At 36.1% G+C, this 72,089-nt stretch overlaps 2 protein-coding genes across 7 annotated transcripts; one reads left to right on the plus strand and one right to left on the minus strand.

Moving 5' to 3' along the window:
- Positions 1-51,779: 51,779 nt before the first annotated feature.
- Positions 51,780-55,378, minus strand: LOC18102328 (protein sym-1). 3 transcript variants are annotated; one of them, XM_024610920.2, is made up of 6 exons: positions 55,062-55,378; positions 54,170-54,193; positions 53,933-54,065; positions 53,820-53,859; positions 52,282-52,398; positions 51,780-52,192 (listed from the first exon to the last, which is right to left on the minus strand). In XM_024610920.2, the coding sequence occupies exons 1-5, from the start codon at positions 55,338-55,340 to the stop codon at positions 52,311-52,313; spliced, it is 564 nt and encodes a 187-aa protein (XP_024466688.1). In that variant the 5' UTR covers positions 55,341-55,378; the 3' UTR covers positions 51,780-52,192; positions 52,282-52,310. The 3 variants fall into 3 exon arrangements, with proteins under 3 accessions (XP_024466688.1, XP_024466687.1, XP_006378144.1); XM_024610919.2 differs by having other exon boundaries at positions 51,780-52,163; positions 54,170-54,325; positions 55,062-55,376; XM_006378082.3 differs by having other exon boundaries at positions 54,170-54,325; positions 55,062-55,376.
- Positions 55,379-55,434: 56 nt separating this feature from the next.
- Positions 55,435-58,778, plus strand: LOC18102329 (dual specificity protein phosphatase 1). Of its 4 annotated transcripts, XM_052456462.1 has the most exons (7): positions 55,436-55,585; positions 56,042-56,196; positions 56,291-56,426; positions 56,802-56,922; positions 57,490-57,635; positions 58,219-58,255; positions 58,305-58,549. In XM_052456462.1, exons 2-6 carry the CDS (start codon positions 56,086-56,088, stop codon positions 58,230-58,232), a joined length of 528 nt encoding a protein of 175 aa, XP_052312422.1. In that variant the 5' UTR covers positions 55,436-55,585; positions 56,042-56,085; the 3' UTR covers positions 58,233-58,255; positions 58,305-58,549. The 4 variants fall into 4 exon arrangements, with proteins under 4 accessions (XP_052312423.1, XP_052312422.1, XP_024466689.1 ...); XM_052456463.1 differs by lacking the exons at positions 58,219-58,255; positions 58,305-58,549 and adding an exon at positions 58,652-58,778 and having other exon boundaries at positions 55,435-55,585; XM_024610921.2 differs by having other exon boundaries at positions 55,444-55,585; positions 56,038-56,196; positions 58,219-58,549.
- Positions 58,779-72,089: the final 13,311 nt, after the last annotated feature.

Below are 72,089 nucleotides of genomic sequence, written 5' to 3' on the forward strand. Positions count from 1 at the left end.
AGTTTTGTCGTTATAAATGGGTTTTTAAAAGCTTCTAGGGTCTTTTTAATGTATTTTTCAAGTGAAAGAAGTTGAAACATGAGTTTTTTTAGATCCCAAAACTTGAACCCTAATTCTTTGATCATCGGAGGGGACTAGAAAATATTGTAGACGATGACAAGTCATCCACCACATTGAAGTTAAAAAAAAAAAATAGGGATGATGACGTTTCATCCACTCCATAAAAAAAAATTACTCTATGTAAGTGCGCTTGGGTAGTTGGCTAGATGCATAGATTTGCCCTACCAAACCTAACAACATATGACTGTTTTTTTTTTGAAGTTATTTTTTAAAACATTATTAAAATACCTCCTTATTTTATGTATTTTTTTTATTTTCATTAATATTTTTGTTTAAATTTAAATTGAACCCTCTCTTTGGTTTTTAAAATTACTTAGTTTACATTTCTTAAACAGTAGTTATTTTTTAATTATTTTGTATTTTTATAATATTTCAAAGATAGTATCGTAATTTATCTTTTATATTTAATATAAATAAACTATATTTGCTTGATGTATTTATAAAAATAAAATCATTTGTTATTGGTAAGAATACATTAACCTCTATGACAATAAAAATAAAAAGAAAAGTCATGGTTACACATTTGCATACTTGATACAACCAAAAGATTGATGTCTTCTCCCAAGTGTAGGAGTATCGAAGTAATAAATAACCCGGCAGGACCGGGGTCGAACCACAAGGATGTTAACTATATAAATTATAAATAATAATAATAATAATAATAATAATAATAATAATAATAATAATAATGATGATGGTGATGATGGTGATGATGATGATAACGAGTTAAAGAGAACTTTGAGATGTAAGATTAATGTGAAGACTAAACAATGATAAAAACAGCTGTCAAGGTTAGAGGATTCACTAATAGTATTTCAAATAAGTATAATATAAACTTTTTTTATTACTCAACTGGAAACCACACACAAAGAAGGTTCCAATCGGATGATTTGTCATTAATTGCTCATTATAAATTATTAACATGATCATATTAATTATCTTATTTAAGTAACACCAAACTTTTAAATATTGTGAGGAATTCATGATGCTAACTTATGTTAACAACAAATCAAGTTCCTTTCATAGCCATAACATAAGTGTAGGTTATACCATACGGTTGGCTATGAAAGTACCAAGCATTTGTTGTACCAAGTGTTATACAACACAAATCTAAATTAATCATTTAACAAGTAAGGTATTAAGAATTAATAAGATAAAAATGATAAGACATGTTAATAACAAATTGTTAAGGATATAATCATTGAAGTCTATGTTGAGTTTATATTATACTTATCCTAACACCATTAGTGAAACATTTTCACATTGACATAATAAACTTAGCTAAACATAATGAAGAAGAGAAACATAAATAAACAAGAGGAGAACATGATTATATAAGTATAGTAAAGGAAATGAAAGGCATAAATAAGAGATTAATAAAACTATAACATGAAATAAAACCAGAACATTAAAACTACAAAGAAAGAAAGCGAGTAAGGAAATGATCTTGATCTGAAAACCAAGATGCCTAAATGTATGGAAAATGCCTCCTTTTATAGGTCAAAATTCAGAACTATTGATTTGATGACTAATTGTTGAGTGGGTGGCCACATCTTGACTTGGTGACAATCCTTACCTTCTTGTCTGAACAAAATGTCATTGCTAACGTCAGAATTTGAATAGATAGTCTTCATGAAAGTTCTAGGAAATTGTCTTAGCTTTCCAACATAAAAAGAATCGGTGCATTCGGACTTCTAGAACTCGAGATATGGGCTGAACACTGAACAATGTCTGGGTTGTAGGACAGATTCCGACTTCTCCGTTGTTGCTACAATTTGAACTCGAAAATGGCACTTTAAAATCTTGGATTCCACATGAAAGTTTTAGGCCTATGTCTTAACTTTCCATACATATAAACCAGATCTAAATCCAAGTTCTATGGTTCCAGGTATGATCCAATAACCGAATGGTGTTCGAATTTGGACTAAACCAACATCTCTTTTCTAATCTTAGCCCTCTTTTTGTCTTCTCAATTTCAGTAGTTAAACTCATAAATCAATCATTTGATTTATGTGATAGGCTTGCATTTAAGATGAACATTTACCATAAATTAAAGATATTTTATATTATTAGACATGTTATTATAAAACATGCTTTAGTTAAGGAGTTATTGATACTTCAAGTGCAAAATGATGATATAAAACCTTGATAAAAATACACTTTTAAGTACTAATCACATCCCCCAACCAGTTTATTACTAGTTCCTAGTAATCAAAGCGTTAAAATAAAAAAACAATTTGCAAGTTCCACAAAGCAAAACATTCATCATTCAACTTCCATTAATCTATTCAGATAAACAACCTCTCAATAAACTTATATATCTGCTTCATACTTCTTAAACAAGATATTAATAAACCTTTCTTTTGTGCTCAATATATCAACATATAGTTATGAGGCTTTACTTGGAAGAAAACAAAATTGTGTTCTAATATTTAAGGTTAACTTCATTGGGTTGAGATTATTATTTCTTTTTTTTATTATTATTATATATACATATAACTTAAAACACAATGCATCTTTAACCCATGTAACGAGCTTTCGGCTAATGACTCCCACACCAGTTGGTCTTAGAGCATTAGGTGTTGAGACACCCCTACGAGCTCAGTAACTCGGGTTGTAGATACTGATACGTAGATAGTGCAATGTTTGATTCCCTTAAGCTTTTCTCCTTAACCCATGTAACAAGCACTGAGCCAATAGCTCCCAAGTCAGTTGACTTTAGGGTATTAGGTGTTAAAACCCCTTCAAGCTTAATTGCTTAGGTTAGGGAGGCTACGAAACCAAACTTATCTATGTTTTTTATTATCATCAATATTATCAATTTGTTTTTTTTGTTTTTTTTTGTTTTTTGCAAATTATATACTATCATTTTCCCTTAGATGTTACCTTTAACAAAAGAACATAAATAGTGTAATAATCCAATGTGCAACCCACAATCATATGTTAAAGTGTGTGTGTGTGTGTGAAAATGAAGGTTTAAGAATACTTGTTAAATGAGTATTTGAGCAGAATCAAGTGATAACAATGCGAGAGTTTGTAAACCCGAATATTTCAAGAAGTATTCTAATAGACCTTGATAAGAATATTTACTAAGATGTGTCTCAAGAGTCAATAAAATTCCTCCTTACTCTGCCATCCTAATAACAGTTTTGTCAAATGGTTTTAATAATAGCAAAAATAGTTAGTAAGTTAGTTTTTTTTTTTAATGTCAACTACTACCCTCTCCCCCTAACCAGAATGAGACATTGTCCTTAATGTCCTAAGGTACAAAGATAGAGTATAGAAGACATCACCTGAAACAACGAACACTGACAAACCTGAAACACACTTAAACAAATATAAGAAATAACAAAACACAAATATTATACTCGTGATTGTGTATGTATAGGTAGTTGTGATTATGGCTCACATCTTCCCTTGATTTTACGTCCAAAAACTGCTTAAACGCCCTTTATGGGTCGGGGATAGGCTTCCCATCCAATTTTCTTAAAAACTAGCAAACAGGGTCTTTTTTTAGTCAGATTTCCAAGACTAAGTCGATCATGTTCTTTATGAAAATTGGGCCATAAATCATGAATTGCACTATGCACATCTCCACTAGGGTGCGTCTTAAGAGTAAATAGAAGATTATCTAAAGACCCCTTACTCTGGCCATCCTTAATGAATTGCATTTTATCTTCACGGTTTATAGATACCATTCCTAAAGAATAACATTGTGCATTACAAGTCATCTAACACATCGGTGATAGACTTTCAGTCGTTTTGCACGATGTTTCTTTGCAAAAGTGCTTTTACCTGTTCCAGGCATGTATGAAATGAAATAATTAGAGGACTCACCTGATAATTAGACCTTTGCTTCAATTAGCCAGCGAATATCTTCAGGAATTCCATGATTCATTAACAACCTCAATCTTGCACACCTAGCACGGTAAATTTTTGCAATCGCATTTGGAGGTAAAGCGGGAAAATACTTTTTCAATTTTTCAAGAGTGGTGTCCATTTTTAAATAAGAATTGGAAATTGAAACAGCAAAGAATTGCACAAATATATACACAGATATCAGTTATTATGGGAAATTGAAAGAACTGACTTAAGAGTCATGGAGTACCGTTATCCGCCATTTGACCGGGGTTGGAGAAAGACTTAAAAACATTATCATTCTTTGGATTCTCAATATCAAAGGCCCCATAAGAATACACATGTTTCACGATAAATGGACCGCTCCATCTTGATCTTAGCTTTCCAGGAAATAAATGGAGTCGAGAATTATAAAGCAAAACTTTTTGATCAATACCAACTTTTTGACAATTTTCACAACTCTTGCAGAATGCATGTGAGTCCTTAAACATGGTAGGCCAATAAAATCCACATTGCAAGATTTTTGCAGTTGTTTTCTTTGATGAGAAATGACCCCCACATGCCTCCAAATGAAAAAATTTAATGACACTACTTATCTCATTGTCGGGAATGTATCTTCGAAATATTTGAATAAGTAAGGGTCATCCCAATAAAAGTCCTTTATTTTGTTCAAAAACTTTCTTTTATCTTGGGTATTCCAATGAGCTGGCAAATCTCTTGAAGAAAGAAAATTGATATTTTTAGCAAACCAAGGCATTGGACTAAGAGAAAGTAAGGATTCGTCAGGAAAGTAATCATCAATTGGTGGGATGTCGGTTGTCGAATCTATAGTCAATTTTGACAAATGATCTGCGACAACATTGTCGGTGCCTTTCTTGTCCTTAATTTCTTCTTGAGAATAAATTATTTGCAATTCTTCAGATTCATCAAACTCAGTTTTACTCAAGGTAGATTCAAATTGATCATAAACTAATTCTTCAATAAGATCTACTTCCTGTAAATCATTATCATCTCCAGGTTTTTTTTTTTTGGTAAGTTGACGTATGTATTAAAGGAAGAAGATACAAACATTATAAGGGGCATACCCCAGATTTACAATGATAACAGAAACATAAAACAACAGATGGCTACATGCTAGCCATCGACCGTAAAACTGAAACCTCACTAGATTCATTAGGAAAACCAATACAACCAGCTAACTAACAGATTGAGAATCTATGGTATTCACCCTCCAAGCTCGTTGGATCCTTGTGTTTTCATTTGTTGGTACGACATTCCTCATCAAATCAAGCTTATCACGAATGATACATTCGATTTGATTAAGGACCAAATTCGGAGTTCTAGACATTCCAGCAAAGATCCTGGCATTCCGTTCGTTGCCATACATGATACACTGTAGCTGCAAAACTCAGTTTACGAGAAAAATTGACGAAACTCTTGCCATGCCAAGAGACAGTGGCCCATCGAATCCATTCATCCCAGCCTTTTGTCATTCTTGGAATGTCGCATCTGTCACAAACATCCCACCAGATCGCTTTAGTATAGGATCATTCAAAGAACAAGTGGTTGTGATCCTCATTGTTGCGGAGACAGAGTGAGCATCTATTGGGACCATGTATACCAAACCGATGAAGTTTATCTTGAGTTGTGAGTTTCTGTTGGACAGCCATCCATAGAAGAAATGAATGTCTTGGAACAAGCATTCTTGAACCACACAATGTCATGCCATTCAACCATCTGACGATGACGTCTTAGTTGTTCCCAAGCTACTTTGACCGAGAATCTGTGATTTGGCGAATCCAACCAAACTAACTCATCCTTTTGCCCCATGTTAGGATTAGAATTGGAAGGAATAACTTCTATAATGGGGTGCCAGCCAATAGCTTGGGTGGTAGGAGTTTTCCATTCTGAGTTCTGAATTAGCACATTCACCTTCGCGTTCTTGGCCATACCTGAATCATAGATGAATCTTTCCCCGTAAGAATCCGCGAGTGGGCTGTGAGGATGCCAATTATCAAACCATAGAGAGGTTGTCATTCCATCTCCTATGATGTACTTCATCTTCGGCCATGCTAAGGATCTGAGCTTTAGAATCTTTCCCCAAGCCCAAGAGCAATTCTGTGGCGTCTTGACTGTCCAGAAATTCCTACCTCGCAACAGATTGGATCTGATCCAAGTAGACCATATTGAGCCATCTGAGTCATTGCACAGGTTCCAAATGTGTTTCAACAAAGCAATCTTGTTCCATTCTGTTATGCTTTTTATTCCTAGCCCCCCCTCCTTTTTTGGGAGACATACCTGATCCCAAGCCACTTTAGCCCCAGTAGTTCTCATATCTGAACCTGACCAAAGAAAGGATTTCATAATTTGCTCCACATTTTTAATTACTTGCCCAGGTAAGAGAAAGAGAGATGCCCAATAGACCTGTATGGAAAACAAGACTGAATTAATCAGTTGTACCCGTCCTGCATACGAGAGTGTTCTACAAGTCCAATGTCGAACTTTAGAGGTGATTCGATCCACGAGGCCCTTACAATAAATAGCCTTTAGTCTGGACGAGAGAAGAGGTACTCCCAAATATTTCATAGGGAGCTCCCCCTCTCTAAACCCAAGAATATGAATAATTTGTTCCCTCTCAGCATTTAACACACTGCTCAAGAAGATGTCACTTTTGTTTGGATTTGGATACAGACCTGATAGATCTTGAAACTTTGTGAGCACAGTTCTGATCATACGAATTGAGTTTACATCCCCGTTGCTAAAAATCATCAAGTCATCAGCAAAACAAAGATGAGAAATTTTGTCCTTCTTGCATCTCTAGTGGAACTTGAATTCTTGGTTGGCACTCATCTTGCAGAATAGCCCCGACAGGATTTCCATACATAGGACAAACAAATATGGGGACAATGGATCCCCTTGTCTCAGCCCTCTTCCCCCTTGAAAGTAACCTGCAAGCTCACCATTGACGTTGATAGAGAATTGACATGATGTAACACAAACCATGATCCAATCAATGACTGTTCTAGGGAATCCCATTTTTATTAACATAGCGTCAACGAAATCCCACCGCACCGAGTCATAAGCCTTCATCAGATCAACTTTCATAGCACAACGAGCAGGTCCCGTAGATTTATGATAGCCTTTCATTAGTTCCTGAGACAAAAGAATGTTATCACTGATTCTCCGTCCTGAGATAAAAGCAGTCTGATATGGACCAACTAAGGATGGCAAAACAACTTTGATTCTCCCAGCTAGAATCTTAGCGATGCATTTGTACACTGTATTGCAGCAAGATATAGGACGAAAATCTGTCAACCTTGTAGGATTTGCAACTTTAGGAATAAGGGAAATGGATGTAGCATTCATTTCTTTAAGCATTCTACGAGTCTGAAAGAAGGATCTAACAGCGTTGATTACATCTTCCCCAACTATGTGCCACATTCTTTTGAAGAAACCTGCGTTAAAGCCATCCGGACCAGGGGCTTTGTTGTTCTTCAAACTAAACATAGCATGCTTAATCTCCTCTCTTGTTACATCTTGTGCGAGTACATGCTGTTGCGTTGAAGACAGTTTCAAGTTAATTGCCGATTCCATCACTTCCTCGTTCAGAACACTAGGCATCTGATCAACTCCTAACACACGATGGAAGTATGCAATTACTTCTGATTTGACTGCCTCGTGTCCTTCGACAACGTCTCCATCCTCCCTTGTAAGTGATAGAAGCTTATTTCTATTATGTCTTCCATTTACTGATTTGTGAAAGTAGCTAGTATTCTGATCCCCCAACCTAAGCCATTGTATCCTTGCCTTCTGTTTGAAAAAACTCTCTTCAGCCCTGACGGTAGAAGCGTATTTATGAACAGCATCCCTTTCTCGCATGCACAAAATTGGATTCTCATGCGCTGTATGCAGAGCCTGTTGAGCCTTATCCATTTCGTTTTTTGCATCTTTCACTCTATCTAAAATGTTGGAGAAGTGAGCCATATTGAAAAGTTTCAATTCCTGCTTTAGCTTTCTTAGTTTGCAACACAGCTGATACATTGGACAACCCCCCGAATTCTGATCTCATACCTTCTTCACCAAGGGCATGAACTCGTCATGATCCATCCACATATCGAAGAATCTGAATGGGTTCTTTATGTTCTGATCATTGCCAATAACCTTTACCACCATAGGAGAATGGTCTGACATACCCGAAGGCAAAAATCTCGCTTCCGATAATGGAAATTTCAGATTCCACTTCTCATTGACAAGCACTCTATCTAGTTTCCGCATAATCAGATTCTCAGGACATTGGTTCGACCAAGTATAATGCATACCTGAATACCAAAGATCATCTACTTTCGCTTCTCGAATACATGTATCCAATCTGTCCATAGTACCAGCCCACGTAGTAGACCCTCCTAACCTGTCCGACTGGTTGCGGATAGCATTAAAATCACCCATAAGAATCCACGGGGTTGACTCCCATCCATCACTACGACTCACAATATCAGACCATAATGCCTCACGTAAGGAAGCATTATTGTCTCCATAAATAATTGAAGTATTGAAACTGATATTGGTAGCTAATATAGTGACAGAAACATGAATAGCCTGGTCTGACATTCCAAAAACATCCACCTTCACCGTATCAGCATTCCAACAAACCCAAATACGCCCACGACAAGAGAAATCATAATTATACAAGAAGGACCAAGAACGCAGAAGAAGTTGAGAAACATTATCTTTATTCTTGTCTTTAACTCGAGTTTCAACCAGACCAAAAAGAGCTATCCTCTCTTGATGGATGAGCCGACGCAATTCTGAATGCTTTATAGGATCATTCAAACCTCTAATATTCCAACATCCAATAATCATAGGAAAATAGAGAGGAGTACAAACAGCAACACAAAGATTACCTTGACGTGCCTCCTGGAGAGGAGCCAGATTTCTTATGCTTCTTTGAAGAGGCTTTTGAACCCTTTTTCTTTTTCTCTAGAGAGTCTCTAGCCTTAATAGCTAACTGATTAACAGTTTCCCTTTCGGTGGAATTCAGGGTTTGAGGGGTTGTCAGGATCGTTGATGTTGACTCCTTATCGGATTGTTCCCCATCTGTATCACCTCTCATTGCGTCCATATCTTGATCTAAAGCAGTACTTGCAGCCCCTTGCTCCTGATTCATATCTTCTCGTAAACTCTTCAAGACAAGAGGAGAGGAAGGATTTTCATCTTCATGACAAGCAACATTGTGCACATCTGATGCCGCATGATCAATCATCTTACAATCAGACATATGTATACCAGATGTTGAACAACCATTCTCATTACAATTACCCACTTTAGATTCCAAGGGGGCATTCTCCCCACTCACAGAACCCTTGTTTCGTTTACCAACTACCTGCCACTGAAACTGATTCTGCTTGTTATCCGCAGATTTAGAGTTCATAGCTCCTAGATTCCTCTTACCCTCTGCCACCACTTTAAGATTATCAATGTTATTAGTAGCACATAGCGCTGTGGTGTGTCCAAAGACATTGCAATTACTGCACTTCGACGGTATCCATTCGTACTCAGCTGAAATTGTTATGAATAACCCATTTGGACAGCGAAGATCATATTCCTTAACCAACGTCTTCGAAGCATCTATCTCAACGCAAACTCTTGCGTAACTAAGCCTTTTACGCAACAATGTCGTATGATCCGCATGAAGGGGGACTCCAATAGCACTCGCTACACAGCTCAACCCCTTAATAGTCCAATACTCGAGAGGGACATTATACAGCCGAACCCATACCGGAACTCTGGCCAAATCATCTTTCAAAAATTGCATGTTCGGCTGCCAACGTTTAAGCACCAAAGGCCTGTTGGCCATGTGTCATGGGGCTCTTTCCAGCACATTAGTGGCATGATCAACAGAATCAAAATTGAAAATGAAGAAACCGTTATCCGAAGACAAAACTTCTGATAGACCGTAAGAGCTCCATATTCTTTTGGCAATAGAATTAACCACGGGATACGGTAATTTCTGCCCCACAAAATGACCAACTAGGGTGGATTTCCAAAATTCGCAGCCATCTTCAAACACATCAAGTGGAGGAGCTACTGTCACACGACCATCCGTCATAGTAGGGGGAGCAAAGTGCAGATTACGGACTGAACTAATGCCAAGGGTCTTGCTACCCTCATTGTCATCAACATCAGAACCCTTCAAAGCAGTTAAAAAATTCAATTTGGGTCTAGGTTTCAGTTGTTCTTGTTGATGAGACCCTACCTTCACCTCATCAACTTTAGAACCCAACACATGGTTCATTTCTGGAACAACATTAGAAGCTTGGACAGTAGAGTGGTTCTCTATACTAACATCAGAATCAGCTTGAAATTGAGAAATCCTCATCCCATGGCTATTCAACATATCTTGCAATTCTAATCTTAATGTATGTCCAGACTTAACTTGATTGTGTTGTTCAATGTTAGAGCTAACCATTGGAACATTTTCCACAGAAGAACATAGAGACATTATGGTAGCATACAAATACTAGAGAGAACAAAATTCTAAGAAGATAAACTGAGTCCAAGAAGCAACCTAAACTCAGAAATAACAGCAACCTAACTCATAAACAACAAGATGCAGAATAGTTCATGAAGGAAGGAGAGAATTACACAATTACGAGGCCAATATCTCCCAGCACACTGATTATAACAATGATCCGTTCGGTCAAGATGTAGAGTAGGTTCCGAAGAACAACATACTCAAAAATGGTAACGATCCAACGGTGAACAAAAGAGATCAAGCTACGACAAACCACTCTGAAACTAGCAAGAAAAAATGAAACTTTTTCCAAAGAACTGTGATTTAATCTTCACATATGGCAAAGGCCTTCATGTCTATGACAAATCCATTCACTATGCTGCAACTTCACCACTTCTCCATAGTTCCAGAACTGAAAATGCAGAATAGTAGAAATATTGCGAGATCAATATCTCTTACCTCGTTGATTGGATAACAAATCCGTTCGGTCAATGTTGAGAGAAGGTTGGAAGGAACAACATAGTCAGAAATGAGAACAATCCAACGGTGGGCGGAGTAGATGTAGCTTCGACAGCACCACTCTCTCTCTCTCTCTCTTCGGGTCTATGCCTATTGAACCTTGGGTAGATATTTTTATGAACTTTTCTCCAGGTTGTTTGCAAATGTTGAAAATATTCATCTCCAATGTCATGTTTCCAAATGATAGCTTCATCAGTCCATTCCTACAATTAATCAATGCATTAGAAGTTGCAAGAAACGGACATCCTAAAATAACAGGAAACGAATTACATGCTTCAACAGATTGTGTATCCAAGACAATAAAATCCACAAGATAGATGAATTTATCAACTTGTACTAACACATCTTCAACTATTCCTCTAGGCACTTTTACAGATCTATCAACAAGTAAAAGAGTTACAGAAGTTGGTTTTAACTGACCTAGATTGAGACTTTGATAAACTGAATATGAAAGTAAATTCACACTAGCTCCAAGATCAAGTAAAGCTCTTTCAATTTTATGTTCTCCAATAAAGCATGAAATTGTAGGACAACCAGGGTCTTTATATTTCAAAGCATTGTTGTTTTGAAGAATAACACTTACTTGTTCGGCTAAAAAGGCTTTCTTTTTGACATTCAGTTTTCTTTTCACAGTGCATAGATCTTTCAAAAATTTAGCATAAGAAGGTACCTGTTTAATATCATCCAACAAAGGTATATTGATCCTTACCTGCTTGAAAGTTTTAAAGATTTCAAAGTTGTGATTGACTTTCCTTTGTTTGGTCATGACATGAGGAAATGAAAGTGTTGGCGGGCAATCAGTCTTTTCTCTGCAATGTTTAGATTCAACCCCTTCCTTACCCTTAGAGATTGACTCATCATCTTTCTCATAAGGTTCAAGAATGAGTTTTTCAATAACCTTAAGGCGAAGAGTGATGACTGATTTGACTTGATCCATGTGTTGGCTTCTGGAACTACTTGCATTTGCATTGTATCGCCCCCTGAGATTTTAATATGGTTGAGATGGAAACTTACCTTTCTCTTGAAAACTAAGAGCATATGTGAACTTTGCAGGAGTATCTTTAAAATCTGTCATACTTTGAGTAAGTTGAGTGTTGATTGTCTCTTGATTTTCAATGAATGCATGCAATGTTTCCTCAAGATTTCTTCTAGGAGGTGGAGCATAAAGAGGTGCATATCCATGAGAATTTTGGAAATTATGATGTGCTTGAAACGGTGGCTGTGAAGTTTGTGCATCACTCTTCCAACTGAAATTTGGGTGATTTCTCCAACTAGGGTTGTATGTTTGCAAGTATGGATTATGATTGGGCCTTTGAAAACTGTTTAAAGCATGGGCTTGTTCATGGAGGCATTCCTTGAAAGAAGGCAAAGTTGAACAGTCATTGGTTGAGTTTTCATTGGTTTCACAGATTTAACACACAATGTCTTGAACAGATTTTAATTGACCACTCTTTTTCAATTCTAGTGCCTCGACTTTTCTAGCTAAATATGCAAATTTGGCTTGGAGGTCATGATCTTCCCTAAGGTTGTACATTCCTCCACTAGATATATGAGGTTGAGTTTTACTTGGTGCCTCATAAGTGCTTGTAGTGTCCCAATTTTGAGCATTTTCAGCTAGCAAGTCTAGGTACTCCATTGCTTCATTAGGGTCTTTATCTTCAAAAGTTCCATTGCATATCAATTCCACCATTTGTATAGCCTCAGGTGTTAACCCTTCATAAAAATGTGAAACCAATCTTCATGTTTCAAAACCATGATGAGGGAAAGTATTAAGTAAGTCTCGATACCTATCCCAACATTGGTAAAATGATTCTCCTTGTTTTTTAGTGAAAGTGATGATTTGTCTTTTGAAAGAGTTTGTTTTTTTTTTTGGTAAGTTGACGTATGTATTAAAAGAAGAAGATACAAACATTATAAGGGGCATACCCCAGATTTACAATGATAACAGAAACATAAAACAACAGATGGCTACAGGCTAGCCACCGACCATAAAACTGAAACCTCACTAGATTCGTTAGGGAAACCAATACAACCAGCTAACTAACAAATTAAGAATCTATGGTATTCACCCTCCAAGCTCGTTGGATCCTTTTGTTTTCATTTGTTGGTACGACATTCCTCATCAAATCAAGCTTATCACGAATGATACATTCGATTTGATTAAAGACCAAATTCGAAGTTCTAGACAGTCCAGCAAAGATCCTTGCATTCCGTTCTTGCCATAAATGATACACTGTAGCTGTGAAACTCAGTTTATGAGAAAAATTGATGAAACTCTTGCCATGCCAAGATACAGTGGCCCATCGAATCCATTCATCCCAGCCTTTTTTAAAAGAGTTTGTTCTTTGAGATGGAAAAAACTTTTTTAAAAATTGTTGTTACATTTCATTCCAAGCACGAATGGATCCTAACCTAAGATTTTGTAGCCGTGTTTTAGCTTTATCTTTTAATGAAAAAGGAAAAAAAAGCTTTAATCTGATCGTATTCATGCTACAATTTAAGTCATTATAGGTGTTACAGACCTTCTCAAATTCTCTCAAATGCAAGTATGGATTTTCTAGATCTAAGCCATGAAAAGAAGGTAAAAGTTGAATAATGTCTGACTTAAAATTAAAATGAGATGCATCAGGGGGGAAAACTATGCATAAGGGTGCACTTGTTCTTGTGGGATTCATGTTGTCTCTAAGTGTTCTAACAAGGTTATTCTCATTATTCTCATTATGAAGCGACTGGTTATCTTCTTCGATCATATTTTCTGAAAATGATGAGGATACCCTACAAAGTCTACCACTTAATATACATGACCAAACTCTCATGCACGTGTAGGAAGAGAATAAAATGGAAGAAAAGAAACAAAAGAAAAGGAAACAAAAGTTAGATAAAAGAAAAGTGAAAAGAGAAAATAAAATCAATATTATAATTTATACAAGAATTTACCTCCCCGGCAACGGCGCCAAAAACTTGACACGATTAAAGAGTTGATGTCTTCTCCCAAGTGTAGAAGTGTCAAAGTAATAAATAACCCGGCAAGACCGGGGTCGAACCACATGGAGGTTAACTGTATAAACTACAAATAAAAAAATAGATAATAACATAAAAAGAGTTGAAGAGAGCTTTGAGATGTGATATTGATATAAGGATTAAACAAGGATAAAATAATTGTCAAGGTTAGAGGATCCACTAATGGTATTTCAAACAAGTATAGTATAAACTCTTTTTATTACTCAACTGGAAACCACACACAAAGGAGGTTCCACTTGGTTTATAAATTGTTAACATGATTACATTAGTTATCTCATTCGAATAATGCTAATATTTATAAATGTTGTCAGGTATTCATGATTATAACTTATGTTAATAACAAATGAAGTTCCTTTCATAGCACAGGTGTCGGTTATACCATACGGTTTGGGCTATGAAAGTACCAAGTATTTGTTGTACCAAGGTTATACAACATAAATCTAGATTAATCATTTAACAAGCAAAGTATTAAAACTGAACAAGATAACAAATACAAAACATGTTAGTATCAAACATTAAAGTTCATGTTGAATTTATACTATACTTATTCTTACACCATTAGTGTAACCTTTTCACCTTGACACAATAAACTTAGCTAAATATATTGAAGAAGAGAAACATAAATAAACAAGATAAGAACATAAATAAGATATAAGTTAACTAAGTAAAGGAAAAGAAATGAAAAGCACAAACAAGAGATTAATATAAACAAAACTTAAGCATTACAAAAATATATATAGAGAGAGAGAGAGCAAGAACATGACTTGATATGAAAACCAAGATGCCTAAATACATGGTAAATGCCTCCTTTTATAAGCCAAAATTTGAAACTGTTGATTTGATGACTAATTGTTGAGTGGGTGGCCACATCTTGACTTGGTGACAATCCTTATCTTCTTGTCTAAACAAAATCTCATTGCTAACGTCAGAATTTGAACAGATTGTCCGCATGAAAGTTCTAGGAAATCGTCTCAGCTTTCCAATAAAAAAAGAATCAGTGCATTTGAACTTCTAGAACTCGAGATATGGGTTGAACACTGAACAATATCTGGGCTGTAAGACAGATTTTGACTTCTCCGTTGTTGCTAAGATTTGAACTTAAAAATGACCTTTTTGAATCTTGGACTCCGCATGAAAGTTTTAGGCCTATGTCTTAGCTTTCCATCCATATAGACCGGATCTAAAACCAAGTTCTAAACTCCAGGTATGATCAAATAACCGAATAGTGTTCCAGTTTGGACTGAACCAACATCTCTTTTCTAAGCTTGCCCCTCTCTTTGTCTTCTCAATTTCAGTAGTTAAACTCATCAATCAATCCCTTATAGTATTAGACTTGTAACATATATCTTATTTATGTTTTTATCTTGTTTATTTATGTTTCTCTTCTCATTATGTTTAGCTAAATTTATTGTGTCAAGGTGAAAAGGTTACACTAATGGTGTAAGAATAAGTATGGTATAAACTCAACATGGACTTTAATGTTTGATACTAACATGTTTTGTATTTGTTATCTTCTTCACTCTTAATACTTTACTTGTTAAATGGTTAATCTAGATTTATGTTGTATAACCTTGGTACAACAAACACTTGGTACTTTCATAGCCTAAACCGTATGGTATAACCGACACCTGTGCTATGAAAGCAACTTGATTTATTATTAACATAAATTATAATCATGAATACCTTACAACATTTATAAGTATTAGCATTATTCGAATAAGATAACTAATGTAATTATGTTAACAATTTATAATCCGATTGGAACCTCCTTTGTGTATGGTTTCTTGTTGAGTAATAAAAGTTTATACTATACTTGTTTGAAATAGCATTAGTGAATTCTCTAACTTTGACAATTATTTTTATCATTGTTTAATACTTATATCAATATCACATCTTAAAGCTCTCTTCAACTTATTATTATTATTATTATTATTATTATTATTATTTATAATTTATAATTTATATAGTTAACCTCCCTGTGGTTCGACGAACCTCGTGATCACGTGGTCACGCAACCCACAATCAAGATTGAGATCTGATCCTGAAAAGCCGAAATAGGTCTGATAAGAGTGTGACACAATGGAAACATTCTCCAAGGCACCAATACTATTGGATTGAGTAGAATGAGGCTACGAAGCCAGTTAATCCTCGATAAGTCAGATTTAGTTCGTTCAAGAACTAAAGAATGCAAGAATCACTCTCACACGTTAAAACTGAAAAATTCAGAAGTAATAATCATCAAAGAATGTAAGAATCACTCTCACATGAGTTTAAATAGTTCTTGAAAAATTAACCCTAATGGACCCTTTATGTGGACTTATATGAGGTCCACTCAAAACTGACCCAAAACCCTAAACTGAAAAACCCCTAATATTAAATCCATGTTTTGCCATGAGAAGAAGAGAAGGAAGTAAAATATTACAAAACTGATTTGAGGCATATTTATTGCCTTCCATGCAGCCCCTTAATCCTAGAAACAAAAGGAAAAGGTAGCCACCCATGTTGTTTCCAAGTTGTAGTAGGATTCTTTTGTTTCCTTTACTGTCCTCACCTTATTACCCAAATAAGGTTGTTTTGGACCCCTCTTGCATATGGATAAGATATACTACGGTCTCCTCTTGATACTCTAAAGGACCTTTCAATTCTGAATTGGTTGAAACGTTCAAAACCAATGCATTCAATGCCTCTTTCAATGTCTTTGTCTTGGACCGAGTCATTGGACCATTTGAAACATGTAATGGGTCCTTGCTAGTGTTTCTGGGCTCCACATCATGAAATCTCAAAACTCCCCCTCCCCCTCCTCAATTTAGCCTAGGCCTAAGAGGACCAAGTGTTCTCGTTTCTTTCTCATGCGGGTATTTATATTATTTATTTATGGTTCACATTATATAACAACACATCACAAAGACTTTATCAAGAAAATCAAAATTTCTTTTCCTCTTATTCAACCCTTAAATGGTTGGCCACTCCTGCTCCCTTGGCCATTGATTTTAATTTGGTATTTTTACATGTTTAAGGTAACTTACAATACTACAATTAACTCAATTTCAATATTACAATTCCCCAAAATTTCACTCAAGAAACCTAATTTACAAATTCAAAATTGGTGCACAATTCCTAATTAAATTTAAATTGGTTTTCACAATTAGTTTTAAGGCTCTTTATCCTGAGGAAATGTGGATTTCTATTCTAAATTGGTTGAAAATTTTTTACTTTTCCCTCAATGCATGCAACTGGCTCTTTCCCTCACAATTTCTTCACTTGTTTTCTTGTTAATTCCCTTGCCAAAGGATGTTTTCTCTTCCTAGTAGTTTAGAACTTGTATAAACTTAACAATTTTGATGTTCTTCTCTCAAATTTTGGTGGAAAAAATCTGAAATCCTCCCCCTCCTATTTGTTTCCATGTTGATGGCCTCACGGAGAACAGAATGAGGTATTTGTAGTTCCATTCTTTTTAATTAAACTTTGCCCCCATTCTTTCTTCTTTTTACAATTTGAGTGGTACTCCTTTGTCTTTTAAAATCCCCTCTTAACCACTGAATTTATTTGGTTTTTCCATACATTTAACCTCACATTCATGGGGTTAATTTAAAGTTCTTTTCTTATATATATAAAAGTTTATCCTTGGAGTTTACATTCTCCCCTCCTAGTAGAAATTGCATCCTCAAAATTTAAGTTACATACCTGCATTAGATAATAGATGCAGATATTTCTCTTTAATTTTGTCTTCCTTTTCCCACGTCTCTTATTCTATGTGAGAATTTCTCCATAATAGCCTCACCAAGGGAACTCTTTTATTCCTTAACACTTTTCACCCCAATCCACGATTTTGATTGATTTTGTCTCTAATGTCAAATCCTCTCTTACTTTAATAGGAACTCGTGGTAACACTCGTGAGGGATCCATCTTTGCTTTCCATAAGGACACATGGAAAACATTGTGAATCTTATCTAGATGTGCGGGTAGTTCCAACTGATACGCAATGCCTTATCCTTTCTACAATTTCAAAAGGGCCAATGTATCTCGGGCCAAGTTTTCCCTTCATTCCAAACTGAATGATGCCCTTCTAAGGTGCCACTTTTAAAAAAACTTTATCTCCCGTTTGGAATTCCAAGGGTCTCCTATGATTGTCCGCGTAACTTTTCTGTCTATCTTGAGCTTCCTTCATTCTTTATCTGATTGTCCTCATTTTATATGTCGTCGTCTATACTATTTCGAGTCCTAGGAGTTTCCTTTCCCCTATTTCATCGCAATAGATTGGGGTACGACATTTCCTCCCATACAATGCTTCGTATGGAGCCATACCAATAGAAGTTTGGTAGCTATTATCATATGTAAACTCCACTAATGGCAATAAATCTTCCTAATTTTCCCCAAACTTCAACACACATGACCTTACAAGATCTTCAAGTGGATAGTTCTTTTATACTAACCATCCATAGTTAGTCTAAGAGGGTAGTCACCTTGGTGCATTGGGTTGAAGGGGATAGGAGAGATGGGTTGTGTGACCTTCTCGGGAGAGGATGATGTTAAGTTAGCGGGGCATTGGTTAAGAAAGTAGAAAGGGTGATGACTCAAATGCTTGTGCCAGAGGAGTCTCGAGTTGATTATGCATCCCAGTTGTTAGTTAAGAGTGCCCACTCTTGGTAGGAAACCGTGAGAAAGGAGTTCAAGGAGCGATACTACTCATGACAACATAGAAAAGAAGAGGAACAAGAGTTCATAGACTTATGATAAAGGGATATGACCATCATTAAGTATGAGAAGAGGTTTTAGGATTAATCTATCTTAGCTTCTAACCATTTGCCCATGAAGCGCCTTTGGGTATAGAGGTTTTGAGATGGGCTTCGACAGGAGTTGAAGATGGTGGTGATAGCGATGTCATTTCAGTCCATCCATGAGCACCATAGGCTACTCAGGGGATGGAGAGGGTAATTTGGGATATAGCGAGACCGGTGAGTGAACAAGGCCAGATGGTCGGAGTTAAGAGAAGAGATTTTATATGCTCAACTAGCAGGCCTCCTCTTACGAAGAGGGGGAAGAGTGGGCAGTCTTCTGGGTAGTTTCAAAGGAGGGGAAGTTTTCTTGTAGGTGGAGAATTCAGGGGTTCTAGAAAAATTAGTTGTGGGGGATCCTCAAGAGGTTTGACTTGACAGGGGGGTCTTCTAAGTAGAGAGGACCTGTGTACCCATTATGTGGAAGATGTAGCTCAAGACAACCTAGAGACTGTTTGCCAACACCGGGTAAGTGTTATATTTGTAGAGGTGAGGGGCACCGTTAGAGGGACTGCTACTATTTGGGGAAATGATGTTTTTACTGTGGGGATAGACATGCTTTAGTGATTTAATAGGTTCTTCTTTTGTTTAGCGCACATTTTGAGTTATATTCTTGAGCATGTATATAAAATTAATATTGGAAGATGAAATGTATATATGATGTTTAGAATGATTTTGAGGTCGAGATTTAATAGGTTCTCATAAAGTCTAGCAAAGCTAAAACAGGCGTCAAACAAAGTTTATCTTTCAACAAATTAAAAGCCTTATCCTGTTCATCATTCCATTTGAATCCCTACCCCATTTTGACCTAGGTAAACCTAAGACAAAGTCCATCGAAATGTCTACCCATGGTTCTTTCGGTACAGGCAAAGGGGTATACAAGCCATGTGGTTGAGTCCTAGACTTTGCTTTCCTACAAGTTATGCATTTATCACATATGCATTGCACATCTTTTTTCATTTTAGGCCAATAAAAATGCTCATGCAGCACATCCAAAGTTTTATCAACCCGCCTCCATGTGCTTTCACTTACAAGCAATTCACGCATAGAACTTAATGGAACACACAAACGACTCTCTTTAAACAAATATCTATTAAGTCTATAAAACTTTTCAAAAGCCAAAGTTTTGCAAGCATTGTAAACATTAGCAAAATCATTATCATCCTTGTACAATTCTTTTATGTGTTCAAATCCTAGAAATCTAGAATCCAAAGTAGATAAAAGAACATACCTGCACGAAAGTGCATCAACTACAATGTTTTCTTTCCCTTGCTTATACTTGATCACATACGGAAAAGTTTCAATAAATTCAACCCATTTGGCATGTCTCCTACTCAACTTACCTTGACCTTTCAAGTGCTTCAATGATTCATGATCAGAATGTATCACAAACTCCTTGGGCCACAGGTAATGTTGCCATGTCTCTAAAGTTCTTACCAAGGCATAGAGCTTTTTGTCATATGTAGGGTAATTCAAGGCTGCTCCATTAAGTTTTTCGCTAAAATACGCAATGGGCCTCCTATCCTGCATTAACACAGCTCCTATACCAATACCTGACACATCACATTCAACTTCAAAAGCTCTCGTAAAGTCTGGCAAAGCTAAAACAGGCGCCGAACAAAGTTTATCTTTCAACAAATTAAAAGCCTCATCCTATTCATCATTCCATTTGAATCCAACAGACTTTTTTACAATTTCAGTAAAAGGTGCAGCAATAGTACTAAAATCCTTCACAAACCTTCTATAAAAACTACCAAGTCCATGAAAACTCCTTACCTCACTTACCGATTTTGGTGTAGGCCAATCCCGGATGGCCTTAACTTTCTCCTCGTCCATCTCGATACCCTGTGCAGTTACGACATAGCCAAGAAACATAATTTTTTCCATGCAAAAGATACACTTCTTAAGATTAGCATATAATTGCTCACTACGCAACACACTAAGTACATTATACAAATGATCAAGATGCTCATTTAAGTTCTTGCTATAGATCAAAATGTCATCAAAATACACAACAACAAACTTACCTATAAACGTACACAATACATGATTCATTAAACACATAAACATGCTAGGCGTATTTGTAAATCCAAACGGTATGACTAACCATTCATACAAACCATGCTTAGTCTTAAATGCAGTTTTCCACTCATCACCCTCTTTCATCCATATTTGATGGTACCTACTTTTTAAGTCAATCTTAGAGAAAATACATGATCCATGTAACTCATCTAGCATGTCATCAAGCCTAGGAATAGGATGTCGATACTTTACCGTTATGTTATTGACAGCACGACAATCGACACACATCCTCCATGTTCCATCCTTTTTAGGCACAAGTAGCACTGGCACAACACAAGGACTCATACTCTCACGAATGTACCCTTTCATCATCAACTCATCTACTTGCCTTTGAAGCTCCTTCATCTCCTCGGGGTTGCTTGTATATGTTAGGAATTGAAGCTCCGGGCACAAGATCAATTTTATGTTCAATCCCCCTTAATGGTGGTAATCCACTAGGGTTGTCTTCAGGGAATACATCATCAAACTCCTTGTTTTGGATGTGACATCGAGTGTGAAATATATTTTCCCGTTGCTGATCTACATCATCTTCTTTGATTTGCATGTTCAGCGCACGCCTTATAACCAAGGCCTCCCCCTCAACAGGATATGCAATCTCCTCATCACTACAATCCACCAAAGGTGGCATCTCTTCACTTTTAGATTTTTCACTTTCAGATTCAACCTCCCCATTATCTCTTGTAAGCATAACTCTTCGGTTTGGACACTGAGATGCAATGTGCCCGTTCCTAAACACTTAAAGCATTTAATATCTCGATCACGAGCAGGTTGAGATTCAGATTTACCTTTCTCATCCGTATGAGTATCCTTTTTGGCCTTAGGTGGTTCGGCCTTTGCATAAAGATTTGGTTGTACAACCCCCTCTCTCTTTAAATTCGGCCTCCATGTTGAGGAAGATGAAGCCGAATTGGTCTGAAAATGTGTACTGCCCCTTCTCTTTATTTGCCTCTCCACCTTCGTTGCCATATGGACCATGTCCTCCAATTCCACACAATGTTGTAATTCTACAACATTCACAATGTCCCTATTCTGCCCATTTAGAAATCTAGCCATAGTAGCTTCCCGATCCTTAATCACATTGGCCCGAATCATGGCAATCTCCATCTCCTTGAAATACTCATCCACAGACCTAGAACCCTGATTAAAACCATCAATTTCATATACAAATCTCTATAATAGTGGTTAGGCACTCAAATCGCCTTCTCATCAACACTTTCATCTCCTCCCACGATGCTACCTGCCTCTCTCCACTCCTCCTTCTTCTAATCACATTCTGATCCCACCAAATTAGTGCATAATCCGTGAATTTGATGACTACCAATTTGACTTTCTTCGCCTCCAGACAGTTATGGCAATTAAAAATCCAATCCACCTTTTTATCCCACTCCAAATATGCTTCAGGATCGTTTTTACCTTGAAAAGAAGGTATTTTCAGTTTGATAGCATCCAAATCACCATCTATCATAGGAGATGGAATGACAACCTCTCTATGGTTTGATAATTGGCATCCTCACAGCCCACTCGCGGATTCTTACGGGGAAAGATTCATCTATGATTCAGGTATGGCCAAGAACGCGAAGGTGAATGTGCTAATTCAGAACTCATAATGGAAAACTCCTACCACCCAAGCTATTGGCTGGCACCCCATTATAGAAGCTATTCCTTCCAATTCTAATCCTAAGATGGGGCAAAAGGATGAGATAGTTTGGTTGGATTCGCCAAATCACAGATTCTCGGTCAAAGTTGCCTGGGAACAACTAAGACGTCATCGTCAGATGGTTGAATGGCATGACATTGTGTGGTTCAAGAATGATGTTCCAAGACATTCATTTCTTCTATGGATGGCTGTCCAACAGAAACTCACAACTCAAGATAAACTTCATTGGTTTGGTATACATGGTCCCAATAGATGCTCACTCTGTCTCCGCAACAATGAGGATCACAACCACTTGTTCTTTGAATGCTCCTATACTAAAGGGATCTGGTGGGATGTTTGTGACAGATACGACATTCCAAGAATGACAAAAGGCTGGGATGAATGGATTCGATGGGCCACTGTCTCTTGGCATGGCAAGACTTTCATCAATTTTTCTCGTAAACTGAGTTTTGCAGCTACAGTGTATCATGTATGGCAAGAACGGAATGCAAGGATCTTTGCTGGACTGTCTAGAACTTCGAATTTGGTCTTTAATCAAATCGAATGTATCATTCGTGATAAGCTTGATTTGATGAGGAATGTCGTACCAACAAATGAAAACAAAAGGATCCAACGAGCTTGGAGGGTGAATACCATAGATTCTTAATGTGTTAGTTAGCTGGTTGTATTGGTTTCCCTAACGAATCTAGTGAGGTTTCAGTTTTGTGGTCGGTGGCTAGCCTGTAGCCATCTGTTGTTTTATGTTTCTGTTATCATTGTAAATATGGGGTATGCCCCTTATAATGTTTGTATCTTCTTCTTTTAATACATACGTCAACTTACCAAAAAAAAATCACCATCTAAATCAGCATGTCCCCCAACACTATGAAAAATTTTCCTTTGGCCGAATTGGCCCCTAGTTCTATTCCCATAATCCCTTCGGTTTCTAGGCTGCCGAAAACCTTCCTCGCCTATGGCCTCATCCTCATAACCACCACCATCACCAATATCATCAACGGCTTCCTCAAAATCCTCATAATCAGCCTACCTTGGCCTTTCGGCCCTACTGCCATTGTTTGCTTTCGGTTCAGCCCCAAGCTTACTCATATTTTGGGTGCTTGTACCAGCCTCGTTACCAAGTTTCTCCACCCTATCAAGTGTTTCACACACATTTCCCATCACAAAATTCATCCTCTCCATCATCTGCTTCATGGCTTGCATTTGGAACGTAAGTTCTCCCTTGGGATTAGGTGGTGTGTTGTTTTGATCTGATATGATAGTACCTGCAAAAATTGGTTAGTGGTAAAAACAATTATCCTCAAGTCCCTCGTGTTTCGCTCAAACACTCTTAATATCCTCACACGCTCACACCTCTCGTCTCACCTTCTTGCGGTTCTTGCGAAACTGAAACCAACACCAAATAGAACCAACTTGGCAGCGCAATCCAATTATATATATGACTCAAGAAGCAATAAAAACTAGAAAACAAGCAAAACAAACTGCGATGATAGTCTCGCGAGTAGCAAGCGAGTCTATCCGAAATATGAACGAAACTAAAGACTCGAAAAAAAACAGAAACAAAAAATATGCTAAATCATGAAACAACACCCAAATATGTTGGATATGATGAAAATAAACAGGAATAAACAAAAACAACAAAAAGCAAGCAAATTTCAAAAGTTAACGCAAAAGAGACTCGTTTACGACGAGTTAAGTCGGAATCTGGAACCTAAAGTAAATGATGTTCAATTGAGTTAAAATTTCAGATATAGTCCGATATCAACCCAAATAGAGAGAATATAAATTTTGAACAATTTACGACAAGGTTTGATATACTGACGCAAAAACGTTATGAATCAGACCTGATTAGACCCGAATTTGAAACCCAAAGCAAACGATATCCAATTGACCCCAAATTTGATATGTGATGCGATTAGGTTCCCAGTAATTTTAGTATCAAATTTGAGCTAATTCCGAGTTGATTTGATCAAATTTTCTCTTGCTTAGTTTTCTGCGGCAGAGTCCAATAAACGTCTTTTTAAACAATGTTTTTTTGTTTTTCTCTTTTCTCTTTTTTTTGTTTTTTTATGCTAATGATATATTTTGAACAATAACAGAATGAAATAACAAAAAAAATTTTATAGGCCGCAAATTCAAGGAGAAGAAGAAATTGGATACTAAGGAATTTTTGCGGAATCAACAAGAAACGAAAATTTCAGAAGGATATAACCTGATTAATGGAGTCAGGCTCCGATACCAAATGATGGAAACCTCGTGATCCCGTGGTCACGCAACCCACACGCAAAGACACAAATTCCCGAAAAGTCAAGTAAATCAGGTTTGATAGGAGTGTGACACAAAGATAACTTGTACCTAGGTACCAGCACTATTGAAAACGGAGACCCCCACCCAACGAATATTGATTTGCAAATGAGAAATATAAAGGTGACGCCATGAAGACAATTGTTCTTCAATAAGTCATTTTCAGTTCTTTAGAGAACCATGGAAGGGAGATTATCGCATCAACACACACACACACAAAGTGCGGAAAACAAGAAGTTTTATTAATATGAATTGTCTAACTTATATGTTTGGTTATGCCTTTATTTATACTAACTCTAGATTTAAATAAACCCTAATGGACCCCCCTTAGGTGGACTTATATTAAACCCACTTACAATTGACCTAAATAAGTAATAATAACCCAAAGACTAAGAAGAAAATATTAAAAAAATAAAAAATTATCATCCTAAATATGCTAGAATCAAATTTGTCACCATTAAGAAGTCCCAAATAGACTAGGAAATCTGATTTGAAGCTAGAATTTATTCTGAAGTGTTATTTTCTTTTTTGTAGCTAGGATGAATAAGGAATCCTTATAAGAAAAGGATTCTAAAATAATTATGCATCCTTGCCACACTTGGAAACTATGTTTCAACAGCCCATTAAAGATCTTTGTAGAATTAGTAGATTTTAAAAACAAGCTGGCACATCCTTTTAGGAAAAGAATCCTAACCAAATAGGAAGTCCACAAGTCAAAAGGAAGTAAATAACAAAATTAGTACAGCCTCTGTTGACCCGTATTGAGATGTCTTCCCAAACTCCGATTGACCTGAAAGTTTAGCCCAAGGTAGGAAAACATGTCATGAGAGTCCACGTACAATGTTAGCCCGATCCAACGATCGGATTGAGAATTATGACTGTTGCTGTAAAACTGGATAGATTTACTTTTTACTTCAAAATCCGAATTTGACCTTACCTAGATCATATCATTCCCTCTCTCTTCAAGATGATTCGTCCTCGATTCAACAACAAGTTGAATGGACAATTCCTTAGCCTCATTTTGAAGCCTTTGGAATTCTTTTCTTGCTAACAATTGGTGCCAACAACTTTGGATGAAAGTAGCAGCCGTTCTATTTCATATTTCATCAATGCATCATTTTTTCTCCTCTCTTTCTGAAGCTTGCTGCGCATTGACTGCTGCCATTAACACATCAAGTTCTTGCTTCGTCTCTCCTAGAATACGAGATAGACTCTTGGATTCTTTTTTTAGAACACTAATCTCTTTATTTCTCTCCCTTTGATACCACCTCTCCTTTTGAATTCTTATTTTCTTTTGCCATAACACCTCATCAAAATACATGAAATCCCTTCCCGATGGCTAGTCTCATCCTTAAAACCACCATCACCAATATCATCAATGCCCTCCCCAAAATCCGCATAATCAACCCACCTTGGCCTTTCAGCCCCAATGCCACTGTTTGATTTCAGTGCAGCCCCAACCTTTCTCATGTCTTAGGTACATGTTACCATGTTTTCCCACCTTCTCAAGTCTGTCACACATATTCCCCATCATGAAATTATTCGTTCCATCATCTTCATCACGACATGCATTTGGAATTTAAGTTCTCCAGCGGGAGGGGGTGGTGTGTTCTTGTGATCTGACATGATAGTACCTTGTGATTCTTGCAGAACTAAAACCAACACCAAATAGAACCAATCTTAGCAATGCAATCCAAATATGTATATATGACTCAAGAAGCAATAAAAACTAGAAAACATGCAAAAATGAAACTGCGATGATAGTCTCGCGAGTAGCAAACGAATCTATCCGAAATACGAACGAAACTGAAGACTCGAATAAAAATAGAAATGAAATAGGAAACAAATGATGAAACAACACCCAAATAGGTTGGATATGTTGCAAAATATACTGCAAGAAACGAAAACAACAGAAAGAAAGCGAATTTCAAAAGTTGACGCAAAACATAATCGTTTACGACGAGTTAAGTCGGAATCTGGAACCTAAAGTAAATGATGTCCAATTGAGCTAAACTTTCATATATAGTGCAATATTAACTTTTTTTTGGTAAGTTGACGTATGTATTAAAAGAAGAAGATACAAACATTATAAGGGGCATACCCCAGATTTACAATGATAACAGAAACATAAAACAACAGATGGCTACAGGCTAGCCACCGACCAAAAAACTTCACTAGATTCATTAGGGAAACCAATACAACCAGCTAACTAACAAATTAAGAATCTATGGTATTCACCCTCCAAGCTCCTTCGATCCTTTTGTTTTCATTTGTTGGTACGACATTCCTCATCAAATCAAGCTTATCATGAATGATACATTCAATTTGCTTAACTCAGTTTACGAGAAAAATTGACGAAACTCTTGCCATGCCAAGATACAGTGGCCCATCGAATCCATTCATCCCAGCCTTTTGTCATTCTTGGAATGTCGCATCTGTCACAAACATCCCACCAGATCGCTTTAGTATAGGAGCATTCAAAGAACAAGTGGTTGTGATCCTCATTGTTGTGGAGACAGAGTGAGCATCTATTGGGACCATGTATACCAAACTGATGAAGTTTATCTTGAGTTGTGAGTTTCTGTTGGACAGCCATCCATAGAAGAAATGAATGCCTTGGAACAGCATTCTTGAACCACACAATGTCATGCCATTCAACCATCTGACGATGACGTCTTAGTTGTTCCCAAGCTACTTTGACTGAGAATCTGTGATTTGGCGAATCCAACCAAACTATCTCATCCTTTTGCCCCATCTTAGGATTAGAATTGGAAGGAATAGCTTCTATAATGGGGTGCCAGCCAATAGCTTGGGTGGTAGGAGTTTTCCATTATGAGTTCTGAATTAGCACATTCACCTTTGCGTTCTTGGCCATACCTGAATCATAGATGAATCTTTCCCCGTAAGAATCCGCAAGTGGGCTGTGAGGATGCCAATTATCAAACCATAGAGAGGTTGTCATTCCATCTCCTATGATGTACTTCATCTTCGGCCATGCTAAGGATCTGAGCTTTAGAATCTTTCCCCAAGCCCAAGAGCAATTCTGTGGCGTCTTGATTGTCCAGAAATTCCTACCTCGCAACAGATTGGATCTGATCCAAGTAGACCATATTGAGCCATCTGAGTCATTGCATAGGTTCCAAATGTGTTTCAACAAAGCAATCTTGTTCCATTCTGTTATCCTTTTTATTCCTAGCCCCCCCTCCTTTTTTGGAAGACATACCTGATCCCAAGCCACTTTAGCCCCAATAGTTCTCATACCTGAACCTGACCAAAGAAAGGATTTCATAATTTGCTCCACATTTTTAATTACTTGCCCAGGTAAGAGAAAGAGAGATGCCCAATAGACCTGTATGGAAAATAAGACTGAATTAATCAGTTGTACCCGTCCTGCATACGAGAGTGTTCTACAAGTCCAATGTCGAACTTTAGAGGTGATTCGATCCACGAGGCCCTTACAATAAATAGCCTTTAGTCTGGACGACAGAAGAGGTACTCCCAAATATTTCATAGGGAGCTCCCCCTCTCTAAACCCAAGAATATGAATAATTTGTTCCCTCTCAACATTTAACACATCGCTCAAGAAGATGTCACTTTTGTTTGGATTTGGATACAGACCTGATAGATCTTGAAACTTTGTGAGCACAGTTCTGATCATACGAATTGAGTTTACATCCCCGTTGCTAAAAATCATCAAGTCATCAGCAAAACAAAGATCAGAAATTTTGTCCTTCTTGCATCTCCAGTGGAACTTGAATTCTTGGTTGGCACTCATCTTGCAGAATAGCCCCGAAAGGATTTCCATACATAGGACAAACAAATATGGGGACAATGGATCCCCTTGTCTCAGCCCTCTCCCCCCTTGAAAGTAACCTGCAAGCTCACCATTGACGTTGATAGAGAATTGACATGATGTAACACAAACCATGATCCAATCAATGACTGTTCTAGGGAATCCCTTTTTTATTAACATAGCGTCAACGAAATCCCACCGCACCGAGTCATAAGCCTTCATCAGATCAAGTTTCATAGCACAACGAGCAGGTCCCGTAGATTTATGATAGCCTTTCATTAGTTCCTGAAACAAAAGAATGTTATCACTGATTCTCCGTCCTGAGATAAAAGCAGTTTGATATGGACTAACTAATGATGGCAAAACAACTTTGATTCTCCCAGCTAGAATCTTAGCGATGCATTTGTACACTGTATTGCAGCAAGATATAGGACGAAAATCTGTCAACCTTGTAGGATTAGCAACTTTAGGAATAAGGGAAATGGATGTAGCATTCATTTCTTTAAGCATTCTACGAGTCTGAAAGAAGGATCTAACAACGTTGATTACATCTTCCCCAACTATGTGCCACATTCTTTTGAAGAAACCTGCGTTAAAGCCATCCGGACCAGGGGCTTTGTTGTTCTTCAAACTAAACATAGCATGCTTAATCTCCTCCCTTGTTACATCTTGTGCGAGTACATGCTGTTGCGTTGACGACACTTTCAAGTTAATTGCCGATTCCATCACTTCCTCGTTCAGAACCCTAGGCATCTGATCCACTCCTGACACACGATGGAAGTATGCAATTACTTCTGATTTGACTGCCTCGTGTCCTTCGACAACCTCTCTATCCTCCCTTGTAAGTGATAGAAGCTTATTTCTATTATGTCTTCCATTTACTGATTTGTGAATGTAGCTAGTATTCTGATCCCCCAAGCTAAGCCATTGTATCCTTGCCTTCTATTTGAAAAAACTCTCTTCAGCCCTGACGGTAGAAGCGTATTTATGAACAACATCCCTTTCTTGCATGCACAAAGTTGGATTCTTATGCGCTGTATGCAGAGCCTGTTGAGCCTTATCCATTTCGTTTTTTGCATCTTTAACTCTATCTGAAATGTTGGAGAAGTGAGCCATATTGAAAAGTTTCAATTCCTGCTTTAGCTTTCTTAGTTTGTAACACAACTGATACATTGGACAACCCCCCGAATTCTGATCCCAGACCTTCTTCACCAAGGGCATGAACTCGTCATGATCCATCCACATATCGAAGAATCTAAATGGTTTCTTTATGTTCTGATCATTGCCAATAACCTTTACCACCATAGGAGAATGGTCTGACATACCCGAAGGCAAAAATCTCGCTTCCGATAATGGGAAGTTCAGATTCCACTTCTCATTGACAAGCACTCTATCTAGTTTCCGCATAATCAGATTCTCAGGACATTGGTTCGACCAAGTATAATGCATACCTGAATACCGAAGATCATCTACTTTTGCTTCTCGAATACATGTATCCAATCTGTGCATAATACCAGCCCACGTAGTAGACCCTCCTAACTTGTCCGACTGGTTGCGGATAGCATTAAAGTCACCCATAAGAATCCACGGGGTTGACTCCCATCCATCACTACGACTCACTATATCAGACCATAATGCCTCACGTAAGGAAGCATTATTGTCTCCATAAATAATTGAAGTATTGAAACTGATATTGGTAGCTAATATAGTGACAGAAACATGAATAGCCTGGTCTGACATTCCAAAAACATCCACCTTCACCGTATCAGCATTCCAACAAACCCAAATACGCCCACGACAAGAGAAATCATAATTATATAAGAAGGACCAAGAACGCAAAAGAAGTTGAGAAACATTATCTTTATTCTTGTCTTTAACTCGAGTTTCAACCAGACCAAAAAGAGTTATCCTCTCTTGATGGATGAGCCGACGCAATTCTGAATGCTTTATAGGATCATTCAAACCTCTAATATTCCAACATCCAATAATCATAGGAAAATAGAGAGGAGTACAAACAGCAACACAAAGATTACCTTGACGTGCCTCCTGGAGAGGAGCCAGATTTCTTATTCTTCTTTGAAGAGGCTTTTGAACCCTTTTTCTTTTTCTCTAGAGAGTCTCTAGCCTTAATAGCTAACTGATTAACAGTTTACCTTTCGGTGGAATTCAGAGTTTGAGGGGTTGTCAGGATCGTTGACGTTAACTCCTTATCGGTTTGTTCCCCATCTGTATCACCTCCCATTGCGTCCATATCTTGATCTAAAGCAGTACTTGTAGCCCCTTGCTCCTGTTTCATGTCTTCTCGAAAACTCTTTAAGACAAGAGGAGAGGAAGGATTTTCATCTTCATGACAAGCAGCATTGCGCACATCTGATGCCGCATGATCAATCATATTACAATCAGACATATGTATACCAGATGTTGAACAACCATTCTCATTACAATTACCCACTTTAGATGCCAAGGGAGCATTCTCCCCACTCACAGAACCCTTGTTTCGTTTACCAATTACCTGCCACTGAAACTGATTCTGCTTGTTATCCGCAGATTTAGAGTTCATAGCTCCTAGATTCCTCTTACCCTCTGCCACCACTTTAAGATTATCAATGTTATTAGTGCTCATAGCGTTACACGTCCAAAGACATTGCAATTACTGCACTTCGACGGTATCCATTCGTACTCAGCTGAAATTGTTATGAATAACCCATTTGGACAGCGAAGATCATATTCCTTAACCAACGTCTTCGAAGCATCTATCTCAACGCAAACTCTTGCGTAACTAAGCCTTTTACGCAACAATGTCGTATGATCCGCATGAAGGGGGACTCCAATAGCACTCGCTACACAGCTCAACCCCTTAATAGTCCAATACTCGAGAGGGACATTATACAGCCGAACCCATACCGGAACTCTGGCCAAATCATCTTTCAAAAATTGCATGTTCGGTTGCCAACGTTTAAGCACCAAAGGCCTGTTTGCCATGTGCCATGGGGCTCTTTCCAGCACATTAGTGGCATGATCGACAGAATCAAAATTGAAGATGAAGAAACCATTATCCGAAGACAAAACTTCTGATAGACCGTAGGAGCTCCATATTCTTTTGGCAATAGAATTAACCACGGGATACGATAATTTCTGCCCCACAAAATGACCAACTAGGGTGGATTTCCAAAATTCGCAGCCATCTTCAAACACATCAAGTGGAGGAGCTACTGTCACACGACCATCAGTCATGGTAGGGGGAGCAAAGTGCAGATTACAGACTGAACTAATGCCAAGGGTCTTGCTACCCTCATTGTCATCAACATCAGAACCCTTCAAAGCATTTAAAAAATTCAATTTGGGTCTAAGTTTTAGTTGTTCTTGTTGATGAGACCCTACCTTCACCTCATCAACTTTAGAACCCAACACATGGTTCATTTCTGGAACAATATTAGAAGCTTGGATAGTAGAGTGTTTCTCTATACTAACATCAGAATCAGCTTGAAACTGAGAAATCCTCATCACATGGCTATTCAACATATCTTGCAGTTCTAATCTTAATATATGTCCAGACTTACCTTCTTGATGTGCATTAAGTTTGGAAGAGATTATTACCGGAAAAGTTTTATTTTCTCCCAAAAATGAGTATTTGAGATTGAATGGTAACGGCTTCAAATCAGGTTTTGGTGGTTGAACACTTGAATGTATGGACTTAATTGATCTTGGTGGCAATTCCTCAATTTTTGATCTCCAACTATATGCCTTTGATTCTTCCTGAAAATAAACCATTTGCAAATCATCAGACTCATCACTGGAAGTGATTTGAAATTGATCATGAACTAATTTTTCAGTAAAGTCCACTTCCTGTAAATCATTATCATCTCCAGGTTGCTTGCAAATGTTGAAAATATTCATCTTCAATGTCATATTTCCAAAAGATAGCTTCATCAGTCCATTCCTACAATTTATCAATGCATTAGAAGTTGCAAGAAATGGACGTCCTAAAATAACAGGAAATGAATTACATGCTTGAATAGGTTGTGTGTCCAAGACAATAAAATCCACAGGATAAATGATTTTATCGACTTGTACTAACACATCTTCAATTATTCCTCTAGGCACTTTTACAGATCTATCGACAAGTAAAAGAGTTACAGAAGTTGGTTTTAACTCACCTAGATTGAGACTTTGAAAAACTGAATATGGAAGTAAATTCACACTAGCTCCAAGATCAAGTAAAGCTCTTTCAATTTTATGTTCTCCAATAAAGTATGAAATTGTAGGATAACCGGGGTCTTTATATTTCAAAGCATTGTTGTTTTGAAGAATAACACTTACTTGTTCGGCTAAAAAGGCTTTTTCTTTCACATTCAGTTTTCTCTTCACCTTTTAAAAATTTAGCATAATAAGGTACTTGTTTAATAACATCCAACAAAGGTATATTGATCCTTACCTGCTTGATTGATTTTCCTTTGTTTGGTCATGGCATGAGGAAATGGAAATGCTGGCGAAGAATCAGTCTTTTCTTTAAAATGTTCAGATTCAACCCCTTCCTTACCCTCAGAGATTGACTCATCATCTTTCTCACAAGGTTCAAGAATGGGTTTTTCAATAACCTTACCACTGCGAAGAGTGATGACTGATTTGGCTTGATCTATGTGTTGGCTTCCAGAACTTCTTGCATTTGCATTGTATTGCCCCTTTGGATTTTGCTATGGTTGAGATGGAAACTTACCTTTCTCTTGAAAACTGAGAACAAATGTTAATTTTGCAAGAGTATCTTTAAAATCTGTCATTCTTTGAGCAAGTTAAGTGTTGATTGTCTCCTGCTTTTCAATAAATGCATGCAATGTTTCCTCAAGATTTCTTCTAGGAGGTGGAGCATAAGGAGGTGTATATCCATGAGAATTTTGGAAATTATGGTGTGCTTGAAACGGTGGCTGTGAAGTTTGTGCATTATTGTTATCACTCTTCCAATTGAAATTTGGATGATTTCTCCAACCAGGGTTGTATGTTTGCGAGTATGGGTTATGATTGGGCCTTTGAAAACTGTTTAAAGCATGAGCTTGTTCATGGAGACATTCCTTAAAAAAAGGCAAAGTTGGACATTCCTTAGTTGAATGTTCATTAGTTTCACAGATTTGGCACCAATGTCTTGAACAGATTTTAGTTGACCACTCTTTTTTAATTCTAGTGCCTCGACTTTTCTAGCTAAAGATGCAAACTTGGTTTGGAGGTCATGATCTTCCCTAAGGTTGTACATACCTCCACTAGATGTATGAGGTTGGGTTTTACTTGGTGCCTCATAAATGCCTGTAGTGTCCCAATTTTAAATATTTTTAGCTAACAAGTCTAGGAACTCCATTGCTTCATTAGGGTCTTTATCCTCAAAAGTTCAATTGCACATTAATTCAACCATTTGCCTATCTCTAGGTGTTAACCCTTCATAAAAATATGAAACCAATCTTCATGTTTCAAAACCATGATGAGGGCAAGTATTAAGCAAGTCTCGATATCTATCCCAACATTGGTAAAATGTTTCTCCTAGTTTTTGAATGAAAGTGATGATTTGTCTTTTGAAAGAGTTTGTTATGTGAGATGGAAAAAACTTCTTTAAAAATTATTGTTGCATTTCATCCCAAGCACGAATAGATCCTGGTCTCAAATTTTGTAGCCATGTTTTAACTTTATCTTTTAATGAAAAAGGAAAAAGCTTTAACCTGATGGTGTTCATGCTACAATTTGAGTCATTATACATGTTATAGACCTCCTCAAATTCCCTTAAATGCAAGCATGAATTTTCTAAATCTAAGCCATGAAAAGAAGGTAAAAGTTGAATAATACCTGGCTTAAAATTAAAATGAGATGCATTAGGAGGAAAAACTATGCATGAGGGTGCACTTGTTCTTGTGGAATTCATGTGGTCTCTAAGTGTTCTAACTCGGTTATTCTCATTATTCTCATTATCGAGCGACTGGTTATCTTCTTCGGCTATATTTTCTGAAAATGATGAGGATACCCTACAAAGTCTACCACTTAATGTACGTGACCAAACTCTCATGCGTATATAGGAAGAGAATAAAAGGAAGAAGAAAGCAAAAGAAAAGGAAACAAAACAAAAGAAAAAAAGTTAGATACACGAAAAGTGAAAAGAGAAAATAAAATAAATATTATAATTTATACAAGAATTTACCTCCCCGGCAACGACGCCAAAAACTTGACACAACCAAGAGATTGATGTCTTCTCCCAAGTGCAGGAGTGTCGAAGTAATAAATAACCCGGCAAGACCGAGATCGAACCACAGGGAGGTTAACTATATAAATTATAAATAACAACAACAACAACAACAACAATAATAAGTTAAAGAGAGCTTTGAGATGTGATATTGATGTAAGGATTAAACAAGGATAAAATAATTGTCAAGGTTAGAGGATGCACTAATAGTATTTCAAACAAGTATAGTATAAACTCCTTTTTGTTACTCAACTGGAAACCACACAGAAAGGAGGTTCCAATCGGATTATAAATTGTTAACATGATTACATTAGTTATCTTATTCGAATAATGCTAATACTTGTAAATGTTGTCAGGCATTCATGATTATAACTTATGTTAACAACAAATCAAGCTCCTTTCATAGCACAGGTGTCGGTTATACCATACGGTTGGGCTATGAAAGTGCCAAGTATTTGTTGTACCAAGGGTTATACAACATAAATCTAGATTAACCATTTAACAAGCAAAGTATTAAAAGTGAACAAGATAACAAATATAAAACATGTTAGTATCAAACATTCAGTTTCGTTTGTATTTCGGATAGATTCGCTTACTACTCGCCAATTGGACATCATTTATTGCCAATGTATGCTAAGGTTTGATATACTGACGTAAAAACATTATGAATCAGACCTGAAATTGAAACCCAAAGCAAACGATATGCAATTGACCCCAAACTTAATACGTGATGTTATTAGGACCCCAGTAATACGAGTATCAAATTTGAGCTAATTCCGAGTTGATTTGGTCCAATTTTCCCTTGTTTAGTTCTCTACGGCAGAAACCAATAAACGTCTCTTTGAACGATTTGTTTTCTTTTTTTTTCTTTGTTTTATGCTACTGATATATTTTGGACAGTAACCAAATGAAATAACAAATTTTTTTTTAATATGCTGTAAAATCAAGGAGAAGAAGAAATTTGACACTAAGGAATTTTTGCGGAAACAACAAGAAACGAAAAATACAGAAGGATATAACCTAATTAATGGAGCCAAGCTCTAATACCAAATGATGCGAACCTCGTGATCACGTGGTCACGCAACCCACACGCAAAGACACCAATTCCCGGAAAGCCTTCAGGTTTGATAAGAGTGTGACACAAAGATAACTTGTACCTAGTCACCAGCACTATTGAAAACGGAGACCCCCACCCAACGAATATTGATTCGCAAACGAGAAGTATAAGGATGACGCCACGAAGACAGTTGTTCTTCGATAAGTCATTTTTCCAGTTCTTTAGAGAACCATGGAAGGGAGATTATCTCACCAACACACACACACACACACACACAAAGTGCGGCAAATAAGAAGTTTTATTAATCTGAATTGTGTAACTTACATGTCTGGTTATGCCTTTATTTATACTAAATTTAGACTTAAATAAACCCTAATGGACCCCCCTTAGATGGACTTATATAAGCCCACTTACAATTAACTCAAATAAGTAATAATAACCCAAAGACTAAGAAGAAAATAATAAAAATAATAAAAATCTGAAAATTACTATCCTAAATCAGATTTGTCGCCGTTAAGCAGTATCAAATAGACTAGGAAATCTGATATGAGGGTAGAATTAATTCTGAAGTCTTCTTTCCTTTTTGTAGCTATGATGAATAAGGAATCCTTGTAAGAAAAGGATTCTGAAACATTTTTGAATCTTTACCACACTTGGAAACTATATTGCAGCCCATTAAAGATCCTTGTAGAACTAGGAAATTCTCAAAACAAGCTCCCACATCCTTGTAGGAAAAGAATCATTGCCAAATAGAAAGTCCACAAGTCAAAAGGAAATAAATAACAAAATCCGTACAGTCTCTGTTGACCAATATTGTGGTGGCTTTCCAAACTCCGATTGACTTGAAATGCTAACCCAAGGTACGACAACATGCCAGGAGACTCTTCATTTAATTTCATCTCGATCCAACGGTCAGATTGAGAATTATAATTGTTGCTGTGAAACTGGACTGTTGTGCATTTTACATCAGAATCCGAATCTTATTGTTTTTTTGCCTGATCGTATCATTCCTTCTCTCTTCAAGATGATTCATCCTCAAATCATTAACAAGGATAAGGGACAAAGTTCTGGCCTCTTTTTAAAGTCTTTGGAAAATTAACTCTAATGGACCCCTTATGTGGATTTATATGATGTCCACTCAAAAAACTGACCTAAACCCTAAACTGAAAAGCCCATAACCTGATCCAAACAAACCTTGGATCCTAACTCAAAACAAAGTTTTAATTAAGCCCAAACATGAAAGAAAATAATAAAAATAACTAATTTTTCATTAAATACCACTAGCCCTTTTTTCCTTGTATAGCTGGATGAATAAGGAATCCTTATAAGAAAAGGATTCTGAAACATTAATGAATCTTTGCCACACTTGGAGATTATATTGCAGCTCATTAAAGATCCTTATGGAACTAGAAAATTCCCAAAACTAGCTGCCACATCCATGTAGGAAAAGAATCCTAACCAAATAGAAAGTCCACAACTCAAAAGAAAGTAAATAACAAAATTTATACAGCCTCTGTTAACTAGTATTTCCATGCCTTCTCGAACTTCAATTGACTTGAAATTTTAACCCAAGACAGGAAACTATGTCTGGAGAGTCCATGTAAACTTTGATCCTGATCCAACGGTCGGATTGCGAATTATGACTGTTGCCGTAAACCTAAATTGTTGCGTATTTTACGTTAAAATCTGAATCTGACCTCGCTTGGGTCGTATCACAAGGCTGAACCGTATCATAACAGCCCTTCTCTTTCATCTATCATCATTGCGAAATTTTTGCTCTATTTCTGAAGCTTCCTGCGCATCGACTAATGCCGTTAACACATCAAGTTCTTGCTGCATCTCCCCTAGAATACGGTATAAACTCTTGGTTTTTTTTTTAGAACACTAATCTTTTTATTTATCTGCCTTTGATACCGCCTCTCCTTTTGAATCCTCCTCTTCTTTTGCCATAATACCTTGTTAGAATACATGAAATCCTGATTGTAATACTCCCTTTACATTTTTTTATATCAAAACTTAAAATGAAAGCTAATGACAATAAAGAAAGTAAGAAGATACTGAAGACTGAAAACTGACCCAAAATTACATGGACTTTCAAATGATGAACATAACAAACCCCTTTAGACCCAAAAAGGACCCTAAAATTCTGAATTGATTTGATATATGGACGCGAAACTATAACGAATCAGCCCCTTTAAAACCTGAATTTGGAACCTAAGCCAAACGATGTCCAAATGAGTTGAAAATTGATATATTGTGCGATTTCACCCTAAATTACCAGAATATCAATTTTGACATAATTACAATATGGTTTGATAAATGGAAGCAAAACAGAAGCGAAATAGACCCCTTTGTCCTAAATAACGTTTTTTAGTTTTTTTTACTCTAAAAAAAAAATTCCTGATAGAAAGACTAATATGACACCTTTTTTTTTTAATTCCAAAGGACTCAATTCAATGCAATTAATCAAGAATAACGTAAGAAGAAGACAATCTGACCGAAACTAATTTGAAACAAGATCAAACCCGAAACAAAGACAACACAAAGAAAAATTGATGCAGAAGATAATAAAAACAAAAATACAAGAAACAAAAGGATAACCTGATTAGTGGAGCCAAGCTCTGATGCCAAATTGATGCGTGATCATGAGGTTCGCATCAAAGGGTTTTAGTATAACTAAAAGCTATGAACTTACAGTTAAGTATAGGACCGAAAAGGTTCATAATAGCTCGGATTAAGATTCGATTGATATTACGGGATAAAGTTCTAGAGACTTAGAAATTGGATGAGGAAATAAAAAAAGGTTAAGGAAAAGGTGAATAAAGGAATTGAAACACCTTTTCAAATTTTAAATAATGGGTAGTGGAAATAGGCACGAGAGTTTACTTGTCGGAGATAAAGCCCTCAAATAGGAGATACTAAGGGAAGCTCATGAATCTAGATTTGCGACACACTCAGGAAGTACCAAGATGTATAGGGATTTAAAGGATTACTATTGGTGGCTTTGCATGAAAAGAGATATATAGCTAAATTTGTGGCAAACTACAAAATTTACCGACAAGTAAAAATGGAATATCAAAAACCCGTGGGGAAACCACAACCGTTATCAATTCTGAAATGGAAATGGGAAGACACCACTATGCGTTTTGTGTTGGGATTACCCAGAGGTAAAAAGGATAATGATGCTATATGGGTGATTGTGGATAGACTGATCAGGAAATATGCCTCGTTTATACCTATGAAAATGATGGATTTGGTGAATAAACTAGTCAGGTATATATGTAAATGAAGTGATTAGATTGCGTGGTGTGCTAGTGTCAATAGTATCAGATCAGGATCTAAGGTTCACATCGAGATTATGGCCAAGTCTACAATAGGCTTTCGGAACTAAAGTGAACACGAGTACTGCATTTCATCCTCAAATAGATGGTCAGTTTGAAAGGACCATCCAGACACTTGAAGATCTTTTTAGGACATGTGTAGTAGAATTCAAAGGAAACTAGGAGGATATTTAACCACTGGTAGAATTCATGTACAATTATAGTTATCAAACTACTATTGGTACAGTCCCATATGAAGTGTTGTATGGGAGAAAATGTCATACCCTTATCTATTGGGTTGAAATGGGTGAAAGGAAACTGCTGGGATCAAAAATGGTATAGATGACTACCGATAAAGTGAGGATAATTAGAGAGAGGATGAAGGAAGCTCAAGACGGATAAAAAAATTGTGCATATAATCGAAGAAGGCCTTTGGAATTTCAAGTGGAGGATAAGGTATTCTTGAAAGTGGTGCCTTGGAACTTGTAGAACTAGAAAATTCTCAAAACAAGCTATCACATTCTTTTAGAAAAAGGATCCTTACCAAATAGGAAGTCCACAGGTAAAAAGAAAGTAAATAACAAAATTCATATAGCCTGTTCTAACCTATATTGCAAGTCTTTTCCGAACTCGGATTCACTTGAACATTTACCCCAACTTAGGTAAATACCTTAGGAATCGTCTGGAAACGTTTCAGCTCAATCCAACGGTTGGATTTGGAGTTATGCTCAATAGCGTAAAACTGGATGGTAGAAAATTTTACGCCAAATTCGAATCTGACATTGCTTGAGTTGTATCACAACGCTGAACTGTATCATTTCCTCCCTCTTCAAGAAGATTCGCCCTCGAATCTTTAATAGGATTAGTAGCGACTTCATTAGCCTCTTGTTTAGGCCTTCGAAATTCCCTTATTGCTAACACCTTTCTCCAACAACACTATATGAAAGTAGTGACAGACAATAATTTCAAATAAGCCTTCGAAATTCCCTTGTTGCTAACACCTTTCTCCAATAACATTATACTAACCACTTGCGTATATACTTTTGAATGATAACAACAATAGCTCTCCTTCGTCTTTCATTGTTTTGGTGTTGTACCTTCTGTTAGAGTACAGTGATGATAAGTGTAAACATGATTACTAAGTTTGTTAGTTGGTTAGCCGTTAGTCAATCAGTTAGTTAGTTAGCAAAGTTAGTTACATGCAGTTAAGTTGTTACAGCTGCATGTATATATATAACTAACTAACTAAAGCTGGTATTTAGAATTGAATAATAGAAAACAAAGAATATAACGAGAGTTCTCATTTTCTCTTCTCTCTCAATCAGTTTCTCTGCATTTACAACAACATATAACGTTAACATGGTATCAGAGCTCTTAGCTCACGCTTGAAGATCTTCTCTGATTGCTTCCGCATGCTCTCTGCTTCTTCTTCTTCACATTCTACTCTCTCTGGTTGATAATCTGATAATCTTTCAATGGTGACTGCCTCACAACTTCAACTTCTGCAATCTCCAATCACAGCTCTCATTTCTTCTATTCCTACATCGGTTAATGTCAAGCTGGATGATTCAAATTACCTCAATTGGAATTTTCATATGCAACTCTTGCTTGAAAGCAATGGCATTATGGGGTATGTTGATGGATCAACTCACTGTCCACCTCAACTCAGCTCAACTTCATGCGAATCTAGCATCACTTCTTCTCAAAATGATGAATTCATAGTCTGGAAAATGCATGACCGAGCCATCATGCAATTGATCACTTCTACATTATCACCTATTGCTATGTCTTGTGCAATTGGTAGCACTAGCTCCAAGGATTTATGGAATCGACTGAAGGAACAGTTTTCAACTGTATCTAGAACCAGCATTTTTCAAATGAAATCTAATCTACAAACAATCAAGAAAGGAGCAGATTCGGTTTCACAGTATCTTCATCGCATTAAAGAAGCTAGGGACTATCTCTCTGCTGCTGGTGTTTACTTTGCTGATGAAGATATAGTCATTCTGGCTTTAAATGGCTTGCCTACTGAGTATAACACATTCAGATGTGTTATAAGGGGACGTGAGAGTGTGATTTCCCTACATGAGTTTCGCTCACAGTTGCTTGCAGAGGAAGTGATTGTAGAAGCATCAGCTCATTCTCCTTTGCTGACAGCAATGGCTGCAACTACAGGTTTTCCTGTGAATCATAGCTCATCTTCGATTATTAATAGAGGATTTAAGCCTTATAGTGGGAACAGAAACACTAGTAGAGGTCGGTTTAATCAAGGAAACAGACACTTTCACCCTAGACCAGTGTTTTCTTCTATGACACATGAACGCCCACACTCTAATCCTGGAGTTCTTGGACCTTCCCCTAATCAACAGTTTCACAGTCACTCTGCATCTATGATGCACATCTGCTAATTATGCAATACTGAGGGTCATACTGCTCCGTTTTGTGATGCTTCTTCTTATCAAAAACAAAAATGTCATATCTGTGGCCGCCTTAATCACACTACCTGGTTTTGCTTCTATAATGACAAAGGACCAAACTATATTGGCATGCATTCTACTGCTTATTCCTCTTAGCAGCCTTATCCTACACAATCACTAGCTATGCAACAATCCTCATATCGAGCTCCTTCACCTTATCCCTCATTCTCATCTGCTCAGTTTCCAGACTCGCAGCCTACCATGCAAGCCATGCACACTATGCTCCACCCTGCACCTCCAGCATCCAATTCTTCCGGATCATCTCAAGTATGGCTTACTGATTCTGGTGCAACAAATCATATGACAGCTGATTTGAATAATCTGACATTGGCCTCACCATATCCAACAGCTGACACAATTCATATTGCCAATGGTGAAGGTTTGACAGTGTCTCATGTTGGTCAGTCTATCATCAATTCTTCTATGTCTTCATTCAAGTTGGATTCTGTGTTACTTGTTCCTCAATTAACTCAGAATCTATTGTCAGTCCATCGGCTCTGCCTTGATAATAATTGCTGGCTTATTTTTGATGCATATTGCTTTTGGATTCAGGACAAAGCCACAAGGAGGATTCTTTACAGAGGCTTGTGCAGTAATGGCCTGTATCCTATCCATGCATCTTCATCCTCATCTTTCACTCAGCCTTCTCCAGCTCAGGCATTTCTTGGCCAACTTGTTTAGTCCAATCTATGGCACCATAGGTTAGGACATCCCACAAATTCTGTTGTCTCCCTCATGCTGAATAAAGCTCATATTCCTGTTCCCAAAACTTCTTCCCCGATAATGTGCCATCCATGTCTTGCAGGGAAAGTTAGGAAATTACCCTTTCCTCAGCATCATCACAAATTCAATTCTCCTTTTGCTACTATCCATACTGATTTGTGGGGACCTGCACCATGTCTCTCAGTGGATGGTTATAGATATTATACCATCTTTGTTGATGAATGTACACGTTTTTGCTGGTTGTTTCCCCTAGTCAATAAGTCTGATTTGTTCTCTACGTTTGCTGCGTTCTATAACCTTCTTGTTACACAATATTCTGCTACTGTTAAAATTCTGCAGTCTGATGGGGGGGAATATACCTGCAATCGTTTACAATAATTTCTTCTTGACAAAGGCATTACTCATCACCTCTCTTGTCCACACACCCCTAAACAAAATGGGGAGGCTGAGAGGAAACATAGACATATTATGGAAACCACAATCACTCTATTGCACACAGCCAAACTCCCATCTCAATTTTGGTCTTATGCATGTTTAACAGCTACATATCTCATCAACCGTATGCCAACTCCTATCCTTCTTCACAAATCTCCTTTTGAGTTGTTATTTGGGTCTTCTCCAGAGCTTAATCACCTTAGGATATTTGGGTATGCATGTTTTCCTCTTCTTCATCCTTATAATCATAACAAACTGCAACCCAAAACTTCCAAGTGTGTGTTTCTTGGTTACAGCAACAAATACAAAGGTTATTTGTGCTTTCATGTGCCTACTCTGCGGTTGTATGTTTCAAGACATGTTATATTTGATGAGACACAATTTCCATATCCTGAATCCTCACCATCCTTGCTCACGACTCAGTCCTCCCCATCCTCTGCTTCCTCCACATGTCCTGTGCTTCTTGTTAATACCGAGAACACAGTTATTACTTCCAGCCCTGTTTCCCCTTCCCACCACACACCTAGTGTATCTACAGTCTCTCCTATTTCTCAGTCCATTACTGCTTCCATTCAAGCTTCTTCTCCTCCTCTTGTGGCGCCTGATATCAGTATCAGTTCTACTACTTTTAATCCTGACAACTTGCAAGTGGTTCTGTCCATTCCTTCTCTCAATTTGCATCCCATGCAAACCAGAAGCAAAAGTGGCATTACTAAACAGAAGGCTTTCTTAGCCAGCATTCAGGACTCTAGCATGGTTGATATGTCTTTAACAGAGCCAACAACTTACAAATCTGCCATCAAAGCTCCTATATGGTTACAGGCCATGCAAGATGAAATTACTGCATTACATACTCAAGGCACCTGGAGTCTTGTTCCATTACCAGCAAAGAGGAACTTGGTGGGGTGCAAGTGGATTTTCAAGATCAAACGTCATTCGGATGGTTCAATTGGTAGACACAAAGCACGGTTGGTTGCTCAAGGGTTTAGCTAGGAACCTGGCTTGGATTATGGGGACACCTTTAGTCCTGTGGTGAAACCTGCCACCATTCAACTAGTTCTTGCACTGGCTGCTCATTTCAATTGGCCTCTCAGACAATTAGATGTCAAAAATGCATTCCTGCATGACATTCTTCAAGAAGAGGTTTACATGTCCTAGCCTCCTGGCTTTGAAGATTCAGTTCATCCTCATCATGTGTGCAAACTGCATAAATCCCTCTATGGATTAAAACAGGCACCTCGGGCCTGGAATGCATGTTTTACTCAGTTTCTGCCTTTCTTGGGGTTTGCCACAACCTATTCTGATTCATCCTTGTTTGTCAAGCATGTTGGTTCTCAGATTGTGGTCCTGCTCCTCTATGTGGATGATATTATCCTTACAGGGAGTGCGTCGCGTCTGCTGCCATTCTGCAGGTTATCCAAGCTCTCTCCACTGAATTTGATATCACAGATTTAGGCTCTCTTCATTTTTTCCTGGGGATACAGATCACTCACACCTCTACTGGTTTGTTCCTTTCACAATCTAAATATGTTGAGGATTTGCTGCTTAAATCTGAGATGGTTGATGCTAAACCATGTGATACTCCATGTCTTCCTTATCATCGCCTACTTAAAGAAGATGGGGCACCGTATCCTAATCCTACTGTATATCGCAGCATTGTAGGAGCTCTGCAATACTTAACCTTCACACGACCTGACATTGCGTTCTCTGTGCATCAAGTCTGCCAATTTATACAGAATCCAATGGTGTCTCATTTCACTGCTGTGAAACGAATTTTACGCTACCTTAAAGGCACACTGCATGTTGGTATTTCTTACACTAAAGGAGATTTGCAACTCAAGGCATTTAGTGATGCTGACTGGGCAGGGGATCCTAATGACAGACGCTCCACTACTGGCTTGGTAATCTTTTTGGGCGACAATCCTATATCATGGTCTTCCAAGAAGCAACAAACTGTGTCCAGATCATCAACAGAGGCTGAATATCGAGCCTTATCTTTTACTACCGCTGAAGTGGACTGGCTCAAGCAGTTATTAGCTTTTCTGCATGTTTCATTGCCTCATATTCCTGTTCTTTTCTGTGATAATCTCTCTGCTATTGATCTATCCTTTAATCCTGTTCAGCATCAACGAACCAAACACATTGAGGTCGATGTGCATTTTGTTCGTGAACGGGTTTCTCAGAAGTAATTGTCAGTTCAATTTGTTTCCTCACAGGAACAGTTTGCTGATATTCTAACGAAGGGGTTAAGTGCTCCTCTCTTTCGCACTCATTGCTGCAATCTCAGACTTAGTTCTCCACCCGCCTGATCTTGAGGGGGGATGTTAGAGTACAGTGATGATAAGTGTAAACATGATTACTAAGTTTGTTAGTTGGTTAGCCGTTAGTCAATTAGTTAGTTAGTTAGCAAAGTTAGTTACATGCAGTTAAGTTGTTACAGCTGCATGTATATATATAACTAACTAACTAAAGCTGGTATTTAGAATTGAATAATAGAAAACAAAGAATATAACGAGAGTTCTCATTTTCTCTTCTCTCTCAATCAGTTTCTCTGCATTTACAACAACATATACACGTTAACACCTTCTTTTTTCATGAAGCTTGAAGATCATAGAATAACCTTCTACACTTATCAACTTTTTGTTCTAAAACCCCCAAACCATGGCTTAGTTTTTTGCATCCTTGAGCTAGAATCCTCCTTTGTTCCCTCTCCCTTGCTAAATACATAACACAGATAGGAAAAATTGAAGAAGACAAAGACGCTACAAGAATAGAGTTTAGGACGGGAGGAACACTGATTTAGACTCGAAATTACAAATCTGACTTTTATTTGGACCAGAACTGATGTAAAACAAACAAGTGCGAAAGTGATGAAAATAACCCAAACAGCAGCCCCATATCCCAAATACGATGATAATATGCTGGAAGGAACAAAATCAACAGAAACAAAACAACTTTTGAAAGATAACGCAAAACAGACCTGTTACGGCAAGACAAAACCTGATTCTGGAACCTAAAGTAGACATTATCCAAATGATCTCGAATTTAATCTGGAACCTAAAGTAGACACTATCCAAATGATCTCGAATTTAATCTATAGTATTTAGATACTATGAAAACAATAAATCTCAGTTTATAGGTCGTTCTATTAGGTCTAGGTACCCAAACCCCTTGTATGATCAATTTGCGACAGAATTGAACCTCCAATTAAAATCTTAAGAAAACAATATCCAAAGAATCCTAAATTTAATATATGGTTCAATCTCACCCCCAATACATAGAATATGAATTTTTAAGTATTTCTAAAATGGTTTTCTTATGGTTCATTAAGAATAGTGTTTCCGCGGCAAAATTGAACCTCAAATTAAAACCTTAAGAAAACAATATAAAAACAAGCCCAAATTTTATACATGTTGCGATCTCACCCTAAATAGATAAAATATGAAGTTTCAATTGATTCTGAGGTGATACGCTTATAGTGCACTAAGAGTTGTATTTCTTCGGCAAAATTGAACCTCTAATTAAAATCTCAAGCAAACGATATGAGAATAAGCCCAAATTTGATATATAATGCAATATCACCCCCAATAAATAGAATATGAAGTTTTAATTGATTCTGAGTTGGTTAGCTTATGGTTCACTAAGAGTTGTGTTTTTGTGGCAAAATTGAATCATCCTTAAAATTTCATCTAATCTACCAACTGATGCAAACCTCTTGAACACGCGGTCATACAACCCACACGCAAAGATACCAATTCCTGAAAAGCCAAGTAAATCAGGTTTGATAGAAGTGTGAAACAAAGATAACTTGTACCTAGGCACCAACACTATTGAAAATGGAAACCCCTACCCAACGAATATTGATTCACGAACGAGAAGTATAAGGAAGGGAGGTTGTCCCATCAACACGCACACACAAAGTGCGGCAAAGAGGAAGTTTTATTAATTTGAATTGTCTACCTTACATATATGATTATGCTTTTATTTATACTGACTCAAGGCTGAAACAAACCCTAATGGACCCCCCTTAGGTGGACTTATATGAAACCCACTTACAATTGACCTAAATAAGTAATAATAACCCAAAGACTAAGAAGAAAATAATAAAAATTTCAAAAATTATTATCCTAGATATGCTAGAGTCAGATTTGTCACCCTTAAGATGCCTCAAATAGACTAGGAAATCTGATGTGAAAGTAGAATTAATTATGAAGTCTTCTTTCCTTGTCGTAGCTAGGATGGAAGATATGCTAGAATCAGATTTATCAACCTTAAGATGCCTCGAATACACTAGGAAATCTAATGTGAATGTAGAATTAATTATAAAGTCTTCTTTCCTTGTTGTAGCTGGATGAATAAGGAATCCATGTAAGAAAAGTATTCTGAAACATTTATGAATCTTTTCCACACTTGGAAACTATTTTGCAACCCATTAAAGATCCTTGTAGACCTAGGAGATTCCCAAAACAAGCTGCCATATTCTTGTAGGAAAAGAATCCAAACCAAATAGAAAGTCCACAAGTCAAAAGAAAGTAAATAACAAAATTCGTACAGTCTTTGTTGACCAATATTGCATTTCCTTCTCGAACTCCAATTGACCTAAACTCTTAACCCAAGGTAGGACATGTAAAATTTTAGCCTGAACCAACGGTCGGATTGAGAATTATAACTATTGTCGTGAAATTGGACAGTTGTGCATTTTAACGTCATAATCCGAATTTAATTTTTTTTTCATTGCCTAGATCATATCATAGTTTTTCTGTGTTTGCATCGTTCATCTTCTTGTTCTCTATGTCCGCGTCATCTAAGAAAAAAAACAGGGTTATATGTCATTTTGTTATTATCTCTAATCATATCAGTAGCATAAATATAAAAAAAAGAAGAGAAAATGATGCGAACCCTAGCGGAATTTAATGAAATTCGCGACCCCAAGATCAATCTAATCCAAGTTTGTTGAGATTTGAATGAGCTTATCACAATGAAAAACTTGCTCCAAGGCGACAAGACTATAAACCAACTCAATCACGGCGCCTACACCTGGAGACGAGCAAAGGAAGTATAAATTCATAACAAATAATAGTTAGTTCTTTGAAGAGTTGAAAGTTTAATCAAGAACCAAGATTGAGTAACTAAGAAGTCAAATACAATGCTGAAAATATCATCAAAAGTCTGCCCTAAAATTATTCCTAAAGAGTATTTAGGCCCCGTTTGTTTGCTGGAAAGTAGTTTCCTTTTAGAAAGTGAATTCCGGGAAAGTATTTTCCGATGTTTGGTAGTGTAATGAAAAATAAGTTGGAAAACACTTTCCAGTGTTTGGTTATGTTATGGAAAATGAGCTGGAAAATAACTTATTAATGTTTTATTTTTTTCAAGTTTATTAAAATAATGAGAAACAAATCTTACAAATTAAAAAGTTGAATGAGAATGAAATTAAAAAAATATATATAATTTTATAAATTATCTCAGATAAAATAAATAATAATCAAAATAATAGAGATCAAATAAAAAATAAAAAAATTGAAAGATGAAGAAATTAAAATAATAATAATTAATATTTCATAAATTATTTCAGATAAAATAAGTAACAATCAAAAGAATGAGGACCAAATTTGATAGATAAAAAATTTCAATAAAAAAATGATAAGGAAAAAGCAAATAGCAATTATAAAAATAAGGACCAAAGTTAATATAAAAATTAAATTTTAAGAGATGAAATTAAAAAATAAATATTCAAAACAAAATATATATAGCAATCAAAAGTTTGAGGATCAAATTTGATACAATTAGCAAATAATGACATTTCTAAATTTTTCACAACTTCCGGAAAGTGTTTTCTGCCCAAATTTTCCAGGAAAACACTTTCCTGAAAACCAAACCAAATTTTCCTTTGACTGGAAAGTGTTTTCCGTTGACCAACTTTCCTAATGGCAAACAAACACATGAAAGTTTGGAAAGTGTTTTCCCGGAAATCACTTTCCGAAAAATAAACACAGCCAAAAGGGAAAACACTTTCCTGGAAACCACGTCAAATTTTCCGTTGACCGAAAAGTGTTTTCCGTTGACCGAAAAGTGTTTTCCGTTGACCACCTTTCCTAATGGCAAACAAACACAGGAAAGTTTGGAAAGTGGTTTCCCGGAAACTACTTTACGGGAAACAAACATGGCCTTAAACTCCAAGTCAAAACCCTAGTTTTCCTAATGGGTCTCACAGAAGCCCAATTTAAATAATAATCAACCCAAGCTAAAATAGCCCAAACAAATTAAAATAAACAAGTCTAAGACCCAAATAAAATTCTCCTCTCAAAATAAATAAAGTCTGATAGCCCAACTAATTAAATAAGACAAGTTCGTTGTTTCCGCATTTTGTCTGGCAGCAGCAAAAGCCCAACTTAAACTGGATGGTTCTCTCTTGTATTAATGAATTAGAAGGCGTGCTATATACCGTTGTAAAGGTATGGAAGTTTAGTTTCCAGCCCAACTGGAATTACATCAAAATTCGATATGTAACTCCAGTTTGACCAAACGAGTAACGAAAGGTCAAACTGTTTGAATCTAGTCTTCTTCTCCCAATCCTTGTTCATCATATTAATCAAGGCTTGCTCTTTATTATTACAAATCCTCTTGAAGTCCACTTTATCCAATATATCTTGAAGAACTCTATTGAAAGCTTCTTTGAACTTCTTAGCCCTAAGCCTAGTAACTGGACCAACTAAAACCTCCAATAGATCCCTGATGGTTGGATCGCATCAGAAAGATTAGTTGAAATTTGAAGGATGATTCAATTTTGCTGGAGAAACACAACTCTTAGTGAACCATAAGCAAACCACCTCAGAATCAATTGAAACTTCATATTTTGTCTATTGGGGGTAAGATCTCATCATATCAAATGTAGGCTTATTTTAATATTGCACCTCAAGCTTATTCTTATATGTTTGGTTATGCCTTTATTTATAATAACTCTAGACTAAAAGAAACCATAATGGACCCCCCCTTATGTGGTCCACTTATATGAGGTCCACTTATAATTGACCCAAATAATATAAATAAACCTTAAAGTAAGAAGAAAATAATAATAACAATAAAAAATCTTAATTTAATATTCTAAATATGATAGGATCAAATTTGCTACCCTTTAGAAGTTTCATATAAGTTAGGAGAATCAAATCTGAAGATAAAATTAATTTTGAAGTCTTCTTTCCTTGTTGTAGCTAGGATAAATAAGGAATCCTTGTAAGAAAAGAATTATGAAATATTTATGAATCCTTGCCACACTTGAAAACTATGTTACAACCCATTAAAGATCCTTAAAATAAACTATAAATAGATAATAGCTAAACTAATTAAAACAAGACTAAAGTCGAATTTTATAATATGCTGCCAAAATCAAAGTCCAACTTTAAATGAATAGTTCTTCCTTGTCTTGACAAATTGAAAGGTCTACGATATATCGCTAGAAATATATGAATGTCTACTTTTCAATGCAACTAGAATCATATCAATTTTTTTTTTTTTAGTTCCAGTTATGACTAAAACAGTAATGAAATGTCAAAACTGGCAAATTTGAATTTTCTTATTCTAATCTTTTTGTAATGTCTAGATACTCTTTTATAAGTATTTCTTAAACATGAATCAAATTAATCAGGCTTCTTTATTCTTTGATATCCTCTCGAAGTCCATCTTAACTCATATATCTTGAAGAAGTCCATTAATTACCTCTTTGAATCTTTTTGCTCTAAGTCTTGTGACTAGACCTAATGGAACCTCTAATGAATCTCTTGGTGTTGAGGTTAGGATTGCATCAATAACTATCAATTAGACAATTTAATTGGGATGAAATTTTACCTAGTGTTTCTAGACATATTATTCTACATGGGGTTAAAATTTTATGTCAATCAGAGTTTAAGAATGAATCACAATATAGGTCAGAAGGTTCAAAGTGGATTTTGTTATTTGTTGCCTTTTGACTTGTGGAATTTTTATTTTAAGGACTCTTTTCTCAATGATACAAGGATGGTCAACAACTTATTTTACGAGTTTTCTAGTTCTACAAGGATCTTTAATAGACAATAATATATAGTTTTTAGGTGTGGCAAGAATTCTTTTAATGTTCTAAAATCTTTTTCTTATAAGTATTCTTTATTTATCCTAGTTACACAAGGAAATGATGACTAATGACATTTAAAGGTTATAATATTTTAGGAGTTTTCATATCCTATAAGAAAATTAAGGGGCAACAGGTATTACAAAGATTTTCATGCTTATTTAGGAGACTTAAAGTTAGTTTTGGGTTGATTTTTTCAAATGCACGGTTTTATGCTAAACAAACATAATTTTCAATCTGAATGTTGGATCGAGTTGAAAGTTTACAAGATATTTTGAGAGGTTTTTTTTATATTAGGCTAAAATTTCAGATCAATCAAACATTAAAAATGCCTTAAAATAAGATCTAGAAGCTACTATGCAGGATTTGTATTAGTTTTGTTGTTGATTTATAGTTATTTTGCCTATTTTATTTAGAACTCTATTATTATTATTATTATTTCCAGAATTGTTTAGTAAGTTTGTTTTACCTATTATAAATAATATTATTTAGCTCGTACTTAAGTTTGCTTTGAAGCCATAATATTTTAAATAAACTTGTGTTTTGTGTGACACAATATTTTTCTTTGCTGGGACAAACAATAAATTTAATTTATCAAGATATAACTATTATTGTGATGTCTTTATTATACTTCTCATTTGTGATTCATGCTAATCGTTATATAGAGATTCATTCCAATAATATTAGTGCTTTGGTTTAAGTAATTTTTATGTCACTCTTCTATCATGGCTTTTGTTTTTTTGCATGTGGATTATATGACCATATCATTACAGGGTTTGCATTTTGAATGACTTCAAAATAGAACATCAAAATAGAATCAAATTTATCATTCCAATAAAAAACAACGTAAACCATAACATAATTAATAACCCTGTGGACAACACCTGCCCAGGTTTACGAGTACCCCAACCAACTATTAAAAGGTTTGAGAGAGAATTGGCATTGCCCAATTAAGAAAAGAAATCAGCAGATGGAAGACACAAGTAACTTTCCTACTTCCTCCAGCATACTGCTCGGTTATTAGTCAATGAACAATTATTTTCTCATACAATCGAATTACAACAAAACCAAAATGTTTTCAGAAAATCTCATACAGCCAAGCTCGTTTTTTAAATAGGTAAAAATCTCAAGTTGCTCTAAGATTGTAATCAATGCTCACAGCTGCCATTCTCTTGAGCCAATCATGATCTACCTAACTGTGTGTTTCACAGGAGGAAAGGTCGAACTGTTTCACATTGTTATTTTAAATAACAAGGATAAAAATAAAAGCAGAGACAGTATTACAAAGCTCATTCTTAAATATGAAAAACGAACCTCATGTTCAGAATGCTGACATGATGAATCTACTTGTTCAATGTTGAGGACAAGCAGAAGTTCCAAAATATAGACCCCGTGGACATGAAAGCTACACGAGCTTGAATGGGGACAGCCCTACAAAATTGCCAGATATAATCATGCCAGCAGTTCAAAAAACTATTCACTTACTAAGAAACAATAGCTGAAAGTCTGCGCTGCAGGACCATGTTCTAAGTAGAGGTTTATCATATGAAGTTTAGGAATTTAACACCATCAATTTCACTCCTGATAATCTTGGAAAGTCAGACTCCCCCAAACAATGTCCCTATAGTTGTTAAGCAAAATCATATAATCGGAGTTCCAAAGTTTTCTAACGTGACGGGGGAAGCTATCTTCATAAATACTAACTTATTGACCCTCGTTCACACCATAGTCCTTGGGCAGTCATTAATGAACCTTCATGAGAGGATTTGTGAGATGGAGCATGCCTTTTTAGCAACCTCAATCAAAATCTATTCTAGAAGAATTGTTTCACAGGTTTGGTTCTAAATCTCATAGCACATAAAAGTAACTGGATCAGAGAGGCTGAGAGAAAACATTATGCTATGTTCATGTAACTAGTAAAAAAATATCCCCAGTCAACTGTTCGGATAAAACTCAACTTGTTGCAGAATATATAGTCTTACCATATCCATGGTTTGATAAGGGTGACTTTATAAATTTCGTGAGAGCGTTTGGCAGCAAGGTGAATCTTCATAACCTCACATACCGGATGCTTTCTTGAAAGAGTTTTAAGCCAGAGAAACATACACTTAACAAGTTTTTATTTTTATTTTTTAAGAACAGTTTACAAGTTAATTTGAAGTTATAAGCTTTTCTCCCTGATAGGAGCGGAATAAATTATCAGAGCTTCTACATAAACAAGTCCCTCAACATAAGCATGCAGTGTCTAAAAACCTTGTGCGTTGGTGAATTTCACCAACTTTAGAAGTGGAACAAAACTTGTGAAATTTAAACCTTGCTTGTTTTAGTGAAAATAAGTTTAACAAGAACGATTTCCATATTTTGACGTCTCTGGCTCCATGAGGGAAATAAGTCAGTGGAAGAAATCCCTGTTGCTTATAAAGAATTAGCCAAAATAAAAAACTTGGAAAATAAGTATAATTCTAAGACATCAATTTTATGAATTTTGCCAGAGAATTTTATGTGCATGCATAATGTATAAGTGTACAATTGTACTCTGATATACAACATAACACAGCTTTTTTATGGCGTTAAACAAACCTTTTACCAAAAAGTTTTAAATCACATTTTTTTTTCTCACTAGCAGTTATACTCCAATTTAGAAAGGTTTTTGTAGCTATATTAGCATTTGTTTCTCCCAAAAACCCCAGGTAACAAATGAAAGCACCAAAAAGGAGTGGTTAATTGTGCATTTGAGAAAAAAAATAAAGGATAAAAAATCAGAGGGCTGTTCTTCATATAATCATCATTGTGCTCAAGGGTTTCAATCCAGGGACTATAAAGGGCACACCAAAAAAGGGCAGAAGATGTACCAAAAATTCAATACGCTGACAGGTATCCAGAACCTAAATCCTGCATTGAAACCAGATATCAAATATCAAATCACACAAAAACTTGTTTTCAAATCAATGAAAGTTTGAATTACCATAGAGCAATGTTGGAAGAGCATCTCTTTGATACTTCTCTGGAAGCTGTGAAAGCTTCCCTTGCCATAGATTGTTCCATGCAAAGACAACAGCAATCACTGATGGACCAAGCACTATTTGGTTCAATAAAACCTGAAAAGAAACTAAGAATTTGCATCATATTTTTTAAAGAAACAGTGATATCAAGTTTATCCTGATTATGATTAGCTAACAGTGATATCCAAAGAAACTAGTACCTTTAGCATCAGATTCTTCACTGTCTGCTTTGGCAAACAACAGTCAAGATATTGGTACCATGCATAAGAACCAGGACCATACAATAGAAACCCATAAGAAGTCATTCGCAAGGCACGAAGCCAATCATGATCGGAAAGGAAAATCCCAATAAAATCCTAAACAAGAGCATTTCATCAAAATCCAAACTCAAAACAACTTTAAGCACACTATGTAGATAAGAATAAACATTGAAAAACAACAACATAGGCTTGTCCTAAATGCATCACAAAGGTTGCTGGCCCAGATTAGAAATCAGTAACATTTCCAAACTTCCAGTACATGAAATGGCAATGGATGAATGTAGTCTCCAGTGATATTTTGAGTAACGCAATATTATGTGTTGGTCAACATACTTTCCATGTTATCTTGCTGTAGGAAACAAGGTTGGACTGTGCAAAGTCTTATTAGATGAAAGAAAAGTTTAAGAATCAGTACTAATCACAAGCATAGAAAACACTGCCAATAAGTTCTATGTTGGGTTTAGAACACAAAATCGCAAGCCATAGCCTTGGGCAAACCAAATGAGTTTTCAGACAGAAGCAGTGAATTTATACCTTCTATATTGCCTTTTTTTTTCTTTTTCATGTATTTATTATGGTGAAAATTATTACATTGATTTTGAAACATCTAAACTTACCAAAATAGTTGTAGACTTGCAACATTAGACTGAATTTATAAGCTAAGCTAATAGCATTGCCATTTTTTCCAAACCAAGTTCAAGGAAAACACAAATCAATTATTCAAATTTACTGCTAAATAAATCAACAAACATAACAACATGTTTAAATTCATTTCCAATAAATGGCAAAAAAAATAATAATAATAAATAAAAGAAAACACACACACACTGACCTGATTGTCATTGGAATTCTGAGAAGCGTCTTGGTCATAGGAGTGTCGTTTGGATGGCTTGTTCTTTTTCCAGCGGTCTGTAACTTGAGCTACTGTGTCCCCAGTAAGAGCAAGCGCACCTGCGGTCACAGCTTGCTTTAAAGGGAACCAGTAACCTCCTCCTCCTCCTCCTGTTGCTGAATCAGAGGATTTCGATGCTTTACTTTGTTTTATCCTTCTTCTTTTATGTTCCCATTTCCAACCCCAAAACTCTCCATTTCCACCACTCACTGCTTTCATTTTGCTTATCACGGCTCCAGTGGAGTGAAACTGTTGAAGGGCTCTTTTTTCTTTAATAGCCCAATTTGCCCTTCCAATAACTTTACAGACATGCCCTTCATCTTTTTCTTATTTTACACTTGGACGTGTCAAAACTCAAAAGATCAAAATAGTGGGTACGCAGAGAATTCTCTTAGTTGTTCTTCTTCCAGCACTACTAGAGAGGACGAGGAGATTCAGAGATTTCTTTTGATTGAACTTTGAAGGTTAATAGAATCTTCTCTTTCTCTCTCTCCCTCTTCATTTGACATTTGTTTATTTCTTAAATAGGTGGAAACTTGAAGAATACCCAGATGGAATTTTTGTTGTTTTTGGTATATTTGATCCTTTTGTAGAATAAAAGTTTTGATCTTGTTATATTTCTTGTTGTAAAGATTTCATCTTTTCAATTCCCAATTTGGCTACTTCTATTCCTTGTTGTTTACATCATTTTGTGTAAAATTAGAATCCAGTACAATGTTATTAATGTTATAATGTGGTTCTCGAGAATGGTTCCGTAAATTGTTCAGTAATATAGTTTGGTGTTCATAGTCGTACCAGTTTGTAATTGTGATATGGGATAATAAACATTCAATGTTATTCATATCATATAACCTAGAGTTGGAAATGTGAATTGGCTAATCATTTAAATCTTAACAATCTCTTCCTTCACTTCAAGGAAGAACATAAGCAACAAGCGGAAAATAAAAGTCTTATCCTGCAAGCCATGAATAATCAGATTGATGATTCGATCAAGAATCAAGAAGCAGCACTTTTGCGAGTTATAAATGTAGCTAGATTCTTCAAGGGAGATGATGTTCCATGCCAGATTGAAGAGGTAAGTTAACTTTGATGTTTTTATATTAATTAATGTCTTGATTGGGATTTTAATTGTTTGCCTGAATTTTCTGTAATTTCTTTTGATTTCTCAGGGCCTATTCTTGGGTTCTGTGGGTGCTGCTACTAACAAGGATGCACTTAATAGCAAGAATATTACACACATCTTAACTGTAGCTAATTCATTGCCTCCCTCTTTTCCAAATGATTTTGTATATGAAGTCATTGGAGGTATGTGCCTTCCTACTAACTGGTGTGATAGTATTAGTAATTCTCTTTCACTGGCATACCTCAAGTGATGATTTCTTTAACAATTTTCTTTTTTCCTTTGTTTTCCTTGCATTTATTTTTCTTTCCCCTTTTTTTTCCTCTCTAAGGCGCTACAGTCTGCTCTTTGCATCTGATGTATTATCTAGTTGTAGCTGAAGATCTCTGTACTGTAAAGAAGACTACTTGTCAAACCCACAATCTTGTTGTAATCTCTCCTTGCTTTGCATCAGCTTTCCATGTTTAATTCTCTCTCTCATTCATATGGAGCTTGTGATGGTTTGCACCGCTTCTAGAACTCAAATTGACCAACTCTTTGTGGTGTTTCTTTTGAGGTAGTCACGGATAGAAATGACACCAATTTAAGGCAGTACTTCGACAAGTGTTTCAATTTTATTGACGAAGCCAAGAGGCAGGGAGGTGGTGTTTTGGTCCATTGCTTTGTTGGAAGGTCCCGAAGGTGGTTCATCTTTCCCTGCAGGGGTCACTTGATTTTCAGGAAACATGTTCTCTATCTTCTTAGTGCGATATACTATGCATCTAACATTGACCAATCAGTCCTCTTGGGAATAACTTTTTAGATGGATTAATTAATAAATAATACATTTGGTTCCTACAACTTGGTTGGTCAATTTTTACCTTGCGGATAGTACATTCATTGAGCCTTTGTACTGTTAAATTGGTGATCATACATTCATGTGACTTAAAAGATTCAATTTCATTTTATAATAATATCTGCATGAAGGCACAGTAGTATTGGATACCCTTTGAATCGTACTCATCATTTTTATGATTGTGTTATTAATTCTTTTAATTTTATCTATAGCATTTATCACATTAGAAAAATTACATGGATTCACACCTCTAATAAAATAAAGAGCATCCCTTTCAAGAATAACTTTGGAAATAAATTTGAAGAAAAGAAAAAATTCATTTTGCTTCTTTAGATGGTTGCAGTTTGAAAGTGGGTTATGCAATACTTCTTATTGGACTGAATTTGTTTCAATGTATGTGTCCTGCTTTTCAGTGTGACTATTGTTGTTGCTTATTTGATGAAAAGGCATGGAATGAGACTATCTGAAGCTTTGGCACATGTGAAGAGTAAAAGGCCTCAGGCTGGACCTAATTCTGGTTTCATCTCACAGCTTCAAGACTTTGAGAAATCTCTTCAAGGTGCATTATCTTTGATACTTCTATATGTATTAACTTGCAAATTGTACCTGATGTGGTTGGTTTTGGTGATCCAAAAAAAAAAAAAAAATTATCATAGCCCTGATTGAAGTTAGATGTTTGCCACTTATCTCATTAATTAAAACCTTTAAATTCAAACCGAAGTTTGTCTCTGGAAATTTTTTTGTTGAACAGCTCGTTTCAATTACATAACAATCTGTGTCAGAATAATATAACTAATGTCTTTATAGGAAACTTGCAAGATATTTATTCATTCATTCCGTGCTTCATCACCAACAGCTAGGTGCCGCCTTATTTGGCTACAACCTTTTTGTAGTAACATGGATAAGAAAATAAAAAACTACCTCTTAACTACGATACAAGTTTCTTAAAAAGCATTTGTGCTATATATCCGAACCTTCTTCTGGCTGTACAGATAAATGTTAGAATTTCCGATGCCAAAAATTTTCCTGTCACCCAGACTGTGATTTGTCATAAGTGGTTTCTGTTTGAAATAGCTTCTTATGGGCTGATTCATTTTTTTGTACAAAAACTGTTTTTTTTTTTTTTTTTTAATGTTTGCTAGGTATCTCTTCATAATGTGTCAAAGGAAGACGTGAAGAAGCACAAATGGACGCTTAGAAAATATAAAACTCCGCTGAGGAGGAATATAGCATTCGTGATTAAAAGAAGTAAATAGCTTAGTCATTGCTATTGAAATGGTGAAAATACAAGACTGGCTTTTCTATCTGCTTTTGACAAGGTGATGAATTCACAAGGGCCAAGTGTCATAGAACTATTGTCATCTGAATCAGATTCAGTTTTTATTTTTATTAGAGCAGGATGCATGATTCTTAAGTTGATGTTGATGGTTAAATATTTGAAGTATTTTTAAATTGATATGATATTTAGCTGCATGAATGTGATCATTAGTAAGTGCAGGATAAGTACATGGAGAAACCTCAATGAATCATATTTATATTAATTTCCATTTGCATTTTCTTGTTATTTTAAGCTAGAGATGGAGTAAATTGGTCTGGCACAGTTAGCAGATCAAGCAGTGATGATATCTGTCGCCGATTTGTAGTTCTTTCTCATTATACGTGGGAAAAAACTGTGCTGGTGTCGTGTATATAGATGTCAATATGGTTATAGGGTTGTCTTTTTTGTTTCTTATACCAAAAGTTGTTGGCCCAGCTTGACAGCTATATTTAATGTCATTGGGGGTGTTGTTTTTTCTGTTTTTTATTTTAAAAGTTGTTAGGTCTGGAATGGCAGTCAGACTCAAGGCTATATTAGGTTTGGCTTAGCCACCAAACCCAATGATGTTGAGTTCGGCAAAGCCGTCAGACTCATTTTAAATAAATAAATAAATAAAAATTAATTAGGATTTCTGTTTAGAATATTTTAAGGGTAGTTTAATTTTTTTATATAAAAAATAGCAAAAATTAAAAAAAAAAAATTATGATACTTTAAGGGTAATTTAAATGTTTTTTTTATAAAACATTATAAAAAATATTAATTAAAATTTCTGTTTAGAATATTTTAACGGTAATTTAAACATTTTTTTATAAAAAAATAAAAAACAATTATAAAAAAATTATGTATGATACTTTAAGGGTAGTTCAAATGTTTTTATATAACAAATAAAAAAATTATATAAAAAAATTAATTAACATTTCTGGTTATGATACTTTAAGGTTAGTTTAAATGTTTTTTTTATAAAAAAAAATATAAATAAATTATAAATAAAAATAATTAACATTTTGGTTGAGGATATTTTAAGGATAGTTTAAATGTTTTTTATATAAGAAATAGAAAAAAAAATATTTAGGATTTTTAAAAAAAAATAGAAAACATTTATAAAAAAATTATGTTTAGCAAATTTCGAGGGTAATTTAATTTTTTTAAAAAAATAAAAAATATTTATAAAAAAATACTTCAAAAGTAGTTTAAATATTTTTTTAATAAAAAATTTAATTAGCATTTTAATACTTTAAGGATTGTTTAAATATTTATTTTTATAAGAAATAGAAACAATTAATCAAAAAAATTATTTAGTATACTTCAAGGGTAGTTCAAATATTTTTTTATAAAAAATAAAAAATAATAATTGGCATTTTTGTGAAGGATACTTTAAGGGTAGTTTAAATATATTTTTTATAAGAAATATAAAAAAAATACAAAAAATATTATTTAGAATACTTCAATGGTAGTTTTAAATGTTTTTTCAAACCCAAGACTATTAGGTCTGGCAAGGCAACTATACTCACAGTTATTGGGTCTGGCTGGAGATAAAGAAGATTTGCCAAGAGGGTTAAGTTTGGAACAGGCACAAGTTATGGGCTTACAACGATCTCATGTTGAGATTCGGGATGAAATGACTGGAATTCATGAACAATTGAATACTCTTATGCAAATGATGCAAAGAAATAATTTGTAACCCCAATAGAGGCAAGCACTTAGGGTGCCATGAAATGATATTATAGAAGCTAACGAAGACCCAAATGGGGATGATGAGGCCGACGATAGGGGCAGACCAAGAAGGCAGAATTATAATCCTCCTAATGGTCTCAAACTTAAGATTCCACCGTTTAAAGGAAGTAGTTCACCCGAGGAATAATTGAAGTGGATTCAGAAGGTTGAAAAGGTGTTTGAATGGTATGAATATTCTGAAGGTAGGAAGTGCAAGGTGGCAGCACTTGAGTTTATGGATTATGCTCTTTTATGGTGGGAAAACTTAAAGGTTCAGAGGAGATGGGATGGAGAAGAGGAGATTACAACGTAGGCAACTATGAAAAGAGTGATGAAGAATGAGATTTCTTCCTAATTACTATAAACATGAGCTATACATCAGACTTTAGACTTTGCGACAAGGATCTTTGAGCATGGAAGATTATGTAAAAGAGTTTGAGTTGCTGCTGATTCGATGTGACTTGATGGAACCCCAAGAGCAAACAATAGCTAGATTTCTTGGAGGGTTGAGGAAGGATATAGCTAATGTTGTTGAATTACAACCGTATATCTTTCTTGAGGAAGTTATAAAGCTTGCAACTCGAGTAGAGAGGCAGCAGAAATGAGGAGGTGTCCGAACTGGTGTAACTACGTCAAGTATGACAAGGGTTGTTTCTATGCCTACACGAACATGGAGCACACCTAAACGAGATGAGAAGGTGGAGTTTAATAAGAGGAATACCAGTTCTGATTATTTGAAGGGAAATGAGAAGGTGACAGAACCTCAACATCCTAGGAGGTCTCGGGACATCAAATGCTTCAAGTGCTTCAGACATGGGCACATTGCTTCGGAATGTCCAAATAAAAGGGTGATGATTTTGCATGGGGATCATGGAGAGCTGATCAGTGGATATGAGGTTGAAATTGAAGATGAAGATGAGGTACAAGTGGCTGAACAAAAAGAGGATTTCGAACCAGTGAAGGGAGATTTGTTGTTGTGCAACGGGTTCTGAATGCACAAATTGACGTTAGTGATGAGCAATGCGAGAACATCTTTCATACTCGATGTCAGATTCGAGATAAGGTGTGTGGGATGATCATTGATAATGGAAGTTGCACTAATATTGCATCAACTACCTTGGTGGAGAAATTGGGTTTAACTATCATTCCACATCCCAAGCCGTATAGTTTGCGATGGCTGAATGAGAATGGGGAGATTCGGGTGACAAAGCAAGTTCGTGTACCTTTTTCCATTAAAACCTATCATGATGAGGTTTTGTGTGACGTTGCGCTGATGTCAGCTAGCCATTTGTTGCTGGGTCATCCATGGTAGTTTGATAAGGATGTGACCTACAATGGACAAAAGAACACTTATTCTTTTATGCTGAATGGAAAGAAGGTGAACTTGTTACCATTGAGTTCTTAACAGGTTAGAGAGGATCAATTACGAAGCCAATAAAAGGAGGTGAAATCACGTAAGGGGCTGCTGTTAGCCAAAAAAGGAGACATCAAACATGCATTAGCTTCGGCAGGGGTTGTTTTCATGATCTGGGCTAAACAATTACTAAAAGTAAAAGGATTGGACTTACCAAGACAGATTAAGGAATTACTTGAAGAATTTAAAGATGTGTTTCCAGATGAATTACCTAAAGGGTTACCACCTATTCGTGGAATTGAGCATCAAATTGATTTGATGCTGGGAGCTTCACTTCCTAATAGTGCATACAAATGTAATCCAGAGGAAGCAAAAGAGATTCAAAGGCAGGTTGTTTTCTCAACTTTTGTCATGTTGAATTTTCCTAACTATGAAGAGATGTTCCAATTATAAATATTGTATCAGAATATGTAATAAACACTTTTGGCCAAGATTTGAAACTTAATTCAGAGAAATTAAGAATTATTCTTCCAAAATGATTTTCAAATCATTCACGGCACATCAGTAGATGAAGCCCAAGATGTCTAGGGCTTGAAAGGATGGCATAAACTCTCCTAACAATTTTTCTTTGAGAAACAGAACAAGATATGGTCGTTTATAATAGTTTTTGGATCCATAAAGCTCAAACTTCATCATGTTTTCACAAAAACAAAAACATCATAAAAATCTTTATAACCTTATTTTCTTTTTTTTTTGGTAAGTTGACGTATGTATTAAAAGAAGAAGATACAAAGATTATAAGGGGCATACCCCAGATTTACAATGAGAACAGAAACATAAAACAACAGATGGCTACAGGCTAGCCATCAATCAGAAAACTGATACCTCACTAGATTCGATAGGGAAACCAATACAACCAGCTAACTATCAAATTAAGAATCTATGTTACTAACCCTCCAGGCTCTTTGGATCCTTTCGTTTTTATTTGTTGGTACGACGTTCCTTATCAAATCAAGCTTATCGCGAATGATACATTCGATTTGATTAAAGACCAAATTCGAAGTTCTAGACATTCCAACAAAGATCCTTGCATTCCGTTCTTGCCATACATGATACACTGTAGCTGCAAAACTCAGTTTACGAGATAAATTGATGAAACTCTTGTCATTCCAAGTGACAGTGGCCCATCGAATCCATTCATCCTAGCCTTTTGTAATTCTTGGAATGTCGCATCTGTCACATGTTCCACCAGATCGCTTTAGCATAGGAGCATTCAAAGAACAAGTGGTTGTGATCTTCATTGTTGCGGAGACAGAGTGAGCATCTATTAGGACCATGTATACCAAACCGATGAAGTCTATCTTGAGTGGTGAGTTTCTGTTGGACGACCATCCATAGAAGAAACGAATGTCTTGGAACAACATTCTTAAACCACACAATGTCATGCCATTCAACCATCTGACGATGAATTCTTAGTTGCTCCCAAGCTACTTTGACCGAGAATCTGTGATTTGGCGAATCCAACCAAACTATCTCATCCTTTTGCCCCATCTTAGGATTAGAATTGGAAGGAATAACTTCTACAATAGGGTGCCAGCCAATAGCTTGGGTGGTAGGAATTTTTCATTCTAAGTTATGAATCAGCACATTCACCTTCGCGTTCTTTTTCATACCTGAATCATAGATGAATCTTTCCCCGTAAGAATCCGCGAGTGGGCTGTGAGGATGCCAATTGTCAAACCATATAGAGGTTGTCATTCCATCTCCTATGATGTACTTCAACTTCGGCCATGCTAAGGATCTGAGCTTTAGAATCTTTCCCCAAGCCCAAGAGCAATACTCTGGCGTCTTGATTGTCCAGAAATTCCTACCTCGCAACAGATTGGATCTGATCCGAGTAGACCAGATTGAGCCATCTAAGTCATTGCACAGGTTCCAAATGTGTTTCAACAAAGCAATCTTGTTCCATTCTGTTATCCTTTTTATTCTTAGCCCCCCCTCCTTTTTTAGAAGATATACCTGATCCCAAGTCACTTTAGCCCCAGTATTTCTCATATCTGAACCTGACCAAAGAAAGGATTTCATAATTTGCTCCACATTTTTAATTACTTGCCCAGGTAAGAGGAAGAGAGATGCCCAATAGACCTGTATGGAAAATAAGACTGAATTAATCAGTTGTACTCGTCCTGCATACGAGAGTGTTCTACAAGTCCAATGTCGAACTTTAGAGGTGATTCGATCCACAAGGCCCTTACAATAAACAGCCTTTAGTCTGGACGAGAGAAGAGGTACTCTCAAATATTTCATAGGGAGCTCCCCCTCTCTAAACCCAAGAATACGAATAATTTGGTCCCTCTCAGCATTTAACGTACCACTCAAGAAGATGTCACTTTTGTTTGGATTTGGATACAAACCTGATAGATCTTGAAACTTTGTGAACATAGTTCTGATCATACGAATTGAGTTTACATACCCTTTGCTAAAAATCATCAAGTCGTCAACAAAACAAAGATGAGAAATTTTGTCCTTCTTGCATCTCCAGTGGAACTTGAATTCTTGGTTGGCACTATAACCTTATTTTCAACTACCAATACACTTTAATCAGCAAAACAAAAAATACAAAATCAATTCAAATCAAAATAAACTTTTAGAATCTCGTTCAACTTTTTTGGATATGATTAATAGACCAAACACTTACATTAAAGTCATCTCTCTAATACATTTGTTAACACCAAGATTGGTATTTCTTGTGCATGGTGATGCAACCATATTATTCAATAGTTTCACCCACATTTTAACTAGTGTTTTGCCTATGTTTTTTATATAAAATGTCTTGTTATTCTTTGTCTTATGTTTTGAAGGCACTTTTGAATGAAAGATGTAAAAAGGAGTAAATTGGAGATAATTGGCAGATTTGACCTTCAGTCGATGTTTGGTGCAGAGCGTGAGCTCTAGAGGTTGAAATGAAGTGATTCCGGTGGAATTAAAAAGCTAACATCCATACCTTTCTGGACATCTAAGGCAAGAAAATAAAATAAGGAAGAGCATAGAAATCACAGCCTTCAAAGTCAAATCTCGCAATCTGCCAATGTTGACCTTCGATCATTCCGACTTGAATATCTGGAGCTACAGAAGTCTAATTGATGCAAACTCAATTGTTTTGGACTCCTGACTCAAAGGTCTATAAACGCTCCAAATGTCAGCAAATAAAGATGTCATATGAGGGAGATATGAGTTTTTAAAGATGACAACTGAATTCTGCCAGCAAACAGGTTTCGTGAAGAAACGAGTCCAAATTAGGTTCCGAAGCATCTAAACCGATATCCAAGTTTTTATTTCAGCAATTTAGCTCCTCTAAGTCAAAGCTTGAAGATTTCATACAAGGCTATTTCTCCTTTTTTAGAAAAATAGTTATTGAAGTACTTAAATGTAAACAGTCTACTGAAGGGAGGACTATTTTGTAAAATAGAGACTAGGGTTTTCTAGGATATAAAAAGAATGAGAGAAGAGAAGGGGGCAGCCAGCCAAAAAGAGAATAACGCCCCCTTCCTCTAAGAAACCCGAAATTATGCATTCTTCCTTCTTTTTGATTAGTTGTTCAACAAACATGCAAGGCTAAACATTTTTTCTTGGTTGCAAGGACACGGAAACCTTCGGATTTCAAAAACTGTGAGATTTATTTTACCTTTTCTTTTCAATTTATATGATGAATATGTTTGTTCTCCTATGCTTATTTTTCCTATGATTGTTTATTTTAATTGCTAGAGCGGACTCTAAGTTATTATTGTAGACAATCTATTGCTAAGTTTGATATCAAAACCGGAGTTGTGGTATATGAACTTGTGAAGCAACTGAGTTTAATAATTGTGGCGGATCTACGTTATTAATCTTAGGGAGAACATTCAATCAAATCAAACATAGACTGCGGACAGTTATGTTTTCTTGATTAATCAACTTATCAAGTTCGTAAGGCTGCCATTGAATTAAATTACTAGTGCGGACACTGTGGTTGTTTGGTTAGGGTTAGTTATACGGCGGATCCGTTAACTAATCAATGTTAAGAAGAGATAAATATTTAGAATATAAATTGATGTTTCATTTCCATGACCAATTCTGATTTCTGTTGTTGATGTGTGCTTGCGACCAAGGTTTGTTCTCTTGATAATTTTCTGATTTTATTAAATTTTGCTTGATAGTTTTCTGTTTTCTTTTGTTTTAGCCTAGATAATATCCAAACCCCCCCTAAATTGCATATCATCTAGCATAAAAATATGATTTGAACCTTCCTCATGGGACCGACCCCTTGCTTGCTCTATACTATCTAGTGTGTTGTATTTGAAGCTAGGGTAATTAATTTCTACGACCGTGACATCACAACAAATTTTGGCGTCGTTGCCGGGAAGGTAATTTTAGTTGATTCTTGTGCTTGTACTGTTATTTTTATTTGTTGTGATTAAAAAAAAAAGAGACAGAATTTTTGCTTGCGGCGGTACTGTTCACTTACAGCAGCGGTACTGTTCAAAACAGATTTTTTGGTGGAATTAGGTATCGTTCTTTTGTTTCCTGAAGGTAAACAACGTTCTGAATAGGACTAGTGGTAAACCACTAGCCCTACCCTATCGAGGCCAAATTCCACTGTTTTCTAGGGTTTTTAGGGAGTTTTAGTTTTGTACTGTAGGATTTTTGTACAATTTGCATTGTTTTCGATCTCTTGTGTGGTTGGTTTCTTTTGAGTTTTCTTGATGATTTATGCCAGTAACCCGTTCTACTAACCAAAGTCAACTGCAGTTGGATCTCAAAATAGAAAAAACTTTACGTAGGTTACGAAAAGAAGCTCGTCTCAACATCATGGCTGTTGCACGACAACAAACACTCAAGGAGCTTGCTGCTCCTAACGTGAAAAATTAGTCATTGTGCATAAACATCGACAATAATGTAAACTTTGAGCTCAAATATGGTTTTATACATTTGCTACCAACATTCAATGGTCTTGCAGGTGAAGATCCTCATACTCATCTCAAGGAGTTCCATATGGTTTGCGTTGGCATGAAACCGAATGGAGTTGACGAAGAACAAGTTAAGTTGAAAGCTTTCCCTTTCTCTTTAAAAGGGGCAGCAAAGACATGGTTTTTCTCTATTCTCCCAGGTTCTATTGGAACTTGGAATGCCATGAAGAAGATTTTCCTTGAAAAAGTATTTCCCAGCATCTCGAGTTGCCAACATAAGGAAAGAAATATGTGGGATTCGACAATCTCATGGAGAGACACTTTCCGAGTATTGGGAAAGATTTGAGCAACTATGCATTCAATGCCCTCACCATCAGATACCCGATCAACTGCTTATTCAATATTTCTATGAAGGACTGATGCCTACTGACCGTAGTATCATTGATGCGGCAAGTGGAGGGGCATTGGTAGATAAGACACCCAAGGCTGCACGCCAATTGATCTCAAACATGGCAGCCAACTCGAAACAATTTGGCACGCGTGGAGACTTCGCAAACAAACAAGTAAATGAGGTAAGTATTTCTAACCTTGAAAATAAAGTTAATGATCTTACATCTCTTGTACGTTCTTTGGCTTGTGGAAATGTACAGCAGGTGAAAGTTTGTAGCATATGTTCCTTACAAGGACATACCTCAGATATGTGCCCAACAATGCAAGAAGATTACATTGAACAAGTTCATGCAGTTGATGGAGGATTCAATGGACAACCTCAGCATAAGTATGATCCTTTTTCCCACACGTACAATCCTGGATGGAGAGATCATCCCAACCTACGGTATGGGAACCAGCCTCAACAAGGCAATCAAGGCCGACAATTCCATCCCCAACAGAATTATCAAACAAGACAACCCCCTCCATTTACAAACTCCAATGTTATGGGGTCGTCATCCAGTGATGATCTTCGTGAGATGATGAAAACTTTGGCTTCTAACACTGTGACCTTGCAACAAAATGTCATGTCTTTTCAACAGGAAACGAGGTCAAGTATTCACAACTTGGAGAAGCAAATGGGGCAAGTAGCTTGAAGTGTGGGGAAATTGGAAGCATAAATGAATGGAAAATTGCCCTCCCAAGCATTGAATCCAAAAGAGAATGTTAGTGCGATCATGCTGCGAAGTGGGAAAGAACTTGAAGAGAAAAGGTCGAAACAAATTGAGATGGAGGAAAAAGAAGAGATAAAAATTGAATTGAGTACAAAGAAGGAACATCCTTCTCCTCCACAAATTGAAACATCGACCAACACTCCAAAGGTAACTCCTCACTCAATGAATTCCAGTTTTAAAACAATTCCAACCTTTCCTATGAGTTCTTCTAGGTCAAAGAAAGAGGATAAAGAAAAAGAGATTTTGGAGGTTTTCAAGAAAGTAGAACTCAACATTCATTTGCTTGATGTTATCAAGCAAATTCCCAAGTATGCCAAATTCTTGAAGGAGTTGTGTACTACCAAGAGAGCTTTCAAACTAAAAGATCATGAAATGGTAAGTATGGGTGAAGTTGTATCTGCTATTGTTCAAAAGAATATGCCTTTGAAGCAAAAAGACCCAGGTGCGTTTACTATCCCATGTGTTATTGGTAATGCTAGTTTCAAAAGGGCCTTGTGCGATTTAGGTGCATCCATTAGTGTTATGCCTAAACATGTTTATGATTCTCTTAGTCTTGAGCCTTTGAATAAAACTAGCATTGTAATACAACTTGCAGATCGTAGTTTTGTTTACCCATTTGGTGTGATAGAAGATGTCCTAGTCAAGATTGATAGTTTGGTCATTCCATGTGACTTTTATATTCTTGATATGGAACATGATTCTTGTGATTCATCAAACAACACTCCTATATTGTTTGGGAGACCATTCTTGAAAACTACCAATACAAAAATTGATTGTGGTAAGGATACTTTGTCTATGGAGGTAGGAGATGAAAAAATTGAATTTAATTTTCATGATGCAATGACATATCCTTATAGCAATGTTTATTCTATCACATGTTATGACCAAGTTGATAAGTGTGTGCAGCAATTTTATGATTTTGATAGTGAGAATGGATTAAGCGTAACTTTGAGCTATGACTATAATTTTACCAAGATAGAAGAGATGGAGAGGCATATATATGTGTTCCCTAAAATATGCATGAATCAACATTGGCTTTGCAAGCTTTGCAAACTGTCCCCCATGATGCAGGAGTCATTCACCCCATCATGGACAGTGAATGGGTGGCACTTATCCTTTTGGTGCCCAAAAAGATTGCAATTGTGTTGGAAGAAATACAAAATGATGCTTATGAGAATGCAAGGATTTACAAAGAAAAGATCAAAAGTCTTCATGACCGAATGATTACAAGAAAAAGTTTAATGTTGGAAATAAAGGCCTTCTTTATCATTCGCGTTTGAAACTTTTTCCTGGAAAGTTGCGCTCTCGTTGGATTGGACCCTTTGTTATTTCTAATGTTTTTCCTTATGGTGCAGTTGAAATTACAAGTTTAGAAACCAACAAAGCACTCAAGGTCAATGGGCATCACTTGAAACCTTTCTATGAAGGTTGGACGCCAGAATTCACCGCTTCTGCGGAGTTAGCTGAACCAATCTATGAAGAATAAGCATGCAACATGTCAAGCCAATGACATAAAACAAAAGCACTTACTGGGAGGCAACCCAGCACAAAAAGAAAAAAAAACAGATTTGCTTTCTTTTTCCTTTATCTTTTATTTTTCGCATTTTACTTTATTTTTGTCATTCTTCAATATTCCTTTTCTTTTATTTCAACATTGAGGACAATGTCGTGTTTTAAGTGTGGGGGTATTGGGAGAATGTTGGTTTTCTTATTTTGATTTTCTTTGTTGTTCTAAAAAAAAAACAAATTTCTATGTTTGAACTCCCATTGGTTTTTGAGAATATGAGTATTATGTATGAGAATTAGTTGAGATGGATGAAGATATAAATCAAATGAAGGAGTGTGCATACAAGTTTTAAGGTTTAATTGGTTTAGAGATTGACTTTGAGAATATGTCATGTTGACTTTATAGTGTTATACCAGTGCAAGCTTTTGAGCCTTCAACATTATATTCTTTTATTGTGCCTTCTTTCAATGATATGTATCTCTAGAACTTGCTTCATATCTTGTTGAGATTACATTCACATTACATATATACATGAAGATGATAAAGGCATTAGGAATTTTAACCACTTGAGCCAAAAAGCCAACCTAAAGCATATTATTCTTAGTGAGCCCCTTTTGAGCTTGTTTATCTTTTCTTTGCTTTATCCATGTATAAGCCTTAACTTTTTATATGTTTTCCTTTTCCCCTGGCCAAGGATTAGTATAGCATATACTTATGATATCTCATGGAATTATGGTTGGAAATTATGTGAAAAGAAAGAAGAAGTGATGCTTCATGAAAAGATGGGCAAAGTTGCCAAAGGTAAAAAAAAAGAAAAAAAAAGAAAAAGAAAAAGAAAAAATTTTTCCTTTATGTTCTTAAGATTTTATGTTGAAAAAGCTTGAAATCAAAAGAAGTTAAGCATTGGTGATTAAAAATGGAAAATTTATGTGCTTTGATGAAATATCTTGTTTGAAATATCATTTTTCAGAATGCTCTACTTTCTTTGGTTTGAACCTTTTCTTTTACTCTCTTTTACCTCACCTTAACCTTAGCCCCATTACAACCAAAAAATAAGACTTTTTGATTCATGCATTGTTTGTAATATGTTAGTAATGGAGATGAGATTGAAGAGCAAGCTTATGGTAGAACATATTCATTGATTGAATTTGAGAGATTTAAACACATAAGCCTTAAACACGTAAGTGTTGGAGTGTATATCAATGAGAGGACCTATCACTTTGGCATGACATAGATTTCATTTAAATCCCGACGATTAACTTAGTTTTGAAGTTTACATGTAAATAAATTCATGAAAAGTTATACTCTTTATCCTTCTTAATTGTGTTATTGTTTATATTGCATATATTCTTGAATATTGATGGGAGATTAGAAGATTAATCATAGTGATTTAATTTAATTTAACTTCAATTTGATTTTACCTATCCTTTCTCGAGGACGAGCAAAAGCTAAGTGTGGGGGTATTTGATGCAACCATATTATTCGATAGTTTCACCCACATTTAACTAGTGTTTTGCCTATGTTTTATATACAAAATGCCTTGATATTCTTTGTCTTATGTTTTGAAGGCACTTTTGAATGAAAGATGCAAAAAGGAGTAAATTGGAGATAATTGGCAGATTTGACCTTCAGTCGATGTTTTGTGCAGAGTGTGAGCTCTAAAGGTTGAAATGAAGTGATTCCAGTGGCATTAAAAAGCCAACATCCATACCTTTCTGGAAATCTAAGGAAAGAAAATGAAATAAGGAAGAGCATGGAAATCACAGCCTTCAAAGTCAAATCTCGCAATCTGCCAATGTTGACCTTCGGTCATTCCGACTTGAATATCTAGAGCTACAGAAGTCCAATTGATGCAAACTCAATTTTTTTAGATTCCTGACTCAAAGGTCTATAAACGATCCAAATTTCAGAAAACAAAGATGTCATATGAGGGAGATATGATTTTTCAAAGATGACAACTGAATTCTGCCAGCAAACAGGTTTCATGAAGAAACGAGTCCAAATTACGTTCTAAAGCATCTAAAATGATATCCAAGTTTTTATTTCAGCAATTTAGCTCCTCTAAGTCAAAGCTTGAAGATTTCATGTTATTTCTCCTTTTTTAGAAAAATAGTTATTGAAGTACTTAAATGTAAATAGTCTATTTAAGGGAGGACTATTTTGTAAAATAGAGACTAGGGTTTTCTAGGATATAAAAAGAATGAGAGAAGAGAAGGGGGGCAGCCAGCCAAGAAGAGAAAAATGCCCCCTTCCTCTAAAAAACCCGAAATTATGCATTCTTCCTTCTTTTTGATTAGTTGTTCAACAAACATGCAAGGCTAAACACTTTTTCTTGGTTGCAAGGACACGGAACCTTCGAATTTCAAAAACTGTGAGATTTATTTTACCTTTTCTTTTCAATTTATATGATGAATATGTTTGTTCTCCTATGCTTATTTTTCCTATGATTGTTTATTTTAATTGCTAGAGCGGACTCTAAGTTATTATTGTAGACAATCTATTGCTAAGTTTGATATCAAAACCGGAGTTGTGGTATATGAACTTGTGAAGCAACTGAGTTTAATAATTGTGGCGGATCTACGTTATTAATCTTAGGGAGAACATTCAATCAAATCAAACATAGACTGCGGACAGTTATGTTTTCTTGATTAATCAACTTATCAAGTTCGTAAGGCTGTCATTGAATTAAATTACTAGTGCGGACACTGTGGTTGTTTGATGGTTAGGGTTAGTTATACGGCGAATCCGTTAACTAATCAATGTTAAGAAGAGATAAATATTTAGAATATAAATTGATGTTTCGTTTCCATGATTAGTTCTGATTTCTGTAGGTGGATGTGTGCTTGCGACCAAGATTTGTTCTCTTGATAATTTTCTTATTTTATTAAATTCCGCTTGATAGTTTTCTGTTTTCTTTTGCTTTAGCCTAGATAACATCCAAACCCCCCCTAAATTGCATATCATCTAGCATAAAAATCTGACTTGAACCTTCCTCGTGGGACCGACCCCTTG

Source organism: Populus trichocarpa, chromosome 10, assembly GCF_000002775.5.
Source record: "Populus trichocarpa isolate Nisqually-1 chromosome 10, P.trichocarpa_v4.1, whole genome shotgun sequence".
NCBI classification, from domain to species: Eukaryota; Viridiplantae; Streptophyta; class Magnoliopsida; order Malpighiales; family Salicaceae; genus Populus; species Populus trichocarpa.

Bases quoted from the DNA above. Each gene is read 5' to 3' on its own strand.
- LOC18102328 (XM_024610919.2), bottom strand. From the start codon at position 55,340: ATGAAAGCAGTGAGTGGTGGAAATGGAGAGTTTTGGGGTTGGAAATGG. The intron at 54,066-54,169 runs GTACTAGTTTCT...GTTTCTTTTCAG, and splicing joins TGAAGAATCTGATGCTAAAG to GTTTTATTGAACCAAATAGT. The intron at 52,399-53,819 runs GTACATCTTCTG...GCAATTTTGTAG, and splicing joins GTCAGCGTATTGAATTTTTG to GGCTGTCCCCATTCAAGCTC.
- LOC18102329 (XM_052456462.1), top strand. From the start codon at position 56,086: ATGAATAATCAGATTGATGATTCGATCAAGAATCAAGAAGCAGCACTT. The intron at 56,197-56,290 runs GTAAGTTAACTT...TTGATTTCTCAG, and splicing joins TTCCATGCCAGATTGAAGAG to GGCCTATTCTTGGGTTCTGT. The intron at 56,923-57,489 runs GTGGTTCATCTT...CCTGCTTTTCAG, and splicing joins TTTGTTGGAAGGTCCCGAAG to TGTGACTATTGTTGTTGCTT.